Raw genomic sequence first — 51224 nt, 5'->3', positions numbered from 1 at the left:
GTTCCTAGGCCAACTCTCGATGTGTCTATTAACTTAGCTCATCAAGTTTCAATTCAGGTCTTGATTCCACTCTCGTGTTTCCTAGTTAATTACTCTAGAAACAAGAAGTGAGAACAATCTTGTGAAGGATGCAATATAGTTACCCTATCAGCTCTATAAATTATAAGTTCATCAAAACCCAAGAAAACCCAAAATCTAACAAGTAGACTAGTCAGACATGATCATGCAAAACATAGCAATAAACAAAATGAATAGCATAAATATATAAGAGTAAGAAATATTGGAGTTCCAATCAATCACTAAAGAGTCTTATGATTTTATATCCAAAACTTCTCTAAGTAAAATAAAGTTTAGCCTAAACAGTGGATAAAATAAAATATATAGGTTAAATCAAGTCATGGGATCTTCTTGCATATAGTGGAAACTTCTGGGACAAAAAATAGAGTCGGCCTCGTGAAACCGCTTCGGTGTCGACCGACACCAAGGAGGTGTTGATCGACACTCTCTCGAAATATCAACTCTGACTTATGTTTCTTTCACAGCTACCCTGGCTTCTGTTTCTTGCACATCTACGGGTTTTCTTCTCTTTAATTTCTAAATGGCTCCATGATTTTCATATTGCTCCAAAACCGTACCTAGACCTGAAAAACCTCAAAACAGTCTCGAAACATAAGATAAAGACTATGAATGACTTATACCATGGCCTAATAGTGGTAAAAACCATGGTATATCAACTCCTCCATACTTATCATTTGTTTGCCCTCAAGAAAACATTGAATGAACCAGTGAAAGAGGTCTGAAAAGTAGGGACTCACGAGCTCTTTAGAACTACTACCAACACCTCTACAGTGTTGCAACCAACAAACATCAAATTAGTCCCAACTTTAGAGGCACTTCTATGTACTTAGCCTTCGCTTAGTAACCTGACCATCAAGTTCACATCTTACTAGACACCATGTGACATACTCCTATACTAACTTTATTTCTAAGATAAATGTGCATGTTTTATCTTGGGAATATGGATCACCGAACACATGGACTCTTAAACCAGCAGGTTTCTAAACATACATGTAGTCTTTCTGATATCTTTCCTCTCTCTAGAATGTAATGTTTGAATAATAGTAAGTTTGATTAGAGAATAATCTAACAAAATAATTAATTTGTGATAAATTATTTAATATTTATTAATTCAGTAGCACAAGTTGTAATTATTAGGAAGAATGAATGGTTATTTCTAAAAGATATTTCAGTTTTAATAGAATAGATATTTCACAATATAAATTTATATATTATAATAAATATTTATAGTTTATATTTTGTATGTGAAATGAAATGAAATAATAATATACATGAATATATAAAAATTAAAGGATGTATGTCACAAATAGATCTGTTTAATTTTATTGTAAAATTAGTTAAGAATAATCGGGTTAGAGAATAGTCCGATTAAAGAATAATAGTAAGTTTGGTTAGAGAATAATCTAACAAAATAAATGATTTATGATTAATTAATTAATATTTATTAATTCAGTGGTTCAAGTTGTAATTATTAGGAAGAATGAATGGTTATCTCTTAAAATTACTTCAGTTTTAATAATATATATATATTTGAAAGGACTTTTTACGAACTCTCCCCCCCCCCCCCCAAATTAAGTTTATTACGGGTAGAAACCCATAAACTAAAGATTCAAATAGAAAAAAAACCAACCTTACTTATCTTAATGAATTTGACCCTCTGTTTCTTGTCCCATTAAATTTTGAAAAACTTTGTTTACTTGAAACACAACGTTTAATGAATGCGAAAAATGACCCGACTTTTAATAGTGTTTCAAGTGTTGTTTCTAACTTGTTTTATGGCAAGAATTATGACCGTCGTTGGGTTTGAAGAGTTGTTTAATTACATACACTTTAAGACAATATTTTTCTGCACTTATTGTTGGATGAAGCAAGAAACATGATCCTTTAAGACACATAGCAACAAGCAATATTCTTCGTGTACCAAAACATCATTAAGACATGGTTCTAATGACCATAAGTTGAGTTAAAACAAAACACCAAAACATGGTATATCATGGTTCAAACACCAAAACATGATTAAGCCTAGTTAATTTGAAACAACAAAACATGGTTTTAAGAGTTCAGTGGTTATTTCTACAAGTTCAGTTGTTGTTTCTCCTAACTCGGCTGACTTGCCGAGATGAGTGGTTGTCTTCTGCTTCTTAGATGGTATTCCTACTCTCACATTTGGTGGCTTAGGCACAAGAGGAAACTTAAATTTGCGTTTCTTGTGTCCAGTTTGCCGACAATTACTACATGTCTACAAACAAAGAACAAGTTGAATAAAGCCCAAACAATAAAAGAGATATGAAGAAAACAAAAAAAATGTTACCATTGCAATGTTGGCATGATAGGAAGGACATTCAGAAGACGGTTTGGGTGGATTAGGCGGATTGACTGGCCCTTGCTTGCATGTTCTTTTGTTATGACTGGACTCTCCATAGTTAGAACATTTCACATATAACAAGCATCACATACCCATGTTCAAACCGACAAAAAAGACAGATATCTAGATATAACAAGCATCACATACCATAATAATTTCTGTGGAAGCGTTTCTGTTGGCTCATCTTGTGTTTGACTTGGTTCACAACTTGTTCTTTCACTTGGTTCACGGATTCTTTCATTGTTTTTAGGTCTGCATGGCATTATGAAATAAATTGACTTGGTTCACAGCTTGTTCACAGTTTGTTATTTCAGTTGTGAAATAAATTCTTGGCCCACTCGAAACTCAACTCTGTCCTCATCATCATCTGAGGCTTCACTGTCAACATAATCATCCCTGTAAAAGTCAGTCCATTCATCATCACTCCTCGGTTCCTCTTCCTCTTCCTGTCCTCCAATGAGAACATCATCAAGATAAAGATCATCAGCTCTTAGACCAAAAATATTTATGCTTTCAAGTTCAGTAGAGGCGTTCACCATCTCCACGACATCTCTATCATAACATACATCTTTCCTACTCTGATCTACTATTCCAGACGAGAAATAAGAAAATTTATTCATGTTCTCTGGAAAACCGCCGCTCATGATCATTATTTACTTTCAACTTTCAAGCATACTGAAGTTGGTTCTTCAAAATCAATCCTACAGGATCTTGTTTCACCACCATTGTATGTTCCATGTGCTACTCAGTATCCCCCAACATGTAAACAAATGTAAATTCTTCGGTTTACAAAAAAATTATGAATCAAACCAAAACACATAATCAGCCCAATGAAATCACAAAAAACAGATAAAACTAAGATATAGACAAAACAAACTTACCAGTTCATCGTCCAAGCGAATCCCGGATCAACTTTTTCACTTTCACTTTTCGAATTCGAACACACAGGAAATAGCTTCTCGATCTCTCTCACCTGACTTCTGCCTCACGAACTCACCCTCTCTCGAACTCAGTCGCTCTCGAATACTCACAAGAATCCAACTATACTCAAAATCCCTCTCTTTCGGAAAGTAGGGTTTGCCCTTCGTATCTCTCTCGACAATTTGGAGTTTTTCTTACGACACTTGAAGATTAAAAGCAAAACTGGTAAATTACATGACATTTTATGTAAACTTCTTGTTGTTTTATAAAGAAAATTGTGTTGTTTTACTATCTTTCCAATACACTACGTTTGGGTTTAACAGGAAAAATAACGGAGGATAAAACTCATTAAGATAAAGTAAGTTTGGAGGGTTTTCTCTTGAAATCTTTTATTTAGAGATTTATATCCGAAATAAACTTAATTGTGGGGGGGGGGGGGGCGGGGAGGGTTTGTTAAAAATCCTATTTGAACATATAAATTTATATGTTTTAATAAATATTTATAGTTTATATTTTGTATATGAACTGAAATAATAATATACATGAATATATAAAAATTAAATTTTGTATGTCATATTTTAAATAGATCTGTTTAATTTTATTGTAAAAATTAGTTAGAGAATAATTTGATTAGATAATAAACCGATTAGAGAATAATATTAAATTTGATTAGAGAATAATATATCAAAATAAATTATTTGTGATTAATTAATTAATCAATTAATAGATATTAATTCAGTGGCACAAATTTTAATTATTAGGAAGAATGAAAGGTTATTTATCTCTCAAATGTAGTTCAGTCTTAATAGAGTAAATATTTTTAATAAAAATAAAGCCCAAAATTTTGTTCTTTGATTTAGGCAACAAAAACCTTTGGACCAGGTGGGGTTTGATCTCGTGTAAAGTTTTTCAGCCTAGGCTAATATGTTGAGTTCGATAACTCATTTGGAAGTTATGTGTCTTCTGCAAAATTGTTTATGCATGTTTTTCTGCACATCCAATTCTGTTTTATTACTTTGTCGCAAATTTCTTGTGTCACGCAGATAATGTATATTTTTCTTTCCAGGAACCTTTTTCTTAAACGGTTTTGGAGGTAGTTTAAAATGTCACTGGTGACTTCAAATAAGAGGATACAGTACAATAATATATAAACACTACAGGAAAACACAATTTTAACGACAAAAATTAACGAGGAAAAATGGTACTCGTAAAATTACGTCATTTTTACAAGTATTTAACGAGAAAAAAACAAATCAACATAATTTCGTCATAAAATAACGACAACAAATATTCGTCATAAAAACGTCGCAAATTGACGTGGTTTTCACGAGGAAATACTGTTTTGTCGTAAAGTAGACATAAATATAATGAGGACTTTATGACGAAATATTTAACGTGAATTTACCGTCGATATCTCGAGTGCACCAACCTTTTAGTTGTAACACGTTTATTTGTTTCGGCTGACTAATTATATTTTCTCAAAAATTTCTAGTAAAATTTCACCTACCAGTTTTGAAAATTTCCTATAAATATGTCGTTTGTGTTTTGATATCACGCAAATTACCCTAAAGAGTGATTTATACTCTCAAATAAGAGGTTGAGTTTTAGTACTTAGGGATCAAATTCACAGGGAGCTAGGGCACACAATAGATCTAATAGTTATATGATTAAGCTAGGCTAATAGTTTTAATGTAAATTGCAATGGTTAGCAAGGCAGTTTCTCGGCTGATTGAGTGAGGTTTGATGTAAGGATGGTTTGCTAGACTTAGAGTTTTTATTCAGGCAATCATGATTATAGTAGTATACAAACTAAGGTTGGATATTCTAGAACTCAAACTAAGAATTAATCTATCAACTCTCGCATGTTTAGATTATCAATTACTAGATCTAAGATCTCAACTCTCGCATATTTGATATACCTTGGATTTGACCCATTTTTATCCATGGTATATAGGTGTTTTACTATATATATATCTATGTTTTCTACTCTTCTAAGTATGTTTTCAGGTTCAGGTGCATTTCAGAGTAAATCTATGACTTTGGAGCATTTTGGAGCTTAAAGGACATTTCACCCGAGCTGACCACGTAGAGGTCGACGAGAGGAAGAACAATCGATCGATGCGCCTCAGTGCTGACGATCGATACTAGGAGATGCCTCGAGAGATGAAGATTAATATCGATCGATGTACACAAGTACCATCGATCGATGTCGAGACACCAGACACGCGACATTTTGGACTCAGCAGACTTAAAACCCAAGGCCAAGCCAAATTACCAAAATGCCCTGACGAGTTTTTAACCTAGTAGAATATATACTGCCTAAGTGTTTTGACGGCATAGAGCTTTTCTAGACCTAGCTTTGTTACAAGTTTCATTTGGGAGAGAAGATCACTTGTGATTGGAACTCCTTGTTTTCATTTCTTTTCATATATACTATGAGTTTCTATTCCTTTATTGTTATGAATTGTTTTGCTATGTCTTAGTAGTTCAATTATTAGATCCAGGGTTCATATAGGTTTGTGGGATTAGCCCCAAACTATAGATCTGCCTTGTTGTGATATTCATGATAGATTTGTATTCATTGCTTGTTTTAGCCTTGCTAACTAGAAGTTGATCATAGGACTGCATACTCAAGCACCCTTGTTATCCCATCCTGACATCTATCTATCATATTAGGACTGCTAGAGAGGGCCAACCGCCAATTTAGTATCTTAATAGGGCATATCATACTCGCGCATAGGCCTGGCTAGAACTCGTCGATCGATGTCCTCAACTGACTATCGATCGACGTTGGCAAAGGTGTATCGGTCGACGTCTTAATAGACCATCGATCGACACTCTCTCGTCGTCGACATACTAACCGTTGAGACACGAGATCTAGTCTGTTAACCAGTGAAACATGCGACAGCTGATCACTGAGTTAAGCGATTGAGCTCTAATATATCATGCATGCAACAGTTAGGCATCTATATGTATTATAATCTCCAACACCTGCATAGTGGCCCTGCATCTAATATCATTTCCAACCAAGTTACATTTATTATTTACTCGCTTGTTACTATCGCTATTTCATTTAATAAACACTAGATTTAATTGTTCCCTAGCTCCTTGTGGATTCGATCCCTAGTTCCTTGTGGATTTGATCCCTAAGTACTACATCTGAACCTCTTTTGATGAGAGTAACACTCCTTAGGGTAATTTGAGTGATATCAAATTTGGCGCCGTTGCCGGGGAGCTTTGATCGCCATTAAACTTAGTTTTATTGATTCTTATTCTTTTCTCTACCCCCTTTCTAATAATCTTTTTCTTGTCTTTTCAGGTGCAAGCCCAGCGGTACCAGAAGCAACAAGGAGAAAGACTTGTTGTTCTCAGACGATCCTGCTCATTTGGAACGCACCATCCGTAGAGGTCAACGTTCCACATCGCTCGACGCAACAACTTCGTCATCGATCGATACGCACACCCAACCGTCGACCGACACTAGACAATCATCGTCGATCGATCCCAATCGTTTGATAACGATCGATACTACACCGCGTACGTCGATCGATACTGTGTCGTAAAAAATGGTAAACATTATTATTCTAACACAGGACGAGAACGGAAACCTGTATGACCAGGCCGGTCATCTGCGTAATGCAACAGGTCAGAAAATAGATGGTCAGGGGACTGTAATCCCTGATGCTGATGCTACAGGAGCTTCTCAACCTGTTGATGAGGACGCTCGATCGAAACCACTGGCCGACTACAATCGCCCAGATGAGTACTATTCCAACAGATCATCTATTCGACTTCCGGAGATCCAGAAGCAGAATTTCGAGCTGAAGCCTCAATACTACAATCTCGTGTCGCAGATACCCTACTCTGGGTTACCGCACGAGCATCCTATGGACCATCTGGAACGGTTCGAGGATCTAATCGCTTCTATTCGGATGGAAGGAGTCCCCGAAGATTACCTGCTGTGCAAGCTCTTCAGATACACACTGAATGGAGAAGCGATGCACTGGCTTAGGCAGCAACCCACATGATCTTTAACATTCTGGACCGACATCAAGAATGCTTTCTTACGAAACTTCTTCGATGAGGCGCGTGCTAAAGAACTTCGGAACAAAATATCCACATTCTCGCAGAAGGCTGGAGAGTCCTTCAAAGATGCGTGGATTAGATTTAGGTTCTTCCAGCGAGACTGTCCACACCACGGATTTAACGAAGTGCAGCTGCTAAGCACTTTCTTCCGAGGTCTCGCCTTACAGTATCAAATGGCTCTTGATACGGCGAGTGAAGGAAACTTCACTACTCGGAATCCGTTGGAAGCTGTGAGACTTATTGAAAAGCTTGCTAACAACAGCAGCACCAAAAACACTGACTCTGAACGGAAGAAGTCTGTACCCTATATCGGGAAGGAACAGATGGACGAAATAAGAGCTAAGTTAGATGTGGTGCACGAGCTTCTTAGGAAGCAAGTCTGTTCAGCTGAAGGAGAAGTAGGAGATACGGAAGGAGAAGAAAATTTGAACTACATCGGAGGTACCGGATTCCAGAAATTTGGAAACCAGGGCGGAAACAGAAACTTCTTTGGAAATGGTCAAAGAAGTAACCAAAGTTCACAATTTCAAAAACCCTTCAACAACAACAACAAGAGCTACTCGAACTCTTACTACCAAAATCCACCACCCCAGACTCAGGAAAGCAAGATTGAAGAAATGCTTGATCGAGTACTGTTGGGACAACAACAAATCATCGTGGATTTCAACAGTAAAATAGACTCCGCCTACAACAATCTGAACACCAAAATCGAGACCTTAGGGACTCAGGTGAAAAAACTTGAAATCCAAGTAATTCAGACGGGCGAGACTATATAGAGGCAAGAAGCTTTCGCTAGAGAGGCAGGAGCCGACAATGGGAAACACCACGTAAATGTCATCATAGATGATGATTTCTGGCAAGTGGTGAGAAATGAAAAGCTTGAGGAAGGAGACTTCGAAATCGAAAGCTCCATGAGTCTCGACGGTTCTCAATGGTGTCGACCGATGTCGATGATCTCGCATCGATCGACAGACCATGATGAAGATCGATGGACGGATTACTCCAGTCATCGATCGACGTCATCCGCTAAATCGACCGAATACAATGCGGTTCGAATTCTAACTCATGAAGAATTCGCAGCTAAGCATCCTCCCACCCTCCCCTTTCTATGATAAAATCGATCGATCGGTTGAGCCAACCATCGATCGACAGAGTGAGTCCGACGTCGATCGTCACAACACACCTCCCATCGATCGACAGGCACCTCTGACATACCGAGTGCGGTTACCCTCAATCGATAATGATTACATCAACGCACTCAGACCACCACCTAAACCATTAGCTAACCCACCCGAACCAAAACCCAACCCTTTAAATAGTTCACCAGAATCAGTTCAAGAAGAACAAGAAGCTGAAGGGAGAAGGTTAAGGAAAAGAAAGGAGAAGATTCCTAAAAACCTTAAGAGGGAAGCTAACGATAAGGAGATGGATGGTTTCACTAAAAGAATCCCAGAATCCCAATTGAAAAACCTTTTGATGAAGCTTACTTCACACACCGGTTGTGGATGTTCTTCAGAGAAACAAAGGTAACTGAGGAGGACATTAGGAGAATGTTTCATCAAGTCTGAGAGAAGATGAAACACATGATCACATTGACGAAGAAGAGTGATCCTGGGAAGTGTGCAATACCATGCGTAGTCAAGGGTGTTGAATTTCCCCATTCAATGTGTGACACAAGAGCATCAGTTAGTATCCTCCCTAGGATCATGGCAGACCAGCTTGGTTTGACCATCGAACCTTCAACGGAATCCTTCACCTTCGTGAATCTTTCAGAGAAACGATCAGGAGGAATCATAAGAGATCTGGAGGTACAGATTGGTAATGCCCTTGTCCCTGTAGATTTTCATGTCCTAGACATCGAGCTTAACTGGAACTCTTCACTTCTGCTTGGAAGATCTTTCCTAGCTACAGTAGGAGCTGTATGTGACATGAACAAAAACAAATTGTGTCTAACGCTCATAGACCCAAACATCCACTACGACCCCATCCGATCTAAGAGAAAGGTCATTAATTATGTGGATTATGGGAAAGAACTTGGCCTCATTGGCACATGCCATTGTGGAGCAGAGTATGAATCAGAGTACGAAACAGAGTACTCGGAATCGATCGAAACCCCAACCTTTCCATCGATCGATTCCAATGAGTCAACGGTGACCGATGACCGCAACAACACGTCACTCGACGTAATGCACCCAGTTGACCATTTCGCTCCACCTATTCATTGTTACCAAAATTTTGCCTTCCAACCTCCAAGCAAGAGAGGACATGATGATTATTCCATAGGCAGTTGGGCAGACAGTGGTTTCCATGAAAGTTTTGTAGTTGACACTGTAATTACTTCACCTAATGAAGAACATACAGAGGAATACGATGAGGATTATTGGAAAGAACGTGCAATAGAAATGTCTTTGCAGGATGAAAGACTTGAAACACATAAGTTCACCAACACGTTTCCAACATCGTTCGACGCTGTGCACTCCACATCGGTCGATACCCACCCTCGTCCAGCAAAACAACCGCTCACATCGATCGACACTCACACAGGAACATCGATCGATATTCGCGCCGCAGCGAAAATTCAAGAGCAGGAGAATATTCCCTCTCCAACTAGGTTTATAGATACCTATATAAATCGTTTTGCACCCCCGAAACCACCTACACACGTCAGAGCAGACACACAAGCAAAAAAGATGAACACCCTTCCATTTACATCAACAGAAAAATCCATGAAAAGCAATCATTTTAAGAACACAAGTTCTGCAGAAATTACTCTGCCATCGATCGATGCAACTGTATCTACATCGATCGATACTACTCTAAACCCTAATCTTTCTATTTCTAAATTGAATGATTATGCAAACAGTGATTACGGTTTTCTAACACCTGATGAATTTGGTATTTTCAGAGACCCAGATGGCAACGCACGTGCAATGGATGGAAGGATCTTACAAGTGTCCAGAGAAGACATAGCAGACATCTTTCAAGTAGCCAATGGACCCAACAACCTATTCTCACAGCAACGTTGCACTCCAGACGTCATTCAAACAAATCCTAACAACCACGTAGGAGTCGCCACAGCAAAAATCAATCCAGATCTATCACGCCAACCAAAAACGCAAGCATCGATCGACGGAACAACGGAGACATGGATCGACAGGGTAACACCAACGTCGATCGATAGAGATGACCCGACGTCGATCGACAGACGGTATGAATTTGGGAACCGCGCTTTTGACATGTACGGAGCCAGAAAGTTCACTTGGGAACAAAGGGACGAGTATGGAGTCTACAGAGATGAGTGTGGACACGCACGAGGCGTAGCTGGTGAGATGATACATGTCACAAATGATGACATCAGGATATTACTGGAAAGAGCATCTCTTTTTGAAGAGAGCCACATCTGTCTTCCAGAACATGCCACTTCCTTCACACTCACAAGACTGGCACCAGAACTCTACACCAAAGATGAAATCGATGAGATGGTGTTTGGTAATTGTGGAGCTCAGGAGAAACTGGGAGAGGAGCTCAAAACATTGGTAGAAGATACACATCAGCCTTTGGTTAGAGGCTACAATGAGCTTTTCAGAAGTATGGCAGAAATGAGGACATAAATTGAGAGTTTACGTCAACAGCTTGAGAAGGAAGCTACGAACTCAGCATCGATCGACGCAACACATGCAACATCGATCGACGTCAGTCTTCCTACAGCCCAGATCCCTGCAGAACCGCAATGTTCAACACAACACAGGGATGAATGGGAAGTCTCTTACATGGTAACGAGGATAAAAGACGTTTACTACCCTCTCAACAACAACGTGGATTGGCTAAGCACTAAAATCGAGCTACTACAGCAAGATCTGGACACCATTCGCAAGAAGGACCAACAACCAGCCACATCGATCGCCATGTGTACCTTCACAACGCTCGACGCTAAAGTCTCAGCCATGAATAAGAGGCTGAGGACTTACGAGGACATGCATGACCGCTTTATATCACCAGTCATGAGATATTTAAACAAATTGTCTAGTCAATTACTTCATGCCCAAAAGGATATTGAGAACATTACTAATCAAAGTTTTTTGCAATCAAAATCAGCATCGATCGACAGGCTACGAGGGCCTTGGATCGATGGCAAGAAACCTGTGGAGTTACTTCCTTACACAGCAGCAGAGGTTGACAAGATCACATCCAAGATCTACACTGCTCTAGATACCATGGAGGAACGACTTGACAAACGCTGCGATGACATCTACTTTCCATTCGACAACAAAATCAGTGGACTAGACAGCCACGCAGAATGGCTACAGAAAGAAGTCAAAGCCATTCAGAGGCAACTCGCAGCCCAACACCCGATATCAGCATCGATCGACAGGACACGAGCAAAATCGATCGATGGCAACTCGCCGAGATCGACCAATGAACACATAATCGCATCGATCGACGAGGTCAGCGAGAAGCTGATACACAAGACGATAGAGTCAATGCAAAAGGAACTGGCAGATCTTTCAGCAAACGCCTATGACAACATAGGCTGGCACCAGATCAGCATTGACAACGTTCAAGAAAGGCTACAGAACATCTCCAATGTACTTGAGAAGATGGATGACAAATGGACAAGAAATGATGAGGCCACAAGAAGTTTCATTGCATCTTGGTCCAGAATGTGCAGAGATGACGTGGATGCTTGCTTTCCAACAAGCATCTGTTTCTCCACCCAATAGCCAATCACTACCACAGTCAAGCTAAATGACTATAACCAAGCGCTGAGTGGGAGGCAACCCACTATTAGGTATTTTACTTTGGTTTTATTAGCTTGCATTTAATTACTTTCGTTTTATTTCTTTCAGATTTAGGAGACCCAAGTAGGAGGACCTGAATATCGACCGACGACGAGACGTCGACATCGTTCGACAGAGACAACCACATGACGATCAATATAACACTTACACATCGATCGATATCTAATCCGGTCAGATGTATCTTCCTTACTTGTTACATTTCGTACATCATAAACTATCCATCATAACTTCGGCTGAGTTACACTGGGACAGTGTAATTTAAGTCTGGGGGAGATTTACGAATATAATTTATTTTATTCTTATATAAAAAGGAATTTTAATAAATTATGCTTAGTTATTGAAAATAAGGACTATAATCTTATATTGATTTAAACTTGAATATCTAACCAATCTTTAGCACCATTTTAGATTTACTGATTGCAGATAGCACTAAAGATGCTAAAGGGGATCAACCTATCAACTACACACTTGCCTTGAACCGTATGAAGTAACCAAAGCTGATTTCCAACACTAAACCTGACATAACCGCTTATCTTGGGGCTTGGTATACATGGGATCAGATTCTTTAGACAGGTCTGGAAGGTAACGCCTGGTGTAGATTATTTACCATATTTTCTCTCTCTAAATTTCGACCCTAGATTAGTTAGTAAGTTAAAGAAAATAAAAAAAAAATAAAAAAAAAATAAAAATTAGATCTATTGTTTAATTATGATGAGTCTGAACAGGACTTGGTGGCTAAAACCATTAAGGCTTGATTCATAAAGACTCAAATAAAAGAGTTCGAAACGGGACTTGTAGGTGGCAATCTTCAAGGCTCGCTTTCGCAAAGAACTCTTGGATATATGTCAAAAAGAAGTGAACAGAACTTGGTGGCAACCACCATTAAGTTTTGATTCATGGAAGCCTGTCCAATCTTGGTCACTGATCCTGCAATGGAAGCAGACTTTGACTCAAGAGAGAAAATTAGAGAGAGAGAGAAACTAGGAATTAACTTTTACCTGCAGCTCCAGATACCTGTCCGAAATCCTTGCATCATGTGATCGATACTCCCAAGGTAAAGCATTCACTTTATATTTATGCTAAGAAATGAAATCAGTAGAGGGGATGTCAGACGTGAATTAATGAGTTGTTTTATGTGCTTTTGTGATTAGGACTTTGTAAATGTGGTTGCAAAATTGTTGAAGAAATATTTCTTGCTTTAAAATCTTAAGTCCCTAATATTTTCAAACCTTTTTCAGAGAGACTGCATGTATGTTTTGCTTGAGGACAAGCAAAATGGTAAGTCTTGGGGAGTTGATATACCTTGGATTTGACCCATTTTTATCCATGGTATATAGGTGTTTTACTATATATATATATATATCTATGTTTTCTACTCTTCTAGGTATGTTTTCAGGTTCAGGTGCATTTCGAAGTAAAGCTATGACTTTGGAGCATTTTGGAGCTTAAAGGACATTTCACCCGAGCTGACCACGTAGAGGTCGACGAGAGGAAGAACAATCGATCGATGCGCCTCAGTGCTGACGATCGATACCAGGAGATGCCTCGACAGATGAAGATTAATATCGATCGATGTACACAAGTACCATCGATCGATGTCGAGACACCAGACACGCGACATTTTGGACTCAGCAGACTTAAAACCCAAGGCCACGCGATAGATTTGTATTCATTGCTTGTTTTAGCCTTGCTAACTAGAAGTTGATCATAGGATTGCATACTCAAGCACCCTTGTTATCCCATCCTGACATCTATCTATCATATTAGGACTGCTAGAGAGGGCCAACCGCCAATTTAGTATCTTAATAGGGCATATCATACTCGCGCATAGGCCTGGTTAGAACTCGTCGATCGATGTCCTCAACTGACTATCGATCGACGTTGGCAAAGGTGTATCCGTCGACGTCTTAATAGACCATCGATCGACACTCTCTCGTCGTCGACATACTAACCGTTGAGACACGAGATCTAGTCTGTTAACCAGTGAAACATGCGACAGCTCATCACTAAGTTAGGCGATTGAGCTCTAATATATCATGCATGCAACAGTTAGGCATCTATAGTATTATAATCTCCAACACCTGAAAAGTGACCCTGCATCTAATATCATTTCCAACCAAGTTACATTTATTATTTACTCGCTTGTTACTATTGCTATTTCATTTAAACATTTGCAACCTTTAGAATTAATAAACACTAGATTTAATTGTTCCCTAGCTCCTTGTGGATTTGATCCCTAAGTACTACATCTGAACCTCTTTTGATGAGAGTAACACTCCTTAGGGTAATTTGAGTGGTATCAATATTGATCTTGACAAAGTGTCGATCGACGCTATCAACGAGCTGTCGATCGATACACATTTCAGACCGTCGGTCGATACAACTACCGAGTTGTCAATCGACGACCCTTCTAGCAAGCTTTAGCGAACAGGTAAACAGGTTTGATAAGTTCACTACGATTCCTAAATCAGCTTCCGCTTGTTTCTTACAATCCTAGCACAATGTAAATTAATTCAGACAGAGAACCGAGATTTTGCTTGCGTCCTAATATCTTTAGGTAAGGTCCTAGTTAGTTATTCTAGAACACATGCATTAAGAACAATTCCACTGATTCATATTCTAACAACTTAGCAGTTCTATATTTTTGGCTAATCCCTCGTAACTATCTGAACCCTAAACCTAATATGTGGATCTATTCAGACATGAAGTTGTCACAGAAAATCATAGAAAGAATAGATGAATAGAATAGATAAAAGCAATAAAGAAACCAAAGGAGTTCCACGAGGAACTCCTTGACTCCGAAGGAGTTCCTCCTTTCTCTCATAACCTAGAACTATGAATAAAAGAAAGCGTAGCCGTCAACAATGGCTTGGAAAACACATAAATAGGGTTCTTGGTCGTCCAAGGGTATTCTAGTAATTTGTGGTTGCTTCTGGGCTTCAGTAGGTCATAAAATATGCTTGGCCCATAATCTGGCATCACCGTCGATCGATGGTAAGGGTGCACCGTCGATCGACAGTCCTTTATCTCCTCAACAGCTTTCTCTCGCGAGGCAGATTGACCACTCTTCAGTAAAATGGGCATAACGTCTGCTATAGGATGCTGATTGACCTCAAAACGGTGCAATTGGAAAGATAACTCAAAGATATATTTTTTTTATCTAATGATGAAATCAATCTAACGGTGGGAAGGTCTCCATCCATAGCTAAACATCTGACGCGTCTGTGCAGCTCTGCACTAAAAAATGCTCCAAAAGACACAAAATTACCACATTCTTCCAAATCGTCCATGAACCTGCAAATACTCTAAATAGACTCTATATCGTAGTAAATATATATATTAAAACACTTATAAACCATTGCCAAAAGTGGGTAAAATCTATGGTATATCATGTTTCACTTCAAACACACCAAAAAGAAGAAAAAAAAACTAAAAACGTGAAAAAAAAACAAAATGTCGGCTGATGGAAATACTATCGAGCTTCGGAGGTGGATGTATACGCACAGAGCTTCGGAGGTGGAGACATTTATGCATCAAGCAGATTCTACTCCGCTCGCCCAGGAAAGCAGTAAGATGTTATGTCCTTGTCGGAAATGCAACAATTCAAAATTGGCAACTCATGAAATGTATGTAAGCATTTAATAAATAGAGGTTTCACGCCACATTACTATATTTAGTAGTAGTAATAGCAATTTTCAGGATGAACCGGTTTATCATTTGCATAATGAACATAGTTACCATCAGGAGGAGCAAATGGTAGAATGTGATAGGGATCATGATATGGTAGCTTATGCATTTGTAGCTCATGATGAAGTCAAAGAACCTACTATAGATGCAAAAAAGTTTGATGAAATGTTAGATGCTGCGAATCAGCCAATTACTGTGTTTGTAGAGAAGGTCTCTCTAAATTATCGTTGGCTACTAGAATGATGAATATTAAAACTGATCACAATCTACGTGAAAGTTGCATGGATGCATGAGCAGACTTGTTTAAAGAGTATTTGCCAGAAACAATGTGTCTGTTGATTCTTATTATGAGATTCAGAAACTGGTTTATAGTCTTAGGTTGCCTTTGGAGATGATAGACGTTTGCATCGACAATTGCATGATCTACTGGGAGATGATGAGAAGTTAGAAGAATGTCGATTATGCAAGCCACGATTCAAACCACAAGGACGAGGACATAATAGGGTACCGTATCAAAGGATGTGGTACCTACCAATTACATACATATTGAAAAGATTGTACCAATCTGAGCAGACTGCCGGGGGGATGAGATGGCATGCCGAGCATACTCCGACGGATGGTGAGATGACTCATCCATCAGATGCAAGAGCTTGGAAACATTTTAACAAAGTACATCCAGAATTCGCTAGCAATAGCCGAAATGTATATCTTGGATTATGCACAAATGGATTTAGTCCATTTGGAATGTCAGGGAGACAATATTCATTATGGCCAGTCTTTCTTCCGCCATACAACCTGCCACCGGAGACAATATTCAACGGGAGTTTCTATTCTTGACAATTTTAATACCTGGTCCGAAATATCCAAAAAGGTCTATGGATGTTTTCTACAACCACTGATAAAATAGTTGAAAGATTTGTGGTCAATAGGGGTGAGGACATAGGATTGCTCAACGAAGACGAATTTTACGATGCAAGCGATGCTTTTGTGGACCATAATTGACTTTCCTGCCTATATGATGTTTTCTGAATGGACTGCACATGGCAGACTATCTTGTTCATATTGTAATGGAATGACAGATGTGTTTCAACTGAAGAATGATAGGAAGACAAGTTGGTTCAATTGTCACCATCGATCTCTTCCCATTAGCCATCTGTACCGAAGAAACAAGAAATTGTATAGGCATAAAAGCGTTGTGAGAGACACTCTTCCTCCATATTTAAATGGATAAGAAAATGAAGCGCAAATCGATTGCTACGGAGCTCAAGAAACCGTTCGCTGTGGTGGAAATTGGCTTGTTTCCGGTAATATTGCCTGATTTTTACGGAGTTCAGCACAACTGGCACAAGAAGAGTATATTTTGGGAGTTGCTATATTGGAAGAATCTTCTTTTGCGCCGCAACCTCAATGTGATGCATATAGAGAAGAATTTTTTTGAGAACATCGTGAATACAATACTGAATGTCCCAGGGAAGACAAAAGACATCATGAAATCGAGATTGGACTTGCCTGATATTTTTTCAAGAAGCGAGTTACATATAAAAAGCAATGGACAAGTTTCCGTTCCGATATTCAGATTGTCTTCCAAACAAAAGTCGTTGTTGTTCAACTGGGTGGCATCAGAAGTGAAGTTCCCTGATGGGTATGTTTCAAATCTCTCTAGATGTGTTGAAAAGAGTCAAAAGTTCTCCGGGATGAAGAGTCACGATTGTTATGTCTTTATGCAATGGCTACTTCCCTTTGCATTTGGGGAGCTACTTCCAACAAATATACATAAAGCACTTGTAGGTAATATATTACGCATTAATTTTTTTATTGCTCTATTATATGCACAAATCAATAATATGACTAATAATGTGTTTAATTGGATTATACAAGCCATTGGAACATTTTTCAGGGATCTGGCCACACACACTCTTAAAGAGGATTTCGTAGAACAACTTCATGAGAACATTCTCATCTTATTGTGCGACTTGAAGAAGATCTTTCTTCCACCATTTTTTGACGTCATGGAGCATCTAGCTGTCCACCTCCCGTATGAGGCGTTGCTTCGTGGACATGTACATTACTGATGGATGCATCAGTATGAGCAGCTCATGAAATATTTGAAGGGAAAAGCAAAAAACCTCGCCAAAGTTGAAGGTTCTATAATTGCTGGAAGTTCAAGAAACATCTCACTTCACATCGTACTACTTTGCACCAAAAGTACGTACCCGGAAAAGAGCACCAAGAAGATATGATGATGATGGTGTCGCACCAACATATGTAGTTGCTGGTGTTCCAGACATCTTTTGCCAGATTGGGCGATTCAGTGGTAAATTGAAAGAGGTTTGGTGGCCGAGTGATGAAGACGCCCATAGTACACACACTTATATTCTACTCAATTTCGAGGATCTATTGATGCGTTATTTTGAAAGGTAACATATATTGAAACTTCTAAACACATATATGTATAAATTATATAATTTTCAAATGATTAATTAATATAAAATATGATTTTGCAGCCTATTTGTTTCTCAAGTCGAAGAAACAATTCCATGTATATCCAAAAGTGAGGTAGACAGAAGGAAAGATCAACACTTTATTAAGTGGTTGAAGGGTCAGGTATTAACCTAATTTTGTAAGTTGGCAAACGTGATCTGTATTCGTCGTTAGTATGATTAATTAATTTCAACGTTCTCTTTATTTTTGCAGGTTGATTATGACGATCTAAATTACCCCACATGGTTTCATGAATTAGTTCAAGGTCCAGTTGCAAAGATCACCACATCACCGATGTATTTCACACAAGGCTTTATTTTTCATACATATGAGTATGGTAGACAGCGGGCGACAAATAATTATGGAATATGTATGAAAGGCGAAACAGATTTCTATGGGATCTTGCAAGAGATTATTGAAGTGGAATTTCCAGGGTTATTGAAGCTGATATGTGTCCTCTTCAAATATGACTGGTTCGACCCCATCATCAACAGAGGTGTTTGATTGAAAAAATTAGGTATAGTTGATGTTAATGGTGGACGAAGGTACAACAAATTTGAGTTTTTCATATTAGCTTCGCAAGCAGACCAAGTCAGCTTCTTTCCATACCCTCGGATGAGAGAATCAGAAATCAATTGGTTTGCCGTTATCAAAGTTACACCTCGTGGACGAATAATCGGTGGAGAAGAACAACCATTGCAAGAAGAACACATCAATAAAGTCGAGGAACCTGAACAACAAACTGATGACATCCTTCTTATTGATCCGCATAATCGTGAGTACGAAGATCTTCCTGACGATACAACAAACGAAGCTGTTGAAGACGAGTTTAATGAAAAACATGATGTTTCTAGTGATGGCGAGAATGTCAATTTTGTATCCGAATGATGATATAATTTTCTTTAATATGATTTACTTTCAGACTTAATGCATGTGTTTAGTTTGTTTAATCATGAAAATTAAAATATAGAATTTGATTTTGTGTAAGGCAATTGGGGGTCTGGGGTTTAGAAAGAAGAGATTGAGTGATGAAGTTTAAGGAGCTTGGGGTTTGGGGGTTCGGGTTATAGGGATTTGCATATCTTCCTCGTAAAACACTCGTAAAAAAAGACACAGGCCTTGTTATTTCTTCGTAAACTAACGAGGACTTTATGACGAAATGGAAAACAACTTCGTCATAAAATACTCGTAAAAATAAAACGCGGGCCTTGTTATTTCCTTGTAACAAAAACACGGACCTTATTATTTTCTCGTAAACTAACAAGGAATTTACGACGAAATTGAAAACAACTTCGTCGTAAAATACTCATAAAAATAAAATGCGGGCCTTGTTATTTCCTCGTAACAAAAACACGGGCCTTGTTGACGAGGATTTTACAAAGAAAACTACTTCTATAAATAAGCACACCCCTCCCATTCTAAACTTACACAAAAAAACTAATCAATAGTTTAAAAAACCTGAAGGGAGTGCACGGTCAGCAGAACAGTTTTGATCAGTTTCAAATGCTATTTGGAATTGATAATGACTGTTCTGGTGCTGGTGTCTTCCTTCAGGTTTTTTTGTAAATTGAAAAATACTTCGTCGTAAAAAGAAAATGCAGGCCTTGTTATTTCCTCATAACAAAAACACGGGCCTTGTTATTTCCTCGTTAATTAACGGGGATTTTACTTTCGGGTCCCTTGGGGTTTGGGGTTTCGGCCTATAGGGATTTACATATCTTCCTTGTAAAATCGTCGTAAAAGAAAACACAGGCCTTGGTATTTTCTCGAAAACACCTCGTAAAGAAAAACACGAGCCTTGCTAATTCCTCATAAGTTTACGTGGGCTTTACGATGAAATATAAAAAGAAAACGCGGGCCTTGCTAATTCATCGTAAGTTTATGTGGATTTTACTACGAAATATAAGTCTATATATATACCCGAACCAAATCATTTATCATTTTGTTGTCATTTCCTCTCCTCCTCGTAGCAAGGTACTCCTCTCTACTTCCTCTCTAATTTAGCGTAGGTGGTTAGTTTAGGGTAATTAGTGTTGATTAGGTGGTTATTGTAGGGAACTTGTAGATAGGTTTATGGAATTTGTTGATAATATAGGATGATGATTTTTAAATGTTAATTAATAATATTTATATGTTTTATATGGTTAATAATGAAAATTAAAATTTGTTTTTCAGATGGTTCGAAAGAACAAGCTTACACCGCATTACATAGAGATATTTGGTGACCTGTTAGTCGTACATGCGCATCATCTTCTTCAGCTCTCGGTTCTTTGTTTCCGGAGACTGTCCCCGCTCTCATTCTTCTCAGAGAGTTCCACCGGTTTTTCCGTATGTTCCGCTACCGGTTCCTTGGTTTTATGCGCCACCCGCGCATGATGATCATTTTCCAGAGGAGGCACCTCCTCCGATTGCGGCGAGGGATTCATCCTGATTTTCTGGTGCCGCCGAGTGTTCCTTATGCTATGTGCACCGTCGAGGACCTTCTCGCTCAGCCAGGCAGAGAAGGTTTACCAGTCTTAGACTCCGACCGACCGGACGGAACTTTGTGGTACATTACATTTTTATTGTGCAATTATTTTATAACAAAAATAAATAATTTAAATACTTTTTTTGTTTTTTTCAGGTTTGGGGTTCTGTCACTCGGAACGTAACCGAGGTGATCAAAGGCTACTTCCCCGATGCTCATCCGAACTGGAAATTGACGCCGGACCACGTCAGAAAGACGTGGTTCAAAATGTTCACCGTAAGTTACTATTAATTAATTATGTAAACTTTATTTTTTATTATTACAACTTTTTATTATTTTTAAACTAATTATTAATCTAATTTTTATTTTTACAAAAAAAATATCATTGGTCCATAGGGGTGAACGAGAGGGTGAAGAAATCATTTATCGGGAAGGCGAAAGCTCGATTGTTGGACACGGTATCCAACTGGAAGGATGATTGGATCATGCAGGGTTATGAGCATGTAAAGCCTGCTGAGCTCACCACAGCTGTGTGGGATGGCCTCATCCGTTATTGGGCCCTGCCATCGTCCATTAAAGTCTCTAACAGTTGCTCCGCCTCCCGTCAGACAAAAGATGAGCAGGGAAACGGGCTGGTGCTTCACACTACGGGTCAAAAACCCCACGCCGGTGTCCGTATGGATATGGTAAATATTTTAATTAATTAATTATTATTTTTAATATATTCTAACTTCTTAAATTTTTTTAGGCCAAAGAGACGGGAGAACTCCCGTGTCTTAAGGATCTTTACGAGATGATCCACAAGAACAAGGTTGGGCAATTTGTAGATCCTAGGTCCGCGCAAATCTACAACGAGGTGGTTGCTCGGATTGAAGACCGCCAAACCCATCTGACCTAGCAGTCTCCCGATGGAATACCGGTCACATTATCCACACTTGAAGTGGATTAGATTTACGAGGAGGTAAAAAATTTCAAATCTTTTGTTATTATTATTCATTTAATCTAATTTTTTTATCACTAACATTAATTTTTTTTTTAAGTTGTCCTTAAGAAAAAGGGACGTACGTTGGGGTTTGGTTCCGTCAATGCTGTCCCAAGAGCGACATAGTCTTATGGTCAGAGACGGGCTGATGAACTCACTCAGCTGCGTTTCGAGATGAACTCGACGCGGTCTGCGTTCAGCTCGTATGGCTTCAGTCGAGGGCTTTCTAGACGTTATAGTGGCTGGAAATCCTCATTTTGAGACTATGTTGGCGGAGATGTGAATGCACGAAATCCCATTCCAGAGCCATCCTACACACATGAGGATGAAGAAGAAATGTGGAGGAGGAGTCAGGAGTTCTTCGACGAGCTTCACAACAACAACCCTTAGTTTTTTTTTTCTTCTTTTTATTTTGTATTATAAATTTGAAACTTAAATATATATAAAATATTTTCGTATTGATTTATATTATTTACATTTTAAAGAATTTTGAAATAAATTTTAAATTTTATTTGATTATATTTTTGTTTTTGTAATAAATAAAGAATCGAAGCAAATTCGTAACTAATTTACATCTAATTAACGAGGAAACTGAAAATTGTTACCGAGGAATTTACCAAGAAAGACACACAGATTCATCCTAAATTTACGTGTAAATAACGACGAAATTGAACGTCTACTTTACGAGGAAACTGTTTACGTGTACTTTACGAGAAAATCCTTTACGTGTACTTTACGAGGAAAAAGTTTATGTGGCTTTTAAGAGGAAAGGGTTTACGTGGCTTTTACGCGGAAATAGTTTACGTGGCTTTTACGAGGAAATTTTTGACCATACTTTACGACGAAAGCTTTCCTTGTAAATTTATGAATTAGCGAGGAAATATATGTTACGACAAACGTTTAACGAGGAAATGACTTTCGTATTTAATTTGTCGTATATCCTATTTTACGACGAAATAACCATCGTTGTTATAAATGTGTTTTCTTGTAGTGAAATTATTTGACATCATTACTAAAACATACGGTATAAAATTTCTTATAAACATACGGTATCATTGGTAAAACTAGACATGTCAAAATGGGTATAAATTAGTGGATCAATCCAAACCAAACCAATCCACGGACTTTAATGAGTCAAAAAATTGGATATTATTGGATAATTGGGTATAATGGATAAATGGGTTTAATGAGTTGGTTTAAAATGGGATGGACTGATATGAGTTAATGAATAACCCAAACCAAACCATTCCTCTTTAATTCAATTAGTTTTCTTCTTCGTGCGATTAAAAAAAAAAGGGTCTTCTCCATCGTTCTCTCCTTTCGTCGAAAGCTCCGGCGATTTCACTTTCTTCCCATGCGACCCTCTTGTTAAGCTTCGGCGGCAAACCTCTCGATCACCCTATTCGGCGGCGAACCTCACGATCACCCTATTCGGCGGCAAACCTCACGATCACCCTATTCGGCGGTGAACCTCTCGATCACCCTCTTCGGCTGCGACCCTCTCGAAGGTCTCATCTCGTCATCTAGGAGGATTGATCTCATCTCCATCTGCGGTATCCGGAAGTCTCATCTCGTCATCGAAGGGTTTCTTTCAGGTGATCGTAGAGCTTTTGTATCGTAGAGCTTCTGTTGATGTTTTTAATATTGTGGGTTCTGTATCGTAGAGCTTCTGTTTTTAGAGAAAGCTCTGATTCTCTTCTTGCTTTTATCTGATTTGAGCTCTGTATGCTGGTTTAGGAGCAGTGTTCTTTTTAGGATTTTTTGTTTGTTTTAAAGTTGATGATTTGGTCGATGAGAACTAACATATTTGAGTATCTAAAACTGATTTCGTTTTACATTATTTCAGTGTCTAAAAGTGATGGAACATGATGAAGAATGTTTTCCAAATGGTGTTGGTGGTGGACCTAATGGTGGACAATCATCAAGTGCATCACAATATATGCTTGTAAGTTCTTCTCATTCAAAAAGAGCTAGAAGATCAAATGCATGGGACTACTTTACAATAGGAAAAGATGAGAATGGCCAAGAGAGAGCGTATTGTAAGAAGTGCCCCAAAAACTACTTGTGGCTTAGAACTAGTAGAACTTCTAACCTCAAACGTCACTCTGAGAAATGCTCACTTGGATTAGATGGTGAAAGAAAAGAGAGGAAGATTGATGATAAAGTTACTAGGGAAAAATTCAGTAGAGTAATTATCAGGCATAACCTTCCTTTCTGTTCAGTTGAATATGAAGAACTTAGGGATTATCTTAGTTATTTAAACCCAGATTATAAGTGCTATACTAGAAACACTGATGCAGCTGACATGGTTAAAACTTGGGAGAAAGAGAAGCAAAAATTGAAGTCTGAGTTAGAAAATATTCCTAGTAGGATATGTTTAACCTCTGACTGTTGGACTGCTTCAGTCAAAGGAGATGAATATATAGTCTTGACTGCACATTATGTAGATGCAAAGTGGGTATTGCAGAGCAAAATTTTGTCATTTTGTGATTTGCTTCCTCCACACACTGGTGATGTTTTAGCTAGTAAAATTCATGAATGCTTGAAGGAGTGGGGAATTGAGAGAAAAGTGTTCACTTTGACATTAGATAATATCAAAGCTAACGATTGTATGCAAGAAATTTTGAAAGATAGGCTGAATTTGGATGATAATCTCTTGTGTAAAGGAGAATTTTTTCACGTGCGGTGTTGTGCTCACATCCTAAACGTTATAGTACAGGATGGTTTAGATGTTATTAGTGGTGCGTTGTCTAAGATCAGAGATACTGTGAAGTATTTCAAAGCTTCAACAGCTAGAAGGATTGCACTCTCTGATTGTATAGAAGGTGATGAAGAAGCTGTCTTCTCTTTGGATGTTCAACATAGATGGAATTCAACTTATTTAATGCTTGAGAAGGCTTTGGAGTGTGAGCGTGCTTTAAATAGGTTCAAAGTGGTTGATAAAAGCTACAGACATTGTCCCTCGAGTCAAGAGTGGAAGAGAGCAAAGCTTATCCACCAGATTTTGATGCCCTTTTACTGTATTACAACTCTAATGTCAGGGACAAGTTATTCTACATCTAACTTGTACTTTGGGCATATTTGGAAGATCCAATGTTTGTTGGAAGTGAATAGGAGCAATGAAGATAGCATCATTAGCGAGATGATTTCTAAGATGAGAATAAAATTTGATAAATATTGGGAGCAGTATAGCGTTGTTCTAGCAATGGGGGCTGTCTTTGATCCTAGGATGAAATTTAGACTTTTGAAGCGTTGTTATGATGAGCTTGATCCCTTCACTTCGAAAGAAAAGATTAAACACCTAGAGGATAAGCTTTATAAGCTTTTTGAAGAGTATAGGAAAAAGTATCCTTTAACTCCTGTTGTGAGCTCTACAAGAGTAGACTCGCGTGTTGTTAAAAGAGGAAAGAGGAACTTGGATGTACAAGATGTAAGTTCTGTTTGAGTTATTTATTATGCTCGTTGATTCATTTACGTTTCAAATGATCTTTGATTACTTCTCTTTAAATGATACAGGATCTGTTCGATTTAGATGATGTTCCAGACTATTTGGAAGAAGGAAAGTCAGCTTTGGATATGTACTTAGAGGATCCAAAGTTAGATATAAGGAGCCATCCTAATTTGAATGTTCTGCAGTATTGGAAAGAAAATAGATATCGTTTTGGCGCTCTGACATATATGGCAATGGATGTGCTTAGCATTCCTATAACTACAGTGGCTTCTGAATCTTCGTTTAGTATTGGTTCTCAGGTTATAAGCAAGTATCAAAGTAGATTGTTGCCTAGTAATGTTCAGGCTCTATTGTGTACGCGTTCTTGGATACATGGTTACCTACTTGATGATGAAGGTAAAAGTATTTTGTCTGTTGATTAGCATAATTTATTTGCTGTGAATTGAGATGAATTTAACAGTACAATTGTATTGCAGATAATGGTGAAGGTGAGATGGTTACTATTCGAGCAAGCCCAAATGGAGTAGAAGAATCTGGAAGCAGCCAAAGAACTGAGAACCTTCAATCCAATCCATAATTAACTTCGACGTCCTCCACCGGTGAGAACTGAGAACCTTCAATCCAAACATTGTAAACTTGAGGTCTTACAAGCGCTCAAAGTATTGTTTTTTAGCTTATAGATAGATTGAGTTTGATGGAACTGTTGTAGACTTGTAGTTTGCCGCTGGTTTGTGTATTTTATGGTGTGTTCGAGCGTATTGTGATACTTAGTTAATCATCGCTTTAGTTTTCAGGTTTAGTGTATTGTGAAACTTAATCATCGTTTTAGCTTCAATGACCTTTTTTCTCTTACAAGCGCTAAAGTGTTGTTCCTTCCACTAGATTCATTGAGTATTGATGAAGCTCTTGTACTTTAGCTTATATTACCTTGTTGTTTTCTGATAGTATCTTAGTTGTGTGCTCAGATCTTTGTACCTATTTACAACAGTCAAAGACAGTTTTTCTGAGCTTTCGCAAGTTGATTCACTCTGAGCTCATTTCATGTTTCAGGCACTTGTAAGGAAGAGATTGGTTCTGTCAATACGAAGAGATTCGAAAGCTTTTACGTTGGTGACGAAGAGGAGAGTCTTAAGAGTCTTTTATAAATCTATGCTTTAGTTTTTAATTTCATGAAACTGCTGAGAATATGAAAATATTATTGTGAAATATGCATTTTATACAATTTTCTCCATTGTATTAAATTTTATGATTTTTAATTTATAAATTATAGAGAAAAAAAAGGTTATATGAGTTATGGTATTGTTGATTAATATTGTTACTATATAATAGTGAGTCAACTCATTAAAACCACTAACTCATTAATCTAAATGAATTAGAGACTAAACCAAACCATTAGGTAAATGGTTTGGGTTGAACCATAACCAATAGAAGACTGGATTTATTTGGATATGGTTTGGTTTGGGTTGGTTTACCCATTTTGACAACTCTAGGTAAAACATTTGGATAGATAACAGATATCAATTTTTTTAGTTTAAAGTTGAAGTACATGTTTAGCATAAAAAATATTTAACCAATCTAAAAGTGATGATTTTCTTGGTAGAACTGCACGCGTACACTCTTTATCTCAGTGGTTGTTCTATTTCAACATGGTTAACCGAACTACCTCGAGTCTGAATAACTTAATATTCTTTTGATGTCAATAAGAAGGAAAATCATATTTGATCGATTTTATTCAAACGACATTAAATTTGAACTAACTTGGTCCCATTAAACTTTTTATTTATTTTTATCAACGACGACCAGTTAAACAATACTCAACCTAGTTAATTTACAAAATTAGCAACTGGGATAGTGGAAGAGTCATTGTCTTTATTCAAAGCCAAACAGGGGATGCGTATCAAACGCAAAGTACAGTGGCGCATGGAACTTAGCTAGAAATTACGAAGAAAACGTGAACGCCACTTCTCTCTCACTATGTATATAAGAATATGACCATTCCCTCTTAGATTAAGTCTCTTATTATCTCTTTATCTATTGCCATTTAAAAATCGAGAAGATGTTAAAAATACAGTTAGCATCATGTCCTACTTCAGAAGAAACGAAGGAACCATTGTGTTTGCGTTGGCCAGTTTAGCGTTCATAGCGTTTTACTGCATCAATTATTGTTTCCGGCGATGCAGAAATCGAGACGTTGCTTTGGCGGCAGGGGACACCGAGGAGGCTGTATTTAGTCCAATTCGGCCACCGCGAGGGCTTGACGCTAAGGGCGTCCAGTCAATTCCCTCGTTCATTTACACAGAAGCTAATGGGATTGGGCCAGGACATGGCGAGCTAGTATGTGCGGTTTGTCTGAACGAATACAAAGAGGACGAAATGCTGCGTCTAATACTACCTTGCGGACATGTTTTTCATGTTCACTGTGTGGACATATGGTTCTCTTATCGCTCCACGTGTCCTATTTGTCGTGCTGATGTAATTGTTGATCCAGTCTATTAGCCTTTGACTTTGTATTTTTTTTCACTCTTGGCTTTGTGAATAAAATTTTATTTATTGTAGTGCGGGAATTTGCGCATGATGAGATTGCCATAAAAAATAATATAAACAAAGTACATAATTGTACACAGTCTGCAAAATAGATATACATAATTGTATTATGAATATTATAGTTATTACTGGCTGGTCGACGGTATTTTGTTATGCATTACTCTCTCGGTGCATAAGGTATATATGGTAGTATCCTTATGTGGGGTATTTGGACACAAAGAAAATAGATGAATCATGAAGGGGTATAATTAATGGTGAAATTAGATAAACTATAAACACGTCTTCACGTTTAATAATGTGATGAAATATATGGTAAACTAGGTGATTGATCCGCGTTCTATGCGGAGTGAATGGACTAAAAGAGATTATAAATTTTAATCTATAATTATTGAAAAGGTAAAAAAAAGTGGCATATTATACACGGTATAAATTAGGAGAAGTAACGTTTGATATATAGATTAATGCAAAGAAAACCAAAATGGGATAAGAAGTTGAGAAATGGTCCTATATAGACTCAAACCAAGTTTTCCTTCCAAATATAGACTTTAAGGTCCAATATCACAAAATATTTCCATTAAAGTATGACTAATTACCATATTATCCCTCTCTTTATCTTTTACATTATAAATAATCTTTCAAAAAATAAAATTATGACGTTGACGGCTTCTCTCAATCTCCGGCGTCGATCATCTCTTTCGTCATTATCTTTGGTGTTACTCATCGTCACCGTCATCATCTCCACTGTCACTCATTATGTATGTCTCCCTTAGCTCTGCTGCTGCGCCGCTGTCTCTGTTTCATAAAAGTATCTTTGATCCATAGATTTTTGATTTCGATTGAGATTTATATAATATATATTTTGGATTTCGTCTTATCAAAAGTATATGGTATCGATCTACTTTTTCAATTCTAAATTTGATAAAACATTTATGCTATGATCCATTTTGATGGAATTTGTGTTGGTAACCACACTATTTGCGCAAAAGTTTCAAACTTTTTGTCTTGATCTCTTTGTACTTACATATGTAGTTCATTTTGTTTGTCTGAGTGTTTAAATAAGATGTTACGGTGAGTTTTTAATAGCGGATGGGGAGAAGCTGTCTCTTACTCCAAAGAAAACTATACATCAGAAGTTTGGTGTCAAAGCAAGTTACATGATTGACCAAATTCATGTTTCTTCTCAGAATACTTGTCTCTGTTGGTACCGCTTGCAGCTACCAGAGTTTTCTGTTGTATCAAATGTCTTCAAGAAAAAGCAAGATTCAGAACAATCTACTGCTGAGTGGCTCTCGAGAAGGTACGTCTTTTTGTACCATCTCTATTCTATAATTATTTATTTGTTAAAGAAGAAAATACTATTCATGTTGCAGCTAGGCATTCACCCTTAGGATGATGATGATGATATAACTATGGAGCAAGCTTGGGATGACATCGTTCAACGAGTTAAAGTATATATTCTTTGATGAGGTTAGTTCACTAATAAGGATAATTTTATATGTTTAACAAAAATGTTAAGTTTTTGCCATTATTAATGTTGTAAGTTGTTTCCATTAGAGTTTCTTCAGCTGATCATCCTCTAGGAAGCCACCTTAGAGAAACATTGCAAAGGGATGGTGAACGTCACGGTTTAGTTCCTCTTTCTGTCATCACTGCATACAAAGATCAACAATTGCTATAAAGTTATCAACAATCACTATAAAGTTATCAATTCTCAGTTAGTTAATTAACTCTGTTTGTATGTAGATTAATGTTCTCTATTTGATATGTGTTCTCTGTTTTGTAGACAATGAACTATATTTGGTGATTTCTATAGCCAATGAATTTTCTTATAGATTTTGATTATGTTGTTTTGTTTTGGTTGTTCTGGAAAATTAAGTTTCAATTCAGGATAGCCATCCAGAACAAAGACTATCTAACATTCCTTACACGTTTTTGATTCTCTTCGAAAACAGACTTATGCAAGAAAACACACTCATTTTATTTTCTGGAAACCCATCCTGAAAGTTCCACAAGCTATCCTAGATAACATGTGTGTTTTATATTGATAACACATTTAACACTTTCTTGATAGAATTACTAAAATTGCTTCAAGCTATCCTATTTCCATGTTCGATATGTTTGATATGTCTTCTCTGTTTTGTAGACAATGAACTCTATTTGGAGATTTCCATAGCCAATTAATTTTCTTATAGATTTTGAATGTTGTTTTGTTTTGGTTGTTCTAGAAGATTAAGTTCCAATTCAGGATAGCCATCTTGAACAAGGACCGTCTAACATTCCTTACACGCTTTTGATTCTCTTCGAAAACAAACTTATGCAAGAAAACACATTCATTTTATTTTCTGGAAACTCATCCTGAAAGTTTTACAAGCTATCATAGAGAACATGTGTGTTTTATAATGATACCACATTTAACACTTTCTTGATAGAATTATTGAAAATGCTTCAAGTTATCTTATTTCCATGTTATATGTTTGATATGTGTTATGATATCACTCAAATTATCTTAAGGAGTGAATTACTCTCTCAAATAAGAGGTTCAGATGTAGTACTTAGGGATCGAATCCACAAGGACTCTAGGATTACTCAACAGATCTAATAGATAAGAAATAAAGATAGACTAAGAGATTTATTTGTTTAAAAGCAGTAAATGATGAGTCGAACAAGGTGATTGTTCGGCGGTTTAAGTTGAAGTTGTTTTAAGGATGGGAAAAAAGCTAGACTTAGGCAAATTCTCAGGTATGAAAAGCATGCAACTTAGTTTAAACTAAAGGGTTTGATGGTTTTTGAACTCAGACAATGGTAAAACCAGATAAGCTTTCTTTACTAGATCTTGGATCTCAACTGCCGTCTTTTGATCTCGAGAAAGAGTCCATCGACGTGACTTGATGCACATAGTTCGATACACCTTTCAAACAATCGATCGACACAACGATGGTCGTGTCTATTGACGGTTCTTCTAGCAAGCTTTGCGAGCGGGTTTGAAGCTGTTCTCTAACCTTCTAGACCAACTCTCGTTGTTATCTAGTCAGTTAGATCACGCTGGCTATTTCAGGTATTGAGGGTAACGGTTGGTTATCTCAATTAATCCTAAGATCTAAAATGAGGGTGATCAATCCTAATTTTAGCACTAAGCTCAACAAGCATGAAAGAACAATCAAAACACATTTTTAATAGTCTTATTAGCAGCACATAGTTTCAACCTTTATGAGAAACCTAAATCTAACAATTGGGTTTACTCAGACATATTCATGAGAGACAAAGTCATGATGGGTTGAATAAAACTCAAATGAAATATTGAACACATAAAGTAAGAGTAATAGAAATAAAAGAGTTCAAGATCTTCTCTGTTATGCAGTCTCAGATCTATCTCTTTAATCCTAAGATTTTCTAATGGTAGCCAAAATGCTTCTTCTCCAAACTAGGTTTTTAGGCCAGTCTGCCCTAAAATGATACAAAACCCTAGTACATATATCCTCACAGGCAGCTGAGGGCTAGGTTGCAATTAATAAACTTTATGGAAATGAAATCTTCTAATTTCGTGATTAATCATCGGGTGATCCAACATCGATCGATGACGCTGAACGGTTGTCGATCGATTTTAATTGGCTTCGGTCGATCGATATTGCTCTTCAAGCGTCGATCGATGCTCTATGCGTAAAAGTACTCCAAAGTGTCCAAAAAGCATCATTTCCTTCTATCAAGTAACTGAACCTGTAATTGCTTTGACAAGACTCTAAAACATGATAAATATATATTAAAGCACTTATATACCATAACTAAAAAGGGGTAAAATTCATGGTATATCAACTCCCCCAGACTTATCCTTTTGCTTGTCCTCAAGCAAAACAAACGGACAGTCTCTCTGAAAGAGGTTTGAAAATAGCAGGGACTCACAGATTTAAAACACAGAAGTCATAACCTCTACAATATCGCATTCCACATCTAAAAAGTCCTAATCACAAAGCACATTATACCATATCCTAGCTTAGCAACCAAATTCCTCTAGCCAACAACTTAGCAAATCTTATCTGACATTCCCCTCGACCAACCTCATTTCTTAACATAAATAAAAGTGTAGGCTTTACCTTGGGAGTATCGATCATAGGATTCAAAGATTGTCAAACAAGTATCTGGATCTGCAAGTAAAAGTTAATTCTTATCTTTGATTTCTACTAATTTCTCTCTTTGGTCAAAGTCTACTTATTTTGCAAGATCATTGACCAAGATTGGACATGCTTCCATGAATCAAGCCTCAATGGTGATTGCCACCAAGTCCTGTTCACTTCTTTTTGACCTATATCCAAGAATTCATATGAATCGAGCCTTGAAGATTGCCACCTCCAAGTCCCGTTCGAATTCTTTTTGTTGGAATCCTTATGAAGCAAGCCTTAATGGTTAAAGCCACCAAGTCCTATTCGGATTCCTCTTAACTAATATATATATATATATATATATCTCTACTTATAAATCTAGGGTCGAAATAGAGAGAGAAAATGTGATAAATCTACACAAGTCTTTACCTTCCAGACTTGTTTGACGAATCCGATCCCATGTATACCAATCCCCAAGACAAGCAGTAGTGTTAGGTTAGTGTTGGAGGTTAGCTTTGGTTCTTTCAATCAAGCTAGGCAAGTGTGTATAGTTGACAGGTTGATCCACTTTAGCATCTTTAGTGCTGTCTGCGATTAGTAAATCTAGAATTGTGCTAAAAAGTGGTTAGACATTCAAGTAAAAATCATAAATTCATAGTCCCCTTCTTGACTCAATAAAATTATTTTTGAAAAGTTTTTGACAAAACTCAAGAAAATGGCGTTAGTACGACCTCCCCCAGACTTAAATTACACCGTCTCGGTGTAAAGTGCCTAGAGGTGGTGATAAGCAAAGTTAGATGTTTGAGATGTTAGAGCAAGGTGTTGTTCCTCTCTGTCCCGTACATCGATCGATACCATCCTCTCCGTGTCGATCGATGGCGAAGAACAGATAATTCAGCGTCATATCTGGAATCTAACTCATGTGATCTGTTAGTGTGGTTAGCGGAAAGTACTCTAATTTGCCCCATTCACAAAAATTATATTCTAACTATCCTACTTATTTTCTCACTGTCCCTTCCTTTTTCCCCTTCCTTTGTTACCTTTTTTTTATATTATTTTTCTTCAAGCCTGTGGACCCCATCTTCTCTTCTTTTCTTTATATTATTAAAACAGCTTGCGGACCCCATCTTTTTTTATATATTATTAGAACAGTCCGTGGAACTCACTTTCCTCTATTATTTTTATTTACTTTTATTATTTTAAATTTTATGGGACCCGCCACAACTCTTTATTTTTTCTCGAATGGGTCCCACGTTTTTTCTTGTACAACAAGATTATTTTTTCTATTTTTTTTTCAAATTTGTGTTTTAATTATTAATAATTAATAAAACTAAAAATTATAAAAACAAAAACAATTTCTGTTTATCTAAAATAACAAAATCCATAAATTATTTCAATATTATTTTAACCAACAATTAATTTCAAAATCAATTTAATAAGTACATAAATAAGCAAATTTTCTAAACTAAAATTTATCTCTTTTATATAAAAGTGATTAAAAGTTAAATTAAGATATTTCATATTTTAGTCAATAATTAATTTGAAAAATATTTATAAAAATAATTTTAAAATCATTGGAAAAATAAATTTAATAAAATATGCATTTCAATAAAATTTTAATCAAAATTAATTTTAAAAATAATTTTATAAAATATTTATTAAAATTTTGGTTATAATTCTAGTTCATTTATATCTATTTTGACTTTAATATTATTCACAAAGTACTTTGATTTTATAAAAAAATTATATATCTTATATTTTTTTTGATTAAATAAATGTATTGATTAAGAACATAAATGCATTTAGATCATTTTTAATCTTTGTAAAATATATCAAAATTATATTCTTCATGAAATGAAGGATATATAATGTTTTATATATATTTGAAGATTTAATATTATATTTTTATATAGTATTTTATATAGATTTGAAGATTTGATATTGTATTGTGGACTACTAGGACTACTAGAACTACTTCGGACTACCTTAGACTACCTTGAACTACTATGTATTATACATATTTGTAAGAACTTTATATTTTTGGCTTATTATATATTTCTAGCATATATATTTTGAAATTGTATTTCTATATATGTGTTTAGATATCAAATTAGTCATGAAATCCTTAATATTTCTTAAGTTGTTAGAACACTTGTTAATAACATAAATGTTTCAAAACCAGATGATAGAGGCAATAGTAAAAATGAGTTATCTTCAAGATTATCAAGTGAAGCTCTGATATAAGAGATTAAATCAATATGTGATGATGAGAAAGGAGAAGCTTGAATTACTCCTTTTACCGACATAGATCTATCTTGAATTACCTTGAACTACCTTGAACTACTTTGAACTACTATATGTTATGCATGTTTCTAAGAAACTTAATTTTGTCTTATTATTTATTTTTAGCAAATGTATCTCATATATTTTGTATTTATATGTTCATATATGTGTTTAATTAGCAAAGTAGACATAAAATATGTTTGATTTGTTAAGTTGATTGAGAACTTCTCATTTTCATAGAAAACCTCCTATGAAAATGACTAATGTCTTGATGGTAAGGCTATAATGAGGTGAATTACACAAAAATATATATTTTCTGAAATTTTTTAATCTCATTGTGTTATATACGACCTAAAAATGTCTAAATACATTGGTATTACTTATAAATTTTAATTTTTGATGTGGTATTACTAATAAATGTTGAATTTTGCAAAAATATTACTATGAAGAATGAAATATTACTACAAAACTACTAAGTGTAAATATTCAAGTATGGTTAGACATAAAATATGGTTAGTTTTGTCACGTTTTAAACATGTTTTTTCCACCTAATATTTTTGTTACGTTTTAGACATATTTTTTTTTAAGTTTTGAAAATGTTTTAGACAAGTTTTGTTTTCATAATACAAAGACTTAAATTGCTGAAAATGAAATTTTTAGGTATATAGATTTTTTTAAAAAATATGAAAACTATGCTTAAGGATTATTTGGTATATTTCTCCTTATTTTACACGCTATTAAAGAAATATAAGACATTATATTTATAATTAAATTAATTAATTATTTTAATTAATTTTTCCTAAACTAATATTTTTATCCCTTCCAGGCATGTGTTAAATATGTTTTACATGCTTTAAATATGCTATAGAGAATAGATTCACTTGCTGGCCTAGCGTGCTCACACAAAAACCAACATCAACAAAAGCCTATTAATCATGTAAAGCTACATCATAGAGTTTGAGCTCACAAATAAAGACACTTGAAATGACAAGATCACCTGTTTCAAGATGTTTGATCGATTATATCTTAGTTATTCTCAACAACAAGCCACTACATTCTCATAAAATTAATTAACAGAGCAATATAAGCACCACGACCACCAAACTTATTCAGCTCACACCTCCTCGGATCCGCTACAAGCACTGTTCTTAACGAATAAGTATATCCTTAATCTCTTTGTCATGTCTTGATCCTGACGCCTATCATCGTGTTGTGCATCGCCACCTCTCGCACTGTTATGGTTGAGACGTAGACTTTGTGATGTCTTTACCGTGACTACCAATGCTCACAGGTCATGTTACATACATATACATCAGAGCAAGCCGTTTGGATCGAGATGCAATCACCTCCTGCACAAAAACATAGAAAAAATACAGCACTAACCAAAATCGAACCAAAATATTTAATTTCTATAATCTCATAACCAAAAAGACCCCAAAATCAAACTGACATTGCGTTTCATAATCCCAAAATCAAATAAAAAAACTTCTCAAAACCCATCTTAGTATTCTCAATAAACAATTTTAACACAAAGCACAACTTTTTCTAATCCAAAATTGATTCAAATTTAACTTTCAACCGACATTACCGAACCAATTTAACAAACAACTTCAAGATATATCTTATAAACAACCAAACATCAACATTTATCCATGAACAAACAAGTTTCCCCAATTTCTCAAGAATCCACATCAAAAACGACCAAACAAATTCGAAAATAAATCTGGGTTTCAGGAAAATAAATTTGGGTTTCGGGAAAGAAGAAGAAGGAAGATGTTGATTTGAACAAGGCGGAGACACGATTTTGCATGCTTCAATGGAGGTTGAATATGGAAGAGAAGAGAGGAATTTCGATCTCTGTTCGTTGTGTAGGTTTCGGCAGAGAGAAAGAGACTAATTTTTAAGAGTCGAATGAGAATGGAACACGTGTTAGGGTTAAGGAGGGATTCGGATTAGGCCCGATTGGGTATGGGTCGGGCGGGTTTAGCTTAGGTTGGGTTGTAGTTTAGTTGGTTCATTAAGGGTATTTTGATAATTAGCCACGTTTTGTGGTTAAAAGAAAATAAAAAGAAATGATTTATTACGACTGGGGTATATTAGAATAAACTAAGGAGTTTGTAGGGCATAATAGAATAAAGTCCGTGGTTAGCTCTGTTAGACACTCCAAACATAAGAAATAAGTAAACAGTCTCAAACATAAAACATAGATATGTCTAAAATATAAATCTTACAAGTTCGAAAAATAGAAAAACAAGTGCATAAGGGAAAGAGATAGAAATGGGAGGACTAGTCGGTGTCGCTCGTCCAAGAAGCTGTGGGAGCGGTCGGGTGTGCGCTGGTCTAGGTGGATGCCTAGATACTCAAATATCGGTGTCAGAAAACTCTCAACTGTCTCCTTCTTCCTGCCTTTGCCCGTGAAGGGCTTGTTCTTCAGGTCCACCAAGTGCGCAGCAAAAAACGGCTCCGAGGTTTGAAGTCACCACGTTGCCGTTCTCATCAAGATGAGTCAGGTCTACCAAGCTGTTTACTCCACAGAAGAGTAGTGTAAGCTCCTGTATCCTGACCTTGTTGGGCTCCATCTTGCAAACCAACGTGTTTGCAAGAGCCCGTAGAAAGTACCGGAGGGGTTGGGGTGACGGATGTCTGTCTGCGTAGTGGAGTTGGAGTTCCACGCCCCCGTACCAATAATCTCCCAGAATCCGTCGAGACCATAGATGCGGTAGAGCTCGGTGATGGAGATCATGTATCGGATTCCCCTGGCGAAGAAGGTTAGTGTACCATCTCCTGCTACCCTCATCTTCGAGGTGCTGTAGGTGAGCTCGACTGAAGCCATAAATTTTCTGACCAAGTTGACGTGGAGATCGTATGTGCAAGTGGCCATGGTGCCAAGTCCGAGCTGCGTGATCATCTCCTTGATGTCTGACTTGATCCGGAGCTTCCGTAAGATGTATGGGTCGATGAACCGTTATGGCTCGATAGAGAAGCCAAGCCAAGCATTGTAGAACAAGCTGTCGTAGTCGTCCCACTCGTCCTTGATCACGCGGTTGATGCATCTCCTCCGCTCATCTGTCACAGCCTTCTCTCAGTCTCCATGACGGTGATGAGTTGGACAATATTTTTCACTTAATGGGCTTGGTGAGTTCATTAATGTTCATCAATATTTTTCTCAGCCCAGTAAGCACAAATCATGTTTGCATCATTAATTCAAAATCTGAGACGTTTGTGGTCTCTTACACCATGGGTTAGTCCTTTGTAATAAATTCATCCTCAATGGAGAGAGCTTTGTTACCAATTTCCTCATGTTTGGAGTGATCACTTTCACCACATCCATCTACTTTGGAGTGAACCCTTTCGCTATTGTTTTCTGGTTCGAGAGATCTTTTCAACGCTCAGTCTTGAAGACATGACGAGCTAAAAGTATTGTTCGCTTGCCTTTGATGTCGGGAGAACTTGAGATCGGGATCATACCGATCGATTCTGAAGCCCATTTGAAGAAGCTTCCGGTTTTCTTCTATGAAGTAAAATGTTTAACCTATCTCTTTAATGGTTTGATTTTCAGTTATGGAACAAGTAGCTTCTACTTATCGGCAAAGAGTTTGCCTCCTTGTATGTGTTCTTATCCAAGTTTAATTTAATATAAGTGGGTTGAAAAAAAAAACATCTCAAACCACATGCATTGCATCTGCGAGTTTAACTATCAGTGTGTTTCAACTGTGACTGTCAGGCATTATTTATAGTTAAGTTTACAATTTATTAAATAATAGTTTTGCAACATAAATGGAGAGGACGAGGATAAAGACTCTGCAATGTATATATGTTTTCTGGACTTTATGATCACTTATATTTCATGAGCGCAAAATCAGATTTTAGATTTTTTATTTAGGACTACGAAATTTTTTCAAAGAAAATTATGTTTTATTAGTTATATTATTCGGGTGTACAATCTCAAGTTTGAGTAACATAATACCATTTGGTTGTAAAAAAAAAGAAGTAATAGTTTTGGATTAAAATGAAAAGTAGATTTTCTTCTGGAGCATAAGGGCGGAAGACCATAACGCGAACAACGCGCATTATGTGGACCCACAGAGCCATAGATGAGAAAATTCAGGTCGAAGAGAATGGATAATTTCGGAAATGTCCAGAAATTACGGTCTCCTCTCCTCTCCTCTTCTTCAAAACCAACAATTCGAAAAACAAACCTAACGCGTCGTCAACACTGAACAGCTTTCGTTTTGTCCAATATAAAGTTACTTTTTCTTTTTTCCCTTTCAATTATTATATACACAGATTTGCGATCTGCAATCGCGTTAATGACAGAACCAGAACGATTAGGAGGAATCTCCCTGAGTTTTCCTGCGAACGAAGATGATTCCGCGACGGCCTCATCTCCAAAGACTCTTCCCCGGAGGCTCCGCCGCCGTCTTCTCGAGCCGAGAAGCCCCGTCTCCGCCGAAGAGATCGATTCCAGACTCAGAGATGCTGATCTCCGTCGTCAGGTAACTTTCACGATTAGCCGAATTCGTAGAAAGATCCTTACCTTTTGTTGTTCGTTTTGTAGCATTACTATGAATCACTGTCGACCAAGGCACGACCTAAGACTAGAAGCCCGAGATCGGCACCTATTGAGGAGCTTAGCCAACGACTCCAATCAAAGCTTAATGCTGCTCAACAAAAGAGGTATTTGGAAATTAATGTGAGAGGGATTTTCAATATTTGATATGATGTAATGCTTCAGGTTAAGCATTCTGGAGAAGGATTTAGCTCGTTTAGCGAAGCTAGATGAAGCAAGGCAAGCTGCAAAGAACGGGCTTCTGCAAAGAGTTGAGAAGCAGCGTGATGAGTTGGAGACCAAGGTTGAAGAAAGGGTTCAAAAAGCTGAGAAGAACAGGATGCTTCTGTTTAAAGCCATGGCCCAAAGGAGAGCGGCTAAGAGACAGCGTGCTGCACAGAGCTTGATGCAGAGAGCCATTCAGGATAATAGGTACAAGGAAAGTGTGCGTGCGGCTATTTTTCAGAAAAGAGCAGCTGCGGAGAGTAAACGGATGGGGATTCTTGAAGCCGAGAGGAGGAGAGCCAACACGAGGTTGAGACAGGTTTTTGGAGCTGCTAGTTCTGTGCAGAGTCTAAAGGAAGCTGAAAGAAGGAAAATGAAGGATCGTTTAGAAGAACGACTTCAAAGGGTATGCTTTAAGGCTCAACCTTTTATTATTTTTTGTGTAGTTGGCCATGATTTGTGATCATTGGTTTTTGGCATTTGTTAGGCCAAGAAGCTGAAAGCACAGTATCTGAGGCGAAGGAGAGGCCTTGACGGTGCACGTCAGAGATCAGAAACAATGCGAAAGAAGCAAGCACACCTTGTGAGGATGTTAGAAAGGTTTTATGTTGCCCTTTAAAAGCCTCTAAGATGGTTCACTGTTTTAGTTTGATGGTTGTCTGATTGTCGTCTTAAATAATCTCTCAGGTGCTGGAGGAGATTTGCAAAGTACAAGAAATCTACTATTGTCTTGGCTAGAGCCTATCGTGATCTGGGGATTGATGCAAAGTCGATTGAGTCAGTGCCGTTTGAGCAGTTGGCCATTCAGATGAACTCTGTTGCTGTAATTCGAACAGTGAAAGAGCTGCTTGATCGTTTGGAGATCCGACTCACTCTATCTCAGGGATCTACTGTGAAGAATATTAATCATCTTCTTAAGCATATCTTTCCACCTGCTCGAAGAGGAAACTCGCCTAGTTCTGTGAGTCAAAGCGAGCAAAGGTCACCTAATTTCAAGAAGATGGGACATGAAAATCTCAAAAAGTTTGCGAGATACCCTGCTAGAATATTTCTTTGTGCCTACATGATCAAACAACATCCTGATGCAATTTTTAGAGGAAGAGGTGAACATGAAATTGCGCTGGTGGATTCTGCAACCTCTCTTATTCGAGAGTTTGAATTGTTAGTGAAGATTATATTGGACGGACCAGGCGACAATGTATCTCTATTAACTCCAGGTCCAAAAAAGTTCAAATCTCAGTTAGAAGCATTTGATGAAACTTGGTGCTCTTACCTGGAAGGATTTGTTGTTTGGAAGATTAACGATGCTAAGCTCTTAGAAAACGAGTTAGCCAAAACTCAAAAGCCAGAGCTCCCTGAGGGGTCCAAACACACTTCTTTAAATCAGAAGCCGGTATGTTATGCTACTCTCCCTTCCATTTTACCTTAACAAGATTCTGTCTACATGAACCATGGAAGGTCGAAAGCTTGATCGGGAGAATGACTCTTCTTTTTGTTTTTCAGCTGAAGGTATCGTCTCCAACTGTTCGGGCCATACTCACCGAAACTGATGGTGGTGGGGTAGGAGAATCTAAAGCATCTGCAGATTCGCTTGGTCAATCTTCATCTTCTCCTGGGTCATCGAGTTCTTCTCCGTCTTTGAACTCTGGTAATATTAGCAATCAGTAACCTTTAAAAGCTCACAGATTATACAACATGTCTTCATCTGACACGACATTCTTCTAGCAGGAATTGAGGGCATCTCTCCTCCAAATGTGACAGGTTTAGATGCAACGTTGGCTAGTGAGAACGAAGTAATCGTAAATGAAATTGTCCATGAAAATAGCAGTACTTTTGCTGATAGCTTCGATGCTGGCACCGGGGATTTAAACAACCTTCAGGTGTGTACTCCATAAAGCTGTTATACATCTTCTGATTCCATAAAGCTGTGAACTATTATTTTATCAGCTGGACTCATATTTCTTCACTTACAGGTGAAGGTTAAGGAGACAATGGAAAAGGCCTTCTGGGATGGCGTCATGGAGTCCATGAAACAGTCACAGCCAGATTTCAGCTGGGTTATTAAACTCATGAACGAAGTTAGGGATGAACTCTGTGAGATATCTCCCAAAGATTGGAGACAAGAGATTGTTCAAACTATCGATACAGATGTGCTGTCACAGGTGCTTATTACCGCAGCCTTAACTCAACTGTTGCTATAACAAATACGATATGTAGTTATATGTATATTTTTTCATGGCATGATTCAGTTACTGGCTGCGGGAAATGTCGACATGGGTTATCTTGGAAATATTCTAGAGTTCTCCCTTGGCATTTTGCTGAAACTCTCGGCTCCAGCTAACGAAGAGGAAATCAGGAGTACGCACCATAAATTAATGACAGAACTTGGAGAGATAGTTCCAACTGAAGACCAGTCCAATTCGTCATATGCAGTTTTAATGGTCAAGGGATTACGCTTTGTTTTGCAGCAGATCCAGGTTTGCCAATTTATTTGCTCTATTTTGTGGAGATAATAGTTAATCGTTTCTTAGCTCTCTACATAGGCATAACCATTAACCACCTTATAAGCATAATAGCGTTAAAAACCCCGAATGAAACAGATGATGTCTATAATTTGATAATACTTTTTTCATGTGATATTTCCTCTTATTACAGATTCTGAAGAAGGAAATCAGCAAATCTCGTTTGAAACTCTTGGAGCCACTTCTCAAGGGACCTGCTGGTCTGGAATATCTGAAGAAGTCATTTTCCAGCCGGTATGGTTCCCCAGACCAAGCTGCTTCCTCTCTGCCGTTGACAAAGCGTTGGCTTTTTAGTGTTCGTGGAGAGGCGGAGAAGGAGTGGGATGAACATAAAGATGCTCTTTCTGCTGTCACAAATAACAACCCTGGATCATCAGGCCTCCCTTCAACCACCATGCGAACTGGGGGCAATGTCCCCTCTGTCTCAAAAGTCAATGCCCCTTCGTCGGCATTTCCAGGTTTGGTCTCATTCTATCAACTTACTCATCTTTATAGTATCTTTGGGAAGAACCCAGTTCAGCTTAACTCAAACCAAGTGGTTAATATTTCATCTTAACAAGGTATCAATATTGTATGTGGCTGTTGAAGGGTTCTAAACTATGTGCCCATGATATTTCAGTGAATCCAGCTCTGTACTCATTTGTTGATTTATGTGCACACGCTGGTGATGTTCTATTGCAGGTATTGAACTGTCAGAGTGCAAAGGAGAAACTGTGGATCTTCTTGTTCGTCTTGGCCTCTTAAAAATGGTGAGCGAAATTGGGGGTCTTACTTTAGAAACTATCCCCGAAACATTTCAACTCAACCTCACCAGGCTGAGAGCTATTCAATCCCAAATCCAGAAAATCATTCTAGTCTCCATCAGGTCAGTAGTGACAAAACTTACCTCTTGATAGCCTCTCTGTCTCAATCACAGAGTATAATCTCTTTTATTACCTGCTGTGTATTTCTTGCAGTGTGTTGATCCTTCAGCAAACACTTGCAAGCCATAAAGCATCTGACGTGGAGACCATTACATGGACCTGCATTAACCGACTCTACGAGATGTTAGATGCGAAACCCGATGCGGGTCTTTCAGAAATCATGGAAACATTCTCCGAGCTTCTTGATTCTGGCGATGCAGAGACGAAGAAACAAGTGATTGCAAACATGCTTGTGAAAAGCTTACAGGCGGGAGACCCAGTGTTCACACGTGTGTCACAGACCATATACCTAGCGACACGAGCCGCAGTTATGGCGGGTAACAACACGAAGAGAAAGCAATTGGTGGAAACAATGCTAAGAAGAATCGGAGCAGCTTCTCTCGCGGACAAGGTGATAGAGGTTTCAGACATTCTGGTTCTCGTGGCGAACGTTTCGCGTAGTGTCCATGGATTGTGGTACGAGGAATTGCTGAAGAAACCGAATTTTAATTGAAAAGATTGTGAACCGGTTTGGTGTGTTTATGGTTTGATCCAGTTTTAAAGTGTTTGTAGATGGAGTGAGAATACCACGTTTGTATTTACAGAATAATATTAACATGTGGAACATAAATTCGTGTCTCTAGTATTTGTGTAGTAATATTATATGCAGAAATATATAAAACTAAGTTATAATCCGTGCTTTGTAAAAGGATAAATATTATTTATACAAATTAGTAGTATATGTTTTATTTATTTTGTCTTCATTTACATATTTTTTAAAATAAATATATTGAACAATTGAAAAATTGAATAACTATTATGTTTATAATTAAACTGAAATAAATATGTATAAATAAAAATAATCACTCTTATTTATTTACAATAATTTTATTGGTAAAAAAATCAAATTAATCATTTTTATTTTATATGGTATATAATTAAATTTAAATAATATTTTATATAATATATAATTAAATTTAAATGATATTGACATAGATATATTGTATAACTTTATGTACTAAAATATGAGCATTTTTAGAGACTAACTTTATGTTCATGTGTTATTAACAAGAATGTCATTTTTTACGTGACAATACCATAATTCTTCTCAGTTTCTTTAATTAAAAATCCTCTCTTTACTAAACTTATTACATTCTTTGCCATTATTCATTAATTATATCTTAACATAATATTTTAGTCATGTTAACTGGTCACGTGCGTTGATATGAGAGATAATATCAAATCCGATAGTTTGTCGACCATTTTGTTAATGTGTTTTATTTCTTTATAAAACCGGTTTATAAAATGGTATAATCGAAATATATCAAAACGATCATAAATAGTAGTGTTTTATTTTCAAAACGATATCTTTAAAAATAAATGGATATTTATAAACCGGTTTATTAAATGATATATAAAATGATATAATCGATATCACAATATATCAAAACGGTTTATTCAAAACCGGTCTATATCATTATAAAATGTTATGTCTTGATATCATCAAACGATCCATTTATTTGCAACGTTCACTATGTTATAAATTGACATAAAACGTGATTGCAGTATTTCTGAATGCAATATATAATTTGCAACGTCTACTATTTTTTAAATGGACATAAAAGGTCAATTGCAGTAGGAAAGCTCCTCATTTGCACGTTAACTATGTTTAAGTCAATGCAATATTTCTCAATGCAATATACTATTAGATCATTTTATGGCAGTTTAGTGTAAATGAATCCGATTCAAATTAACCGAAATAAAGATATTCCTATATTAATTAGTTACATTGATTCGCTTAATTCAAGTTTCTAAAGATCAAATATGAACTTTCAATCACGTATTACTTGCATGACATATTGCATGATTTGTCATACTATTCCAAACTAAATTAGCAGTGTATAATATTTGAAGATGACACTAATTTAGTTATATATGTACTCATTAATAACAGACGATTTTGGTAAAAACATTGATAATTCAAACCGAATCACATATCATATAGAAACAAAATTTCCATCAGGTCAAATTCCAAATGCATATGTGATCGTCATTGATTGATTTTTAAATTTAATTTGATTGACTAGATCCTCAATTTGTTTCCTATAATATTACAAACAAATCGCACTGCTAAAGAACAAGGTATGTAATATATTCAATATTAATTTAGCATTACGAAATATCATAATGGCGACTAATGATATCGAATATATCATTAATGCCAAAAATATGTTGGAACTGATATTATTTGTATATTTTGCTAATATTATTTTATACTCTCTCCGTTTCAATATATATGATGTTTTAGAAGGACTATCTTGTTTCAATTTACATTAAGTTTTGAGATTTTAAGTTTAAGTTTAACTTTATTGGAAATTGTTCAACCAACTAGATTTTACTGTCTATTTTATAATTGGTTAATTGGTTTTAAAATTATATCTTTAAAATATTTTTTTAGAAAAATGTAATTTTCTTAATATTTGTCAACTATTACAAAACATCAAGTATTCTGAAACGGAGGGAGTATTTCATAATAAGGTCGACTGAAGAATGCTACTAACATTGATGTTTTTTCCAAAATTGTCTTTGAGCCCAATGGTGTTTCAAAAATCGATGCTTTTAGAATGAGCTAATACATTTGGTTCACAGATTTTGTAAAATAATGTGTTTAATTTCGTAAGGTGATATCTTTTTTATTGCTCATAATAGGATTGCAAACGAAGAGTTCTGAAGACAATGTTCACGGCATTTGTTTTTTGCTCAAGTTTAAAATTAGTTTTGTTTTCTTATATTTTGTTTTCTTCTATATTTTATTAGTCTCTTGCTTATGTTCCGTTTTATCTTCTATTTATAATTTATTTTAAGAAAACAAATATTCTATTGCCTATGTTTCGTTTATCTTTACTTTATAATTCATTTTATATTAGTATTTGCTGACTCTTATTGATTCACTTCCACGAACTATATATACTTCAATTAAACAAAAAATACACAAGTTTAAAATAAAAATCGAAGCTTAATTTATATTCACATACTCAATTTCGTTTAAACCCTTATTTATAACATGTAGTATTTCTTTCTATCACTTTTACCTTTATAATGTCTATAAATTCAAAGTGATAATCTATTTAAATCTACTCATTCCGCGTAGGGCGCATATTATCACCTAGTAATTATTTATTAATTGAGACTTTCTGTTCATATGATTTATTAACATTTGTACATTTGCTGTGACAAAATTTAAACCATTAATCATAAAAAAATTTATTGTGAGATTTTCAACAGTTTAAGTAATTTATAATTATTTTTAAACATTTAATAAGAAAATAAATTAAAATATTAAAGTCTCAGTCCTTTTTGAATTCAAATTTATAAATTAACATTTTTTAAAATGGTATATGATATATATAGTCTGAATTTCTATTAAATGAGACTTCATATTCATTTTTAAATTTTATAACAAAAAGTTAGACCATTACTCACAAAATTTTCAATGTGAGATTTTTAAAAAAATTAGTAATTTATATTGACTTAAAAAATTCAAAATATATGAAATAGGAAAAATATAAATTTTATGATATGGTTAATGTAATTGTTTAATTTTTTATTATTAAAAAAATTAAACAAAAATGATGGATGATACAAAAATTGTTATCAAATCTTTATTATTCAAAATCATTAATTGTCATATATATGTTAATCATATTAGATAATTCTGTATTTTTATTGAGAAATTATTAGAAATACCACAAGTTAAGCAACACTTTTCAAAAACACCACCAATCAAAAAAATACTAACATTTGAGTTTACTCCTTAGGGATTATTGTTTAGGGTTTAATATTAAGGGGTTAGGGTTAGGTTTATAAATGTTCTATAAATATGGGAAAATTTTATGTTTACCACTTTCATGGTACCACTTTTCATCTTTACGACCACTAAATGGACATTTTCAAAAACACCTTCTTCATTAAGTGGCATAAGACTCTTATACCTTTGTTATTTATATATATATATATATATATATATATATAATAAATTATTATTTTTTTTAAAAAAATTATGTTTTCGAATTATACTTTTTCAAATTCGAACTTTTTTGTTAAATTTTCTTTTTAATTTTATTTCGAAATTTGTTTTTTTTTTTTTCAAAATTTCTTTTTGAAAAATTGAAAATTATGTTTGAAACTATTTTTTATATATTTTTTAAGTATTTATTTATATATTTATTAGAATCTTAAATTTTACATTCCAAAAACGCTACTCACCCCTCAATTCTAAACCCTAAGTCTAGACTAGTTAACCCTATGGGTATAAGTGTCTTTTTCCCTTCATTAAAGTGAGGGTAAAAGTGATTAGTGTAAACATGAAAAGTGGTACTATGAATGTGGTATTTATGATAATTTCCCTATAAATATTTTTTTAAAATTAGCTTAGTGTTATTTTATCACAAATTTAAGGTATTTGTGAAAATAGTCATTCATTAATGGTAAATTTGAAAAGTGTTATCAAACTTGTGGAAGAATTGAAATTTGCACATTTTTATTTAAGGAAAGAATAAAGAATATTTTTTTTACGCTACTAATAAATTAAATACTTAGTTTAATAAAAAGTATAATATATATTTAGTGAACCAACATAATTTTCTTAAAGATTCTAAGAATCATCCTGGTGATGACACGTAGGTACCACAAATGTTGTGATGATGAATCCATTGATTTTTAATAATATGAGATTTGTGTTATTGTTACATATGGAAACGAGCTTCATTTATAAGAAATTGAATGGCTGAAATTTAGAGACTTCAAACAAACATTATATCAACATAATCTAAAAATCATAGATTGAATACAAACAAAATTATAAGAGTCGAAAAGACAACACTTTACTAAACAAAAAGAGCCAAACATACATTATTAATGGATAAAAAAACGAAAACACATTATCAAAACATAAAAAAATATACATTATTAAAATTGAAAAAGATGAACACACATTATTAAAACAAACAGACACACATTATTAAAGCATAAAAACAAACACACATTTTGAATATTGTGGGTCTACTAATTTCCAAATAGATCGTGGGTCAACTTCTCCAACAATTCTTTGCCCCGGTCATCAAGTTGATCTTTTTCACATAACTTCAACAACAACTTCATTTTTTTGTAAGAGTATTTTATTTCATCAGTTGATTTGTTTCCTCTTGCCTCATAGCTATTTTTTTCAATCGTTCCAACTCTTTCTTCTTGAATTGTTTGAATTCATTCCATTCTTCGTTAACCGATTCCAAAGCTGCACCTTTACTTTCTTTTTTTAAAATTTTTTTCATAGTGAATCATCTCCATGCGAACCACCTTCCCATCACATCAGTAATTTTTGCATTTATAAAAAAGAGGAGTGTGCTCCCAAACAATACGAGGATGTTCCAAAAAAAAAAACAAGAGGGGTGATTAATCCACTTTATGGTTTGTATTTTCGGTTTAATCCTACTATATAAGAGAAGCTAATTTGGGATGTTCTAAGGGGTACCACATAGGCAAAATAATCCCTACCTATCATACTGCCATGTCATCGCGGATGTTTAACTGACGGGCCCCGAACCTTTCAAACCCGTCAAGATAACAATCCATTTGCAAAGGTTTCTGTTTGTCTTTCCAACTCTGGGCTTAACAGCAAAAATATTCATTCAAAAAAGCTCTATAGTCTCTTGACTCTAACCTCAGCCGCTCGGGGTCGTTTATCACAGCCAATATCCCCGTTAACACTTACTGCTACCATTAATTTCTTCCCCAAAGCATAAAACCGTCAACTATTTGGCTTCCCCTCACCAATTCTATAAAAGCCGGCATAGTTAGAAAGCATGATCTCTCTAACAACAAGCTTCTGGTCAGAAAAGCTTAGGAAATTCGCCACCTTTCTGACGCTCAGTTCAATCATCCATCATCGGCGTTGTAAGACATCACCGGTATTTGATTTTATATATACTCCATTTCATCTATTTTAGTATTGGATTTGACAGGGTGAGATCTGTAAAGATGTGATCTATCTGAAAATTGCAGCCTATCAAACATTCACAATTGAATCAGCTTCAGTTGTGGGTATATCTAAAGTATATTACTATTACTTACACCCGTGTCTATTCCATGTTGTAGATTATTTTCAAAATACATGCAGCGATTAAGTTGAGTCGTATGTTCGAAAAGGCATTCACGAGATCATTCAATAGCCTGCAAAACATTATTGGAGTCCAGTGGGTTTCCTTCTTCAGTATCAGTTTGTTTAGTTTGAACTTAGAAAAACATTATTCACGAGATCATTCACTTCAATTACAAATACTTTCATGAATCTGTTTGTTTAGTTGATTAAAAATGTGCATTTCAGGATTAAGCTTAATATAAAAGCACTAGCAGTTCAGAGTGGCCGAGGAAGAGTAATCAAATCCGAGCAAAACATGTTATCTTTGTAAGCTGTCTTTCCTTTTTATGGAATATGTATATTCATAGCATGCTACGTGTTTGATAAAATGCCTCACAGAAACTCCATATTCTCACATTCCAGTAGCTTATGCTTGAAGATCATTTTTTATAAAAACTAACCAAATTTTGTCCAACGTTATATATTTGCAGGTTTTCAGTTTGACATGTATTTGACTGGACAATCTTGAAGTATCCACAGTTTGGCTCTAGCTCCACTCTAGCTCAAAACCAAGAGTAAGTAACATCTTTTTTTTTTGAGTTTACATAATTTAAAACCTCTAGAGCATATTATCAAATCCTCACGATAGTATATGTGTTCCAACAGTCGAGTCTTACACGTTAACCAGCTTTGTATCCTCCAGTGCCATCTGGTGAGAGACCATAGAAACCTTCGGGTGAGTTTTTAACTGTGCTACCCGCATGTGCAATAATTGTTAGCATCTTATCTCTAGAGCTCTATTTGTATACCTATCACATGTGTTGCTAAGTTCCTTCTTAAGGTTTTTTTAATAAGACATTCAAGATTTATTTTTATTAAGTGCCTTTTTCCAGTTGATGTTCATTTAATAAGTCTATGGTCTATCTCAGTCACTTTAGGCACCAAAACTTTTATATTTCTGTTAAATCTCTAATAGTAAACTTCATGTAATTTCTATGAAATCAGCAACAACACTTAACAGTCTCATGTGCCATGCATGAGTTGAGTTTGCATGTGTAAATATTCGTTAAAAAGATTTGGTTAGTTTGGGGCACATCTGTTTTAGTTAGTTTAAGATTCGGTTAAAGGGAATGCAAGACAATCATCATTTTGTAACTGCTGTTATTCGCATACATTAACTATGGCATTGTCATTCTACCTCACACACAAAAAAATTCTGAAGCAATTGTGCTACAAACAATCTACAAAATTGTTTGAATAAATATGTTTCTCACATATTTGGGTATGATTCTTACAGAACCTGCAGCTTTGGCTAAGTTGATGAAGAAGCAAGAGACGAAGAAGGAAATCAATTAAATGATGAATCGCAAACTTACTGGCTGTTCCAACAGATAATTGTGAAGGTGATGTGTCAAGCTCTGGTCTGGTAGAGACTAAAGAAAGGGTATTCTAAGCAAAAAGACGGAGTGGGGAAAGCGATTGATAATTGTATACTTGAGTCAACAATAAAAATTTATATATTCTATACATTTGATTTTGGCACAAAAAAATTTCAAAATTTTTTAAGTTTATAATTTTTTTTCCGACCAAAATATTTGTAAATAATATGAATATTTTGGTGATTTTGATGACGGGAAAAATAAAAATTGAATATTTTGTTAAACTATAGTTGTAACAAGCGTCAACTTATAATTATATAAAGATAATATGCTATAGAACGCAAAACCATGTGTTGTTGAGTCTGAAGAAGGATAAATGAGATTATCTAAATTTCTTCATAAGATGAAGAATATGGAAAATGCGTACCAATAGTCTTCCAGTAGAAAAGAGATCACATTGTGAAAGATCATCCTCAATCAGAGCTACAAACACATCACTAAAACCAAAAGCAGAGGCATTGCGAATGGCAGTCAAGCAAATGAGGATGCTAAATTTTAAAAAAGTTGCTTTCATCAGTGATTGCAAACCAATCATATATGTGTTGCAACAATATACCGGTCAAACAACCATCCCAAAGGTCCATAACACAGAGTCTCCATGTTACAAGATATAATGGAAAACTCCAAATCTTATGATTTTTCCTTTTGTTATGTCCCTAGAAATTGGCTGGCTTTGGTGAATGAATTAGCTAAGAATTCTAGATGAAACCATCAAAGCTATGTAATATGCTGGTTCTAAATTTATATTAAAATATGTTGAAAAAATATATAAAAAAATATAGCAAACAAACTTATTAAATTAAATACAATCTAATTATTTGTTTCACAATTATATGTGCATTGTTCGCCTCAACACCAAGAACACACTTCTACTTTAAAAACACCGTTGACATTATAGATAAACTTGACAAGAGGAACAAAATAAACTCTCAATATGCAGTCAACCAACTTAGTATCCTATGTGAAATACAACCTTAACAACATATAACAATTACAACATATACAATTTGTATTAAGTGTGAGTGATTTTTTTTTGTCATCGACTTATACACATTCATACAATATCATAAATTCTAAAATTTTATAAACCAATAATCCGCGCATAGCGCGGACCACGACCTAGTCAATTTAATAGATAGAATGAGCCGAAGTACTAAAAACACAGTTGTACACAGTTGTATGTAATTCGTATACTTCGTTTTAGATTGTTCTC

General features: G+C 35.9%; 2 protein-coding genes, 1 long non-coding RNA gene and 1 other non-coding gene across 7 annotated transcripts; 3 read left to right on the top strand and 1 right to left on the bottom strand.

Moving 5' to 3' along the window:
* Positions 1-7462: 7462 nt before the first annotated feature.
* Positions 7463-7568, bottom strand: LOC125578769. Its single transcript, XR_007316852.1, has one exon. It is a non-coding gene; the product is annotated as a small nucleolar RNA R71 (small nucleolar RNA).
* A 19203-nt stretch (positions 7569-26771) lies between these two features.
* On the top strand, positions 26772-27939 carry LOC106359722 (RING-H2 finger protein ATL39). Its single transcript, XM_013799368.3, has one exon. It carries the CDS (start codon positions 27397-27399, stop codon positions 27811-27813), a length of 417 nt encoding a protein of 138 aa, XP_013654822.1. The 5' UTR covers positions 26772-27396; the 3' UTR covers positions 27814-27939.
* Positions 27940-38333: 10394 nt separating this feature from the next.
* LOC106360972 lies at positions 38334-43131 on the top strand. 3 transcript variants are annotated; one of them, XR_002654453.2, is made up of 12 exons: positions 38334-38734; positions 38797-38915; positions 38974-39418; positions 39500-39612; positions 39700-40405; positions 40516-40660; positions 40738-40892; positions 40986-41174; positions 41262-41489; positions 41668-41993; positions 42095-42399; positions 42491-42775. XR_002654453.2 is itself a non-coding variant. In XM_013800658.3 (12 exons), the coding sequence occupies exons 1-12, from the start codon at positions 38549-38551 to the stop codon at positions 42948-42950; spliced, it is 3255 nt and encodes a 1084-aa protein (XP_013656112.2). In that variant the 5' UTR covers positions 38341-38548; the 3' UTR covers positions 42951-43131. The 3 variants fall into 3 exon arrangements, 2 of the variants coding, with proteins under 2 accessions (XP_013656112.2, XP_013656113.2); XM_013800658.3 differs by having other exon boundaries at positions 38341-38734; positions 41668-41992; positions 42216-42399; positions 42491-43131; XM_013800659.3 differs by having other exon boundaries at positions 38344-38734; positions 40741-40892; positions 41668-41992; positions 42216-42399; positions 42491-43131.
* A 3756-nt stretch (positions 43132-46887) lies between these two features.
* On the top strand, positions 46888-50223 carry LOC125578368. 2 transcript variants are annotated; one of them, XR_007316457.1, is made up of 6 exons: positions 46888-48402; positions 48590-48687; positions 48819-48899; positions 49064-49147; positions 49239-49308; positions 49870-50223. It is a non-coding gene; the product is annotated as an uncharacterized LOC125578368 (long non-coding RNA). The 2 variants fall into 2 exon arrangements; XR_007316456.1 differs by having other exon boundaries at positions 46888-48899.
* The last annotated feature ends 1001 nt before the right edge of the window (positions 50224-51224 follow it).

This window comes from Brassica napus, chromosome A9, assembly GCF_020379485.1.
Source record: "Brassica napus cultivar Da-Ae chromosome A9, Da-Ae, whole genome shotgun sequence".
Classification (NCBI taxonomy): domain Eukaryota; kingdom Viridiplantae; phylum Streptophyta; class Magnoliopsida; order Brassicales; family Brassicaceae; genus Brassica; species Brassica napus.
This window is presented reverse-complemented; position numbering and strand designations above follow the sequence as displayed.

Excerpts from the sequence above, each read along its gene's own strand:
- LOC106359722 (XM_013799368.3), top strand. The coding sequence starts at position 27,397 with ATGTCCTACTTCAGAAGAAACGAAGGAACCATTGTGTTTGCGTTGGCC.
- LOC106360972 (XM_013800658.3), top strand. The coding sequence starts at position 38,549 with ATGACAGAACCAGAACGATTAGGAGGAATCTCCCTGAGTTTTCCTGCG. Across the intron at positions 38,916-38,973 it reads AATGCTGCTCAACAAAAGAG|GTTAAGCATTCTGGAGAAGG; the intron begins GTATTTGGAAAT and ends GTAATGCTTCAG. Across the intron at positions 42,400-42,490 it reads ATCATTCTAGTCTCCATCAG|TGTGTTGATCCTTCAGCAAA; the intron begins GTCAGTAGTGAC and ends TATTTCTTGCAG.